The sequence below is a fragment of the Scyliorhinus torazame genome, unplaced genomic scaffold (genome assembly GCF_047496885.1).
Source record: "Scyliorhinus torazame isolate Kashiwa2021f unplaced genomic scaffold, sScyTor2.1 scaffold_340, whole genome shotgun sequence".
NCBI classification, from domain to species: domain Eukaryota; kingdom Metazoa; phylum Chordata; class Chondrichthyes; order Carcharhiniformes; family Scyliorhinidae; genus Scyliorhinus; species Scyliorhinus torazame.
The window spans coordinates 142,060-212,115 of record NW_027308067.1 but is presented as its reverse complement, the minus strand read 5'-3'; the positions used below and the strand labels follow the sequence as shown (position 1 = coordinate 212,115).

The 70,056-nt window shown below is 46.9% G+C and overlaps 1 protein-coding gene across 1 annotated transcript; it reads right to left on the bottom strand.

Moving 5' to 3' along the window:
• Positions 1–12,454: 12,454 nt before the first annotated feature.
• Positions 12,455–19,882, bottom strand: LOC140406184 (platelet endothelial cell adhesion molecule-like; the record flags this gene model as incomplete). The annotated part of the gene is made up of 5 exons (XM_072494324.1): positions 19,861–19,882; positions 18,556–18,849; positions 17,050–17,343; positions 14,753–15,046; positions 12,455–12,748 (listed from the first exon to the last, which is right to left on the bottom strand). Coding segments are annotated over exons 1-5 (1,198 nt in total), but the record flags the coding sequence as incomplete, so codon positions are not given.
• Between the last annotated feature and the right edge of the window lie 50,174 nt (positions 19,883–70,056).

The following is a 70,056-nucleotide window of genomic DNA, read 5'->3' as shown; positions in this document are numbered from 1 at the left end:
ATGTGCAAACTCCACTCGGACAGTGATCCAGGGCAGTGATCCAGGCGGCATCATTCTAAATTTCCTCTGCACCCTCGCCATTGCATTAGTGCCCTTCCAATCGTGTGGCAACCAGAACTGCACACGGTATTTCATCTGTGGCCAAAGCAATGTTATATACATTTGGACAATACAACTTGCTCCTTTACTCTATACGCCGCGTAATGAAGGAAGTCGTTCAGTGTGCATTCTGCACTGCCCTATCTAGCCACATTTCGGGATCCATCGACTTTTCAACCAAATTCCCCTTGCTCCTCCATACTCCCTAGGAAACTACCGGACATTCTGTCTATCCTATCATTATTAGACCTCGTAAAATGCATCCCCGCAGATTATCAGGAGTAAATTCCGTCTGCTGTTGTTGTGCCCAACTACGAGTTGATCCGTATCATTCCCAGTCCAATACTGCCCTCCTCACTGTCAGGGACATCCCCAGTGTTCCTGTACCCTGCAAAACTACCAATTGCGCCTGCGACATTAACATGCACGTCATTGATGTATGTAAAAAACATTCATCCCTGTGGGACGTTGCTGGCCAAAGGCTTCTTATCAGAAAAACAACAATCCCATCAATGTAGCCAATTGTGAGGTTATTTGGTCGAAGAAAGATGGCAAGACAATATAGGCTCAATGGTGCAACTTTTCGCAGATCCAGGAGCCGACGGACCTCGGGGCTCAAGTGCATAATTCTCTAAAGGTGGACTGGCATTGAACTGTGTAAAGAATACTGATAAAATCCTCGGGGGTCATAAAGACTCATAGAGTATAAAAGCAAGGAAGTGATGCTACACCTCTATATATCATTGGTCAGACTCCATTTGGTGTATTGTGTTCCGTTTTGGGCACCTTATTTTAGGATGTTGAAGGCATGGAGAGGGTGCGGAGAGCATTTACTAGAATTATACCAGCAATAAAGGATTTTAGATACAGTGAAAGATCGGAGAAACTGGGCTTGTTCTCCATAAGACTAAGAACAAGAACAGAAGTAGGCCACTCGGCCCATCGAGTCTGCTCCGCTATTCAATCATGGCTGATAGTTTTCTCATCCCCATTCTCCTGCCTTCTCCCCATAACCCCTGATCCAATTATTGATCAGGACCCTATCAATCTCTGTTTTAAAGACACTCAGTGACTTGGTCTCCGCAGCATCCCCACCATCGAGCTGAAGAAAATTCTCCTATCTCTTTTTTCATAATATTATTCTTTATTATCACAATTAGGCGTACATTAGCACTGCAATGAAATTACCGTGAAAATCCCATAGTTGCCACATTCCGTCGCCTGTTCGGGTACACAGAGGTTGAATTCATAATGGACAGTTTCCCTAACAGCACACCTTTCGGGACTTGTGGGAGCAAACCGGAGTACCCGGAGGAAACCAACGCAGACCCCACACGGACAGTGACCCAAGCCGAACCTGGGACCCTGGAGCTGTGAAGGAACACTGCTTTCCATTGTCCTATCGTGCTGCCTATGCCGTTAGTCTGAAATTGAGTCTTCTGGATCTTGTTTTTCCTACAAGTGGAAACATCCACTATATCCAGGCCTCGCAGTATCCTGTGTTTCAATAAGATCCCCCCTAATCCTTCTAAACTCCAACGACTTCATACCCAGAGTCCTAAACCGTTTCTCGTACGACAACTCCTCATTCCAGGGATCATTCTTGTGAACCTCCACTGGACCCTTTCCAAGGCCCATCACATCCTTCCTTAGATGCGGGGCCCACAGTTGCTCACAATCCTCCAATGGGGGTCTCATCAGAGCCTTTTACAGCCTCAGAAGTGCATTCCTGGGCTTGAATCCTAGCCCTCACCATATGAATGCCTACATTGCATTTGCGTTCCTAACTGCCGAATGACCCTGCACGTTAAACGTACGAACATCGTGAAAACGGACTCCCAAGTGGCTTGCTGCTTCTGATTTGCGATGCTTTTCCCATGTGGAAAGTAGTCGACCCTCCAGTCCTTCTTCCAAGTTGCATACCTTCACACCTTTCCACATTGTACTCCTTCTGCCACTTCATTGCCCACTCTCCTAGCCTGTCTACGTCTTTAAGCAGCCCCCTTCTTCCTCAATACTACCTGTCCCTTTGCAGATCTTTGCATATCTGCAAACTTAGCAACAGTTCATTCTTCCAGATTGTCAATGTATCGTGTGAAAAGCTGTGCTCCCAGCTCTGATCCCTGAGGCACACGAGTCACTGGAAGCCATCCCGAAAAATATCCCTTTTGCCTGACCCTCAGCCTTCTGCCAGTCTGCCAATCCCCTATCCATGCCGGGTTCGTATCCTTAACACCATGAGCTCTTAATTTTTTGAAGAGTCTGCTATGCGGCACCTTGTTAAAGGCGTTCTAGAAATCTAAATAAATCGCGACCACTGGTTCTCCTTTGCCTAACTTCCTTGTTACATCCTCAAAGAACAGTATTTTCAGCCATGACCTCCTTTTGACAAAGCCGTGCTGACTCAGTCCTATTTTATCATGCACTTCCAAGTACTCCGCTATCTCATCTTAAATAATGGACTATTAAATCATACCAATTACCGAAGTCAGGTTAACCGGCCTATAGTTTCCCGTCTTTGCCTCCATCCCTTCTTAAACAGTGGTATCACATTAGCCATTTTACAGTCCTCTGGGACCGTTCCTGACTCCAGTGATGCCTGAAAGATCACCAGCAATGCCTGCACAATATCCTCAGCTATCTCTTTTAGGACCCTAGGGAGTAATCTAACCGGTCCAGGGGACTTATCCACTTTCAGACCTTTCAGTTTCCCCAGAACATTATCTTTAGTAATGGCCACTGCACTCACCCCTTCACCCTGATTCCCCTGAAGCTCTGACATCCCACTGGCGCCTACCACCGTGATGACTGATGCAAAGTGTCAGGTGGATGTGCCTTTAAGAAATGGGTGTTTATCAAATAGCTGCAGCGATGTCAGTGTGTGGTGGAGCTGGGCTGTCTTTCTGTCTCTCACTTTTATTTTGAGCTATAAAGCTGCATTTTGGCTCTGTTTAGTTTGGCTTTGAGTTGTAGGGCTGTATTCAAAGCAAACAGATGTGTAATTATGTCTCTCTCAACAAGTTAAAACATGTCTTCAGCTCACTTGATGATTTGTAACTTTGTTCTCAGAATAAACATTGTTTTGTTTCAAAAAATACTTATGGTCTCTGTTGCATAGCACCTGGAAAGTGGATCCGTCGGCTCCCCATAACCAAAATCTATTAAAAATCGTGGCTCAGGTGAACTCCATGACATATTTTAAGTTTCTAAACCCTGGGCCATAATTAATTGTGGGCTCGTCCGGGATGAAGATCTATCTTTCGTGATTGGGTTGACTTAGTAAACTGAAAGACAGTGAGGGGTGACCATATTTGAGTTTGCTTTTCAGGTGTGGTATTCCAGTTTCAGAAGGCAGTGTGTGTTAGACAATGGCTCATTCAGAGGCTCGGGTGTATTGGGGGTTGGAGAAGGTCACACGCAGTACCTGACGAACAGAGACAAAAAAAAAGGCTTTTAGACTGGCAAAGACATTGCAGTTAATGTTGCCTGACAGCGTACGAAAAGGCGAGGTACATACGGCGGTAGCTGAACATTTAAACTAGCCTGAGATACAGTCGGACGTATTAGAACTGGCAACATTTCAGTTATAGTTTAAACAACTGGAACATGAGAAAGAATGAAAGCAGCTTGAAAACGCAATGATGGGAAAAGAAAAATAGAGAGAAAGAGATAGAGAGGAAAAATGAAATGACAGAGAAAGAGATAGAGAGGAAAAAGGAAATGTGAGAGAAAGAGAGAGAGAGGAAAGGGAAAAAGAGAGAGAGTTTGAACTTCGGAAAATGGCCATGAAACACCAGTCAGTGAAAATTGGCAGATGTAAAGGGACACGTACAGTTTCAGGATCGTACTGAGGATAATAAGCTTGAGCGTCATAGTCGAAGGCTCGGTGTGGATCTATTTAAATATGTCCACGCATTGCCAAGGTTTGATGAGAAGAAGATAAAAGCCTTTTTCATTTCATTTGAGAAGGCAGCTGAACAACTGAAATGGCCACAGGACATGTGGGTATTACTTATTCAAACGAAGTTGGTAGGTAGAGCTAGTGAAGTGTTTTCATCATACCGGAGGAGGTATCTGGAACGTATGAGGAGGTGACAAAACCCATCTTATGTGCATATGAACTCGTGCCTGAAGCCAGACAAAAGGTTTAGAAATTTAAGGAGGTGACCTGGTCAAACATATGTGCAGTTTGAAATGATCAAACAGAGTACTTTTGATAGGTGGATAGGGGCTTTGAAAACAGATCAAACGTATGACGCTCTCAGAGAAATAATACATTTAGAGAAGTTAAATCTTCAATTCCGGATGTAGTGCGAACTCACGTGGAAGAACAGAAGGTTAAAATTGTAATTTTATCAGCAGAAATGTAAGATGATTATGAATTAGTTCATCAATCAATGTTTGGTTTCCGACATCAGTTTCAGCCTGTGAGGGATAGAAACTGGGGAAAAGAGAAATACTCAAGCGGTAAAGGTAAAGGAATCTGACGGGAGATAATAAGGAGAGTGTACCTCAGATTAAGAAATAAATCCAGGAGGTTGGAAGAGTCAGGAAACGTTTCAAATGTTTTCACTGTAATAAGCTAGGCCATATAAAGTCACATTGTTGGTTGTTGAAGAAAAGCACTGGGGAGACTGGTGTGGTAAAACAGGATAAGAGAATGAGGTGTGTTAACGTGGGAAAGAACAGCCCCAGTGAAGCGAAGGATGTGCCTGATCAAGAGGTAGTTGATAAGAAGGTGCCAGATCTCTTTAAATAATTTACTTGTGTGATTAAAATTTACTCATGTGTATCAGTAGAAGCAGGTAAAGAAGCCACATTTTTAAGAGATACGGGAGCTAGTCAAACTTTGATGGTAAGAGATGTGGAATTATGTAGTTTGCGAGGAATATTGCAAGAAAAGGTGGTAATATGTGGAATTCAGGGTGAGAGAAGTAGTGTTCCATTATATAAGGTAAGGTTGGAAAGCGCAGCGATGAGTGGTGAAGTGGTAGTAGGAGTAATAGCCAAACTATCGTGTCCAGGAATAGAGTTAATCTTAGGTAATGATAAAGCTGGATCGCAGGTGGGAGTGGTGTCTACTGTGGTTGATAAACCAGTGGAAAATCAGACAACTGACGTGTTGAAGGACGAATACCCTGTGATGTTTCCGGATTGTGTAGTAACAAGGTCGCAAAGTCATAGGATAAGACAAGAGGAGAAATCAAAGAGTAAAGATGAAGTTGAAGTGCAATTATCAGAAACGAATTTTGATCAGATGGTTGGATAAGAACAGGTGGAGGATGAGGCGGATATTTTTAGTTCAGGAAAATTGGCGGAGTTACAACAGAAAGATAAAGAAATAAAACGGATGTATCAGAAAGCATACGCGGAAGAGGAATCTGAGTGTATATCAGAATGTTATTACCGTATAAATGATGTCTTGATGAGAAAATGGAGACTTTTGCATATGCAGGCGGATGAAAAGTGGAAAGGAGTTCAGCAAGTGGTATTGCCGGAAGTGTATAGAAAGAAGGTGTTGCGAGTTGCACATGAGGTCCTAGTGGGAGGGCATTTGGGAGTAAGGAAAACTCAAGCTAAAATTCAAAAATATTTTTATTGGCCTGGACTACATAAAAATGTAGCTACATTTTGACGGTCATGTCACACATGTCATGTGATAGGGAAACATCAAGCAGTGATAAAACCAGCGCCTTTAATACCCATTCCAGCATTTGAGGAACCTTTTACAAGGGTCTTAATTGATTGCGTAGGACGGCTTCCTAAAACGAAAAGTGGGAATCAATATATTTTGACTATAATGGATGTGCCTCCTAGGTTTCCATAGGCCATTGCAGTACGCAATATTACAGCTAGAATGAATGTGAAGGAGTTACTTACATTCTTTACCGTAGATGGACAACCCACAGAATTACAATCGGATCAAGGATCACGTTTTACCCAAAGGGTATTCAAAGAAGTTATGGATAGTTTATGAATAAAACAATTTAAGTCAACTGCGTACCATCCAGAATCGCCGGGAGCTTTAGGAAGGTGGCATCAGACATTAAAGACGGCTTATTGTCAAGATTATACAGAGGATTGGGATAAAGGAATTCCATTCATACTGTTCGCAATTAGGGATGCACCTAATGAGTCAACCAAATTCAGTCCTTTTGAACTAATGCTTGGTCATGAGGTAAGAAGACCACTTAAATTGATTAAGGAAAATTGGTGAGTAAGCAGTCGGAACTTATATTATTGGACTGCGTGTCAAATTGTCCTGAACGATTAAATAGAACAGGGGAATTGGCTCGACAATCTTTAAAGGTTGCACAACATGTGATGAAACGGGTAGCGGACAAGAAAGCAAAAGTTCGCAGTTTTCCCAGTGGAGACAACGATTTAGTATTATTGCCAGTGGTAGGTGAACCTTTAAAAGCTAGGTTTGTGGACCTTATCATATTGAAAGGAAATTAAGTGAGGTGAATTATGTGGGAGGAACGCCAGATAGAAGGAATACTCACCGAGTGTGTCATCTGAATATGCTTAAAAGGTACTTTGAAAGGGAAGGAGAGCAAAAGGAGGAGGTTTTAAAGTGAAGAACTGAATCCAGATACTTTGAATTTGACATTCCTCCAATTAAATTGGAAAACGAGGATGCTCTTAAAAATTCGGATAAATTGTTGAGTAAGTTCCAGAGGAAAAACTAACTGACCTGAAAGAGTTATTGATATCACATGGGCAGGTTTGTGGAGATAGGTTAGCAAGTACTAAAATGGCTATACATGATGTAGATGTGGGAAATGCTTTTCCAATTAAACAACATCCGTGTCCACTTAATCGTTTAAAATACGCACTGCATAACAGAGAGATTGAAAGTATGCTTTAAAATGGCACAACTGAAGTGGGCTGCAGCCAATGTACCTCACCCATAGTGATAGTACCGAAACCGGACGGTACCCAACGGTTGTGTGCGGACTATAGAAAGGTGAATGCAGTTGCAAGAACGGACTCTTATCCTATCCCACGCTCAGAGGAATGCGAAAGTGGGACAATCAGCTTTTATTTCCAAACACTTAAAGGTTACTGGCAGGTATCTTTGTCCGAAAGGGCGAAGGAGATTTCAGGTTTTGTGACTCCAGATGGTATATACCAATTCAAGGTTATGCCATTTGGCATGAAAAACGCCCCAGCCACATTTCAACGATTACCTCACAAAGTTGTTTCAGGATTACCCAATTGTGCGGTGTACATCGACGATCTGGTAATTTTCAGCCAGACATGCAGAGACCATTTTGAAGCGTCTGTTGGGGTTATTCGATCGAATTCAGGAGCCGTGTTTGGTTGTAAACATAGCTAAAAGTGAACTTGGAAAACCCAAGTCACTTTCCTTGGCCACACAATCGGAGAGGGTCGAATGGTGCCACGGGCTGTGAAAACAAACGTTATTGGGGAGTTCCCAGTATCCTCAGCACGAAGGGAAATGATGCGATTTCTTGGCATGAGTGGAATTTACCGGTAAATTATGCCGAATTTTAGCAGTGTGGTCGCTCCACTGACGGATTTGCCAAAGAAACGTAGGAAATTTCTTTTGTCAGTGGAGTGTGAACTGGCATTTGACGGCTTGAAGTCTGTGTTAGCCACTGCTCCTGTGTTAGCCATCTCAAATTATACCAAACCATTCAAAGTCGCTGTTGATGCGAGTGATGTGGAATAATATGTGTGGCAGGACGAGAACACGTGATAGCCGATGCTTTGTCACGAATGTGATGAAGAGAAGCAGATTCGGTGGATGAAGAAGAAGTAAAATGGACTATGTTGTTATACCTGTTTGTGTCTTTTGTTTTGTGAAACGTAAAGATATTTTACTGTCAGTATATCTTAAACGGAAAATAAAAAGGTGAAAAATGAAACCGTCCTAAAGTTGATGGTTTATTTTTTTATTCTTGGTGTGAGGTGTCAGGTGGATGTACCTTTAGGAAATGGGTGTTTAGCAAATAGCTCCAGTGATGTCAGTGTGTGGCTGTAGCTGTGCTGTCTTTCAGTCTTTTACTTCGTTTTGAGCTGAAAATATGCTTTGTGGCTCTGTTTTTGGTTTCGTTGTCAGACGTGTACATAAGAACATAAGAACTTGGAGCAGGAGTAGGCCATATAGCCCCTCGAGCCTGCTGCACCATTAAATGAGGTCATGGCTGATCTTTTGTGGACTCAGCTCCACTTTCTGCCCCGAACACCATAACCCTTAATCCCTTTATTCTTCAAAAAACTATCTATCTTTAACTTAAAAACATTTAATGAAGGAGCCTCTACTGATTCACTGGGCAAGGAATTCCATAGAGCTATCTTCAGAGCAAACAAATGTGTAATGACCTCTCTCGACCAGCTAAAGCGTCTTCAGCTCAGTTGATAATTTCAAAGTAATACCTGTTTATGGAGAGAATTCAAACCTGTTGTCGTTGTTAAAAGGGTTAACTTATGGATGTTGCTCGGAAAGGCATTAAGGGCTATCTATAGAGTATTGTATCTCTGGGGTTACGTATGTTTGTAGTTGATAAGATGTTTCCAGTGTATTTTTTAAAATGTTAACTGGGTTAATAGAATAAACATTGTTTTGTTTTTTAAAAAATACTTATGGTCTCTGTTGCATAATTCCTGGAGAGTGGATCCTTGTGCTCCCCATAAGCAAAACTATTAAACGTCGTGGATCAGCTGAACTCCATGATATACTTTGGAGTTGTCTAAACCCTGGCCCATAATAAATGTAAGCATTCAGTTCTTCTGTCATTTCTCTATTTCCTATTATTACTTCTCCAGCCACATTTTCCAATGGCCCAATATCTATTTTTGCCTCTCTTACCTTTTTTATGTATTTTATATTGCTAGTTAACTTGTCCTCATATTTCATGTTCTCCACCGTTTCTGTTTTTTTTAGTAGTCCTCTGCTTGCTTTTAAAGGCTTCCCATCCCCTGGGTTCCCACTAATCCTCGCCACTTTGCAACCTTTTTTCTTTTGTTTTTATCTGGTCCTTGACTTCCCTCGTCAGCCATGGATTCCTTGTCCTCCCCTGAGCATGTTTCCTCCTCAATGGGATGAATTTCTGTTGTGCCTCCCGAATAATCCCCCAAAGCTCCTGCCATTGCTGATCCATTGTCTTCCCTGCTAGGCTTCTTTTCTAATGAGCACTGGTCAGCCCCTTCCTCGTGTCCTTGTCGTCTCCCGTATTTAATATTAATACCGTTACATCTGATTCCAACTTCTTCCTATCAAACTGCAGGGTAAATTCTGACATATTGTGGTCACTGCTCCCTCAGGGTTCCTTCACCTTAAGTTCCTAATCAAGTTACCTCATTACACATCACCAAATCCAGAATTGCCTGTCTCCGAGCAGGCTCTGTCACAACCTGCTCTTAAAAAAAATCTGTTCGGCATTCCATAAATTCCTTTTCTTGGGATCCACAACGGAATTGATTTTCCCAGTGCATCAGCATATTGAAGTCGCCCATGATTATTGCAATTGTCATGCGAGAGTGCCTTTAAGAACTGGATGTTTAAGCAATGTGCCCTTAAGAAAACAGTGATGTCATAGAGTGGGTGGAGCTCAGTTCAGTTCAGCCATTTGGCAGTTTGGTTTTGCAGTTTGAAAAGTGACTGGCTGGTTTTGCTGTGAGCTGATTAAAAGGAGAAAGCCAGTGTGAGACTGGAGGTTGTGTGTGTCTGTGTGTTTCCAGAGAGTTTTCAGGAAGAAAGCAAGGTGCTGGAGCTGAAGTCAACCGAGCAACTATATCTCTGCCATTCTACAGAAATAATGTCTATCCTTTAACCTGATGTCATACTGTTTAAAGGTGTTAAGTCTCTTGAAAGTTGAAGGAACATTTTAAGGAGTTATTGACTGTTGCAATATTTTCTGAGTTATCTTTGAAGTAAGGGGTGTTAAGAGATCCAATGTTTATTTCAGATGTTAAGTTCAGTTCATGGAATAAACATTGTTTTGTGTTTAAAAACCCACGTGTCCATAATTGTAATCCCACACCAAAGAAAAAAGCCGTGTGCTAGGAAAAGCAACACATCCATTAAAGGAAGAGGTTGGTTGAACTCCATGATACATTTTGGGTTCTGAAAACGCCTCGCCCATAACACGATATTGCCTTTTTGACTTGCCTTTTCTGTCTCCTGATTTATTATCTGCCACACATCCTGGCCAGTGCCAGGGGGCATGTACATAACTCCCATCAGGTACTTTTACCTTTGCGATTCCTCAGCCTACCTGGAGATTCTATGCCTTCTGATCCCATACCGCTCCTTGCTATCGATTTATCTTCATTCTTACCAACAATGCAACCCCGCCCCATTGACCACCTGCCTGCCCTTTTCATAGGACACATCCTTGTATATGGAGATTCCTGTCCTGATTCCCCCTGCAGCCCCATCTCTGTGATGCCCACATCATCGTACCGGCCAATTTCAATGCGTACAACAAGCTCATTTACCTTGTTCCGTGCACTGTGTGCATTAACATACAACATCCTGAGTCCTGCATTGACTCCGCCCTTCCCAAACTTGTCACCTTCTTTGCTGTGCCTGCGGGTAATGTCGTTCTCTTATTTTGTTCTATGTTTCCCCTTCAGTTATTACACTTTCTACGCTAACGTTGAGTGGTTTCCAACCCCTGACATACTACGGTAAATCCTCCCTAGTGATTCTAGCAAACCTACCAGCCAAGATATTAGTGCCCCTGCAGGTGAGATGCGGCCCCTCCTCCTTGGACAGGTTTCCTTGGATCAGAGAACATTAAGCGGCGAATATTCTGAACAATTTTGACAGGGTCAAGAGGATATTCCTTTTCCACTAATTGGTATGTCAGTGACTAGCGGTCACAATTACAAGACGGCAATCAAGAGAGCTATGAGTGATATGTTTTTGGGGTTTGAATGCGCTGCCTACTGTTGGAGGTGGATTGCATAGGACTTTGCCGAAGAGAGCTGGATATATATTTGCAATTGATGAACATAAACATAGAGCATGCAGTGCAGAAGGAGGCCATTCGGCCCATCGGGTCTGCACAGCAGGATACTGATCGGTTGGAGACTTCGGCAGAGAGATGCCAGATGGAGTCTGATGTGGACAAATGTGAGGTAATGCATTTTGAAACATCTAATACGAGTGCGAAATAAGCAATAAATATCAGAACTTCCGAGGTAGTGAAAGGCACAGGGACCTGAGTGTACAGGTCGACAGGTAACTAAAAGTGAAAACGCAGGTCGAGAAACTCGGAAAGAAGGAATGTGTCAGGTTCTCCTTCATCCACGGCATTGAGCCTGAAGGATATGGAGGCTTTGGAGGGGGTACAGTGAGTTTACGATTATGTTGCTTGATATTGAGGATATTACAGGGGCAGCACGGTAGCATTGTGGATAGCAGAATTGCTTCACAGCTCCAGGGTCCCGGGTATGATTCCGGCTTGGGTCACTGTCTGTGCGGAGACTGCGCGTCCCCCCCGTGTCTGCGTGGGTTTCCTCTGGGTGCACCGGTTTCCTCCCACAGTCCAAAGATGTGCAGGTTCGGTGGATTGGCCATGATAAATTGCCCTTAGTGTCCAAAATTGCCCTTAGTGTTGGTGAGGTTACTGGGTTATGGGGATAGGGTGGAGGTGTTGACCTTTGGTAGGGTGCTCTTTCCAAGAGCCGGTGCAGACACGATGGGCCGAATGGCCTCCTTCTGCCCTGTAAATTCTATGATATGACAACATGCCGACCTCCGAGACAAAGCTACAATTATCGGTCCGGAGATCTCAACTGGAGATAACCGAAATGAAGTCGAACTGCTGGTCATACGAACAAGGAGAATGAATGACGCGGTGGGTGCAGGTTGTCGGGTGATATTTGACAGTATATGCAGTAGATACCACTCCAGGGGGAAGGGGGTACGGAATTGGGCATTCGTTGATAGAGGAAATCAATGGCACAGTCCGGTACTTTATGCCTGTAATAAACCCCATCCGCCACAGGACTATGGTTTCACCTTAGCATATCAATTTCGCCCCCGAATGGATGAATCTTTCCCTACTAACATACCCATCACACCTTACCACCAATATCACCACGACCCGCTCCCCCGACCGGCTCCGAGTCCCCACGACCACAGTTGATGCACCGTCGGTGAAATCATGTCACATTCGGTCATTTACAGAATCAATCGTTGAGGAATGATATGGACACTCATTTAGAAATACTGTTCGCTTCTACCGTGCCACCTCGGTGACAGGGAGCCGCCCCAAATGAAAGTTACATTGTTATTGCCGTGAACCGGAGCTGAAATAATCAATACGTAAAGCACATAGAATAAACATAGAAGTTTCATTTAAATGTTATTTACCTGATATGGTCACCTCCACAGTCTCGCTCATTCGGGATATTAGCTGCCTACCACTGACGGAAATTTCATATTGACAGGCATATCGCCCTTCACTTCTTCTACCAGTGGCCCGGAATGTTCCAAAATTGTCGTTTCTGACAATTTGACGGGAGGACAAACGTTGTTTATCTTTGTAAAAATTGAAGTATTTTTCTCGATTATCTCCAGTAACTGTGCAGGTAATAGTGAGAGTCTCTCCTCTTACATATACTCCGGTTGATTGATCAAGGACTGCCCTTGGCTTTTTTAGGGGATCTATGGTTCAGAGAAAGTGGATAGAATAGTTATAAATGTATCAGAAGAATACATATTAGGGCCATTGTTCGGACAAAAATCTCCATTCATCTGTCTGAAAGCACCCTGAGTCTCTGAGGATCACAGGCCACCATCTCCTTTTTTAGAGAGAGCTGATTGTTGGGATTTAACCTGCCGTTCGCCACACCGCAGGCAGGGGGGGACAGCTGACAGTGTGAGGTCACATGTATACTGAAGGTTGCCCGAGGGATACAACCCACTGTTGGCGTCTCTCCGGAAAACAAAACGGCCTCACAGTCCACTGAGCTGCTCCCTGACTAAATCCACAGGTTTGTTACAGGTGGTATTTTCAGCCTGAATTATGAAGCACAAGTCCCAGTGTGTATAAAGCCATCTCCAATAGTGAAATGCACCCTCAATACTGGCACCGGGGGATGTGTCAGTCTAGATTATAGAGATCTGGTACAAGACTATCTGTATCTAGCTCCAATAGTGTAGCAATCAATACTGGCAACGTCTGGAGTGTCAGTCTGGTTTAATCTAGATCATATATACATGCGCGTCTGTCTCGATTAACCGGGTGAATATACATATCGAGACAAGGCCAAAATTATATGCACGGTGAATTTGCATGGAGACAATCCAAAAGAAGTTGAACTATTGGTCATACCAAGAAAGAGAGTGAATGACCAGTTGGATGGCTGGAGGTTGGAGAGTGGTCTTCTGGGCCAGGGTTTAGAGAACCCCAAAGTGCATAATGGAGTTCACCAGACCAACAACTTTTTGATTTTCATTTAGTGTACCCAATTCATTTTTCCAATTAATGGGCAATTTAGCGTGACCAATTCACCGACCCTGCACATCTTTGAGTTGTGGGGGAGAAACCCACGCAAACACGGGGAGAATGTCCAAACTCCACACGGACAGTGACCCAGAGCTGGGATTGAACCTGGGACCTTGGGGCCATGAGGCAGCAATGCGCCACGGTGCTGCCCTACCAGACCCACAACTTTTAATAGATTGTGGTAAGGGGAGCACACGGCCCACTCTACAGGAGCGGTACAGCAGAAATGGAAAAGGAATTTGAAAGCAAAACAATATTTATTCCATGAACACAAGTTAACCTTTATAAAACATAGCGAACATCTTAGCAACCATTCATTCATATACAACCCCCAAATAATCCAACACTAAGTAATCCATGCTTTCCTTTTAACATCCATAAGACATTTTAAAAAACTTAACAGAAGCACATCAGGTTTAAATTCACTACTGAGAGCAGTTACCACTTTGAAAACCCCAAATGAACATTCATATGATTGCAGGGATTCATACACATCCTAGTGTCATTTTAGCTTCTCCAAAATTAAAATGAAACCAAACCCACCCTTCAGCAAAAGCCTGAAGCGAAAGAAAAAGCTGACAGACAGCCCAGCTCGACCCACTCTCTGACATAACTGCAGTAATCAACATCCATTTCAGAAAGGTACTCTCACATGACAGTGGCGTTTAACTAAGCAACATATAGCTCTCCATGGGGGCTGTAGGATCGGAATTGTTCATTCGTTGGTACAGAAAATCAATGGCAGAGTCCGCTCCTTTCAAGCAATATTATGTAATCAACTCCTAAATCACAGGACTGTGATTTCACCGGAGCTAGCTAAATATCTCCCAGTGAATGCACCTTTCCATACTAATATACCCCTCACACCCTGCATCAAATTTGACAACCACCCACTCCCCATACCGGCTCTCTGAGTCCCCAAATCCACAGCCGATGCACCATTGGTGAATTCATGCCACATTCTGTCATTTAGAGAATCAATCGTTGATGAATGAAATGGACACTCATTTAGAAATACTGTCGCTTCTACCGTGCCACCTCGGTGACACGGAGCCACCCCAAATGAAAGTTAAATTGTTATTGCCCGGAACAGGAGCTGAAATAATCAATACGTAAAGCCCACAGAATAAATATAGAATTTTCTATTCCATGTTATTTACCTGATATGGTCACATCCACAGTCTCGCTCATTGGGGATATTAACTGCCTCCCACCGGCGGAAATTCCATATTGACAGGCATATCGCCCTTCATTGCTTCTATCAGCGACACGGAATGGTCCAATTTTGTTCTTTCTGTCAATTTGACGGAAGGACAAACGTTGTTTATCTTTGTAAAAATTGAAGTATTTTTCTCGATGATCTCCAGTCACTGTGCAGGTAATAGTGAGCGTCTCTCCTCTTACATACACTCCGGTCCATTGATCAAGGACTGCCCTTGGCTTTGCCAGCGGATCTATGGTAAAGAGAAAGTGGACAGAATAGTAATAAATGTATCAGAAGAATACATATTAGGACCATTGTTAGGACAAAAATCTCCACTGATCTGTCTGAAAGCAACCTGAGTCTCTGAGGATCACAGGCCACCATCTCCTTTTTTAGAGGGAGCTGATTGTTGGGATTTAACCGCCGTTCACCACACCGCAGGCAGGGGGAACAGCTGACAGGGTGAGTTCACATGGATACCGTAGGTTGCCCGAGGGGTACAACCCACTGATGGCGTCTCTCCGGAAAACAAACCGGTCTCACAGTCCACTGAGCTGCTCCCTGACTAAAGCCACAGGGTTGTTACAGGTAGTATTTATGAAGCACAAGTCCCAGTGTGTTTCTAGCCACCTCCAATAGTGAAATGCACCCTCAGTACTGGCACAGGGGGATGTGTCAGACTAGGTTATCGAGCTCTGGTCGAAGACTATCTGTGTCTAGCTCCAATAGTGTCGCATTCAATACTGGCAACGTCTGGAGTGTCAGTCTGGATTAACTTGATAATATATATATGCGTTTCTGTCTGGATTAACCTGGTGAATATACATATATATATATATATATCCGAGACTACGCCAAAATTATATGTCCGGTGAATTTGCATGGAGACAATCCAAAAGAAGTTGAACTATTGGTCATACCAAGAAAGAGAGTGAATGACCAGTTGGAGAGCTGGAGGTTGAAGAGTGGTCTTCTGGGCATGGTTTAGAGAACCCCAAAGTGCATCATGGAGTTCACCTGACCAACAACTTTTTGTTTTTCATTTAGTGTACCCAATTCATTTTTCCAATTAAGGGGCAATTTAGCGTGACAAATTCACCGACACTGCACATCTTTGGGTTGTGGGGGCGAAACCCACGCAAACATGGGGAGAATGTGCAAACTCCACACGGACAGTGACCCAGAGCCGGTATTAAACCTGGGACCTCGGGGCCATGAGGCAGCAATGCGCCACGGTGCTGCCCTACCAGACCCACAACTTTTAATAGATTGTGGTAAGGGAAGCACACTGCCCACTCGACAGGAGCGGTACAGCAGAAATGGAAAAGGAATTTGAAAGCAAAACAATGTTTATTCTATGAACTCAAGTTAAGCTTTCTAAAACAAAGTGAACATCTTAGCAACCATTAATTCAAATACAACCCGCAAAGAATACAACACTAAGTAATCCATGCTTTCCTTTCAACACCCATACGACTTAAAACATTTTTTAACAGAAGCACATCAGGTTTAAATTCAGTACTGAGAGCAGTTACCACTTTGAAAACCCCAAATAAACATTCATAAGCTTGCAGGGATTCATACGCATCCTGGTGTGATTTCAGTGTCTCCAAAACTAAAATTAAACCAAATCCACCCTGCAGCAAAAGCCTCAAGCGAAAGTAAAAAGCTGACAGACAGGCCATCTCCACCAACTCTCTGACATCACTGCAGTAATAAACATCCATTTCATAAAGGTACTCTCACATGACAGTGGCGTTTAACTAAGCAACATATAGATTTCCATGGGGGCGGTAGGATCGGAATTGGTCATTCGTTGGTACAGAAAATCAATGGCAGCGTCCGCTCCTTTCAAGCAATATTATGTAATCAACTCCGAAATCACAGGACTGTGAATTCATCGGAGCTAGCAAAATATCTCCCAGTGAATGCACCTTTCCCTACTAATATACTCCTCACACCATGCATCAAATTTGACAACCACCCACTACCCATATCAGCTCTCTGAGTCCCCAAATCCACAGCCGATGCTCCATTGGTGAATTCATGCCACATTCTGTCATTTAGAGAATCAATCGTTGATGAATGAAATGGACACTCATTTAGAAATACTGTCGCTTCTACCGTGCCACCTCGGTGACACGGAGCCACCCCAAATGAAAGTTAAACTGTTATTGCCCTGAACCGGAGCTGAAATAATCAAACGTAAAGCCCACAGAATAAACATAGAATTTTCTATTCTATGTTATTTACCCGATATGGTCACATCCACAGCCTCGCTCATTGGGGATATTAACTGCCTACCACCTACGGAAATTTCATATTGACAGGCATATCGCCCTTCACTTCTTCTGTCAGTGGCCCCGAATCGTCCAGTTTTGACGTTTCTGTCAATTTGATAGGAGGACAAACGTTGTTTATCTTTGTAAAAATTGAAGTATTTTTCTCGATTATCTCCAGTCACTGTGCAGGTAATAGTGAGAGTCTCTCCTCTTACATATACTCCGGTCGATTGATCAAGTACTGCCCTTGGCGTTGCCAGCGGATCTATGGTGAAGAGAAAGTAGATATAATAGTTACAAATGTATCAGAAGAACATATTTTAGGGCCTTTGTGATAAAAACATCTCCATTGATCTGTCTGAAAGCTCCCTGAGTCTCTGAGGATCACAGGCCACCATCTCCTTTTTTAGAGAGAGCTGATTGATGGGATTTAACCTGCCGTTCACCACACCGCAGGCAGGGGGAATGGGTGACAGGGTGAGGTCACATGGATACCGTAGGCTGCCCGTGTGGTAACACCCACTGTTGGCGTCTCTCCGTACCATAAACTGGCCTCACATCCAACTGAGCTGCTCCCTCACTCAAGCCACAGGGCTGTTACAGGCGCTATTGTCAGCCTGAGTTATGAAGCACAAGTCCCAGTGTGTACACAGCCACCTCCAATAATGAAATGCACACTCAATACTGGCACTGGGAGATTTGTCAGACTAGATTATAGAGCTCTTGTCCCAGACTATATGTATCTAGCTCCAATAGTGCATCACTCAATACTGGAGTGTCAGTCTGGATTAACCTAGCTCATATATATATGTGTCAGTCTGGATTAACATGGTGAATATATAGATGTATATCTCTGAGACAAAGCCAGAATTCTATGGACTGAGGATTTGCATTGAGACAATCCAAAAGAAGTTGAACTTTTGGTCACACCAACAAAGAGAGTGAATGACGAGGTGGGTGGCTGGAAGGTGGAGACGGGTGTTTAACGAAGCAACATGGAGCTCTCAATGGGGGCTGTAGGATCGGAATTGGTCATTCGTTGGTGCAGAAAATCAATGGCAGAGTCCGCTCCTTTCAAGCAATATTATGTCATAAACTCCGAAATCACAGGACTGTAATTTCACCGTAGCTAGCTGAATATCTCCCCCAGGTGAATGAACCTTTCCCCACTCGCACACCTCTCACACTCCGCCCCTCATTTCACCACCACCTCCTCCCCATACCGGCGCCTGAGTCCCCAGAGCCACAGCCGATGCACCATCGGTGAATTCATGCCACATTCTGTCATTTAGAGAATCAATCGTTGAGGAATGAAATGGACACTCATTTAGAAATACTGTCGCTTCTACCGTGCCACCCCGGTGACGGGCAGCCACCCCAAATGAAAGTTACATTGTTATTGCCGTGAACCGGAGCGGAAATAATCAATAATCAAAGCCCACAGAATAAACAGAAGTTTCATTTCTATGTTATTTACCTGAAATGGTCACCTCCACAGTCTCGCTCATTGGGGATATTAGCTGCCTACCACCGACGGAAATTCCATATTGACAGGCATATCGCCCTTCACTTCTTCTATCAGTGACCCGGATTGATCCAATTTTGACGTTTCTGTCAATTCGACGGGTGGACAAACGTTGTTTATCTTTGTAAAATTTGAAGTATTTTTCTCGATTATCTCCAGTCACTGTGCAGGTAACAGTGAGAGTCTCTCCTCTTACATACACTCCGGTCCATTGATCAAGGACTGCCCTTGGCTTTGCCAGCCGATCTATAGTAAAGAGAAAGTGGATAGATTAGTTCTAAATGTATCAGAAGAATACATATTAGGGCCATTGTTAGGACAAAAATCTCCATTGATCTGTCTCAAAGCACCCTGAGTCTCTGAGGTTCACAGCCACAGATCAAAGAGAGAGCTGATTGTTGGGATTTAACCTGCCGATCACCACACCGCAGGCAGGGGGGAACAACTGACAGGGAGAGGTCACATGGATACCGTAGGTTGCCCGAGGAGTACAACCCACTGATGGCGTCTCTCCGGAAAACAAACCGGTCTCACAGTCCACTGAGCTGCTCCCTGACTAAATCAACAGTGCTATCAAGCGGAATTTACTAAGCCATAACTTGCTCACTGCCGCTTAGATCCGGTTTACCACGGTTACTCATCTGCTGGCATCATTACAGCCTAGGGTCAAACAAGGAAAGACGAGCTGGAACCCAAACGATAGCTAACACTTTCATTGATATCGAAGGTCGAATATGGCTTCAAGGAGCCTTAGCAAAACTGGAGTCAATGGGAATGAGTTCTGAAACTGTCCTCTGTTTCGAGTCATACAAAGCGCAGTGTATGATGGTTGTGGTTGTTGAAGGTCACTCACATAATTGTCTGGACATCACTGCAGCAGTTCCTCAGGGTAGCGTACTAAGTCCAGAAACGGAACTGGACGAGCCTTACAAACACTGTGGCGACTAGGAATCCTGTGGCAAATAACTCAGAGTTGGAAATATATCGCTGTTTCTTCACTGTCCCAGTGTGAAGACCGGGGTATTTCCTCTCTAACGGTGTGTGCAGCACAAGGGACTGCGCTTCAAGAAGGCAACTCACCAACACATTCTGCAGCGACATTAGGGATTTGGAATAGATTGTGGCCCAGCCAGCGAAACCAACATCTGGGAAATAAGAATTTAAAAAGGGGTTGCATGGAGTGGGAGTTAAATGTGCTTTCCTCTGCCTCATGAGAGTGCGATCAAATCTGCTTAAATCGGCTCATTCACGTATTACCTCCGGTGCAGCCCTCCCTCATTCTTTCCACGGGTTTGGGGTGGGGGCTAGTGTCGGCGTGGATTATGAAGCTCAAGCCTGAAAGCATATACATCTACCCCGCCCAGTGCAGCCTTCTTCAGTACAGGCATCGAGGTTCGTGTCAGCCTGTGTTATGGATCTCAGTTCCTGAATTATTTACATCTACCTCCAAGAGTGCAGCACCTCCGCAGTAGCGGAAACGGACGGGCTGTAGAAGGAGTTCTGCTCCGGATTATCGACCTCAAACCCTAAATTCTTTATATCTAGCCCCTGACAGTGCAGCACTCTCTAAATACTCACGCAGCGTGGGAGTGACTGCGCCATCATGTGGCAATGATCACAGTCTGCAGTTCAGTTCCAGACCACATCATCTGTGGACTGGATACTTCACACCTCCTCCTGATTGGCTCGTGTGGTCTTCTCTGGCTCATAGTTATAGATCAAGTATCCAGGCCCCAAACGTTCATAGATTCTGTCAGGATTTTATTCAATTAAAATGCTCCCTCTCAGTATCTGACCGAAAATGTTCTTACATTAGATGAAACAGGCTTTGTAAAATAACAATGAACTGAAGCAGTTATCTTAAAAAAAACACTGTTTTCAGTCCCTCACCTGCTATTGTCACAATCACAGATTCGCTCACTGCGGATGTTTCCTGATCATGCACACAATAAGAATAACACGCAAAATGTCCTCTATTGCCGATTGCAGCAAATGAGAAAGTTGCAGAGATGTCCTGTGTGGTAATTCCAGCACCGTTAAAATGTTGACCATCTTTGTAAACGGAGAAGGTTTTATCAGAATCACATGTCTGGCCGGTGCAGGTAATGGTGACATTCTCTGTTTCTAAATACACTCCAGTCGGTTGATCAAGTGATATATTTGCCTTTGTCCGGTGAACTGTGTTGACCGGAACAGAAATGACTGTTAAATAGATCATCAGGACTTCATGTACAGTGAGAATGTGATAACTCAGTAACTGCTGAACTGTGCTGGAGGGAAATGTTTGCTCCGGCATCTCATGTTGACCAATCTTACTTTAAGGAGTTTGGTTGCAAAGAAACAGTGAGATATTTGAAATTGCAGAATACATTTCAGTAGCTCAGCTCAGCACGTGATACAGATATTTAAATGTAACTAGATCTGAAAGTAGTAAATAAAATAACAATAAATATAATAAATCAGTGGAATACCCTTTACCAAAGTGAGATGTTTGATCAGAAATACTTCCCTGGAAGTGAAGATTTATTTTGACGTCAATATTTATGTTAAGTACAACTGATTTAAAAATGTAATTTAAAAGTGTGAAAATCTATTTTAATCTGTGCAATTTCAAACAATAGATTCTCTTCGCTGAAATAAGTACATACAATTATTACAGCGGCGCCTGACTCTGTCAAGACTGACAAACTCAAGCGGGGAATTAGGTGAGCTAAAAGTGGGCTTGAAATGTCATTGCCATTGGGTTTATTAATATCCCAATGCATTTTATACATATGCGAGGAGCAAGAGGGTTTCTACGGAAAGAGTAGTCCCACTCCAGGACAAAGGAGGGAGGGCATCCGTGGAGTCAGCCGAAGTGGTTGATATCCTCAAAGAGTACTTTGCATCGGTATTCACCAAGGACAGGAGCATGACGGATGTTGGGGTTGCGGATGGGTGGCACAGCAGTACAGTGTTTGGGTGGCAAGTTTGCACAGTGGCCGGCACTATTGCTTCACAGCTCCAGGGTCCCAGGTTAGATTCCCGCTTGGGTCACTGTTCGTGTGGAGTCTGCCCATTCTCCATGTGTCTGCATGGGTTTCCTCCGTGTGCTCTGCATTCTCCCCACAAGCAAATGATGTGCAGTTTAGAGGGATTAGTCATGATACATTGCCCCTTATTGCCTTAATAGTTAGGACGTGTTCCTGGGTTATCGGGATAAGATCGAGGTGTGGCCTTGAGTATGGTGCTCTTTCCAAAGGCCGGTGCCGACTCGATGGGCCGAATGGCCTCCTTGTGCACTGTAAATTATATGATTCTAAGGGTGTGTGAATAATAGAGGACGCGTCAGCATAACGAAGGAGCAAGTGCTGGATATCTATCAATGCACTGTTAGACATGTGCCCTCTGCCGGATGGGATATATTCCAGGGTCATGGGAGTCAAAAGAGGTAAAACCGGGGTATTCCACTGAAAGCTTTGCATTATTTTTGACCACAGGCGAGGTTCCAGAGGACTGGACAATAGCTAAATCCCTTTGTTTAAGACGGTAAGCAATAATAAACGAGGTAACTATCGCCGGTTGAGCCTGACGTCAATGGCGAGGAAGCTATTGGAGAACTCCCGAGGGACAGGATTTATTCGCATTTGGAACCGAATGGACTTGTTAGTGACAGGCAACATAGTTTTGTCCGGGAGCAGTATTGTCTTATCAACTTAATTTAGTTTTTTTGAGGAGGTGCCAAAATTAATTCATGAGGGACAGGGTGGAGATGTCGTCTACATGGACGTTAGTATGGCGATTCACAATGTCCCTCATGGCAGACTGCTAAAAAATATAAAGTTGCGTGGGAGTCGGGTGTGCTAGCTAGATTGTAAAAGAACTGGCTTGGCAACAGGAGAAAGAGAGTAGTAGTGCAAGGGAGTGTTTGAGAATAGAGTTATGTAACTCGTGGTGTTCCACGTGGATCAGTGCTTTGACTATATTTGTTTTTAATATATGCAAATGATGTGGAATAAAACTTCGGTGCTCTGTTTAGCAAGTTTTCAGGGACCACTACGATATACGGGGTTGCAGATAGTGACGGGGTCTGTCAGAGAATACAGAATAATGATAGATCGGAGAGTTTGGCAGAGAAATGACAGGTGCAGTTCAATCCGGACAAATGCGAGGCGATGCATTTTCGAAAATCAAATTCAGGTGTGAATTATTGAGTAAATGGCAGAGCCCTTCAGAGCATTGACATACACTGAGATCTGGGCGTTCAGGTCCATATTTCTATGAAAAATGCAATGCAGGTGGGCAATGCGGTCAAGAAGACAGACAGTCTGCTTGCCTTCATCCACCGGGGTATTGAGTACAATTGATGGCAGATCATGTTACAGTTATATAAAACCTTATTTAGGTCACATTTGGAATATTATGTGCAGTTCTGCTCGCGACTATACCAGATGGGCGTGGTTGGTTTGGAGAAAGTGCAAAGAAGGTGTCCTGGGGTATTGCCTGGTCTGGAGGGAGTTATCCCTGAGGAGAGGTTGCATCAACTCGGATTGTTTCCGTTTGAAAGACGGAGGCTGAAGGGTGACCTGATTGAAGTCTACGAATGTAAGAGAGGTATAGACATGGTGAATAGTCAGAATATTTTTCCCAGGGTGGAAGGCTCAATTACAAGGCCGAGAGGCTCAACGTGAGAGGGGGAACGTTCAGGGGAATTGTTTTTCACGGAGACGGGGTTGGGCGCCGGGAACACGGTGCCAGTGGAGGTAGTGGTGCCAGGCCGATAGCAACGTTCAAGACATATCTTGCTCGATACATGAACGGACTGAGAATGGAGGGACGCAGATCGCTTGGGCAATAAGTGCTAAGTGATAATCAGGAATCTGGATTGGCGCAGGTTTGGTGGGCCGAAGGAACTGTTCCTGTGTTGATATGTTATTTGTTTGTTCTAATTACTGCCCTCACGAATGGGCCGTTTAGAATCTGCTGGGGATACTCTGCGAAGCGATGCATTCCATGGTGTGATGTTAATCTAAAAACAAAAGGAAGGCAGCAGTTGGAGCCAGCTATTAGTTAAGGACCACTGACATATTCCGAGTTTGGATTTGTTGCGAAATGGAGGAAAACCGTACTTTGATGGCCTTCCTATGAATCTGCTTTCAGTGTCTATGTTAATAACGTCGTCCCAAACACCAGTCCGCCCTTGGCACCCTGTAAACTCGTTCCCCAGACACGAACTGGATCCTTCTCATTGATATCCGCCTGAGCTGACAGAGACTCTTCACCATCTTGATATCATATTTGACCCTACGTTGATTTCTGCCCCCATTAATGCATCATTGCTCAGACCAAAAACGTCAATCTCCATGACATCCGCTGACTCCGCCCCTGTCTCAGCCCACCTGTCTTTCCTGCCTCCGCACATGTGTATTTCAACTCTCACCCGGTGGAGAACACATCTGTCACACTGCATCAGAATGAATGTAACAGAATATCCGGTATCCTCAGCCCCAATGCAACCTAAGGCCCATTAATGTCGGAGCTCCATTCTCTAAGAACAAAATTGTGCTCCTCTAAACGAAAGCCAATGAATTGAAAACTGCCTGCATTAAAGAGGAAAATAATTATATTCCGGAACTCTCCATGTGTCATCCCTATCTGTGTTCTGTTCCCGAGCTCCTGAAACCCGCTGATCTCTCTACACCAATATAATTGTGTGCCTTAGAGCTCACTTAGACTTTCCATTACCCTGTAATGAGCTCCTGCAGCTGCTTTGGGACCCTGAGCTCTGGGGTTCGCCCCCTAAAACTCTCCGCTTGAGTCACTCCCCCTTGAAGACCTCCTTCTCGTCACAGTTTTTGCTAATCTCCAATGCCATCTCCATGCTCGGTGTTCAATTGATATTTGCTCCCTTGTGGCGTTTAGGACGAGTTACTGCAGTACTGCCACTGTATAAATAAAATCATGTTTGGTGAGGCCTTTGGATGGGAATGATATTGGTGGACAATTATCACCTTTGTCATGCACTTGACAGTGAGACTATTTCCCTTCATTTCTGCTCAGATGGCATGTGAGAAAATCTCAGGAGTAGAAGAAGCCCATTTCATGGGCGATTCTAACAAGCAATTACTCACTGGGTGAGTGTTTTAGATCTGCTAGAGCATCTGAGTTAGTTGTTAATTTCAGACATGAGGGTTATCGGTTTTGCAGTTTATTAGGTACTCCGAGGATAGGCCTCAATTGGACAGTGGAGCAGTTCGAAGACATGCAATGACACCTTTGAATATGCTGTACATATACTTGGAATTGTAACTGCAAACATAAAATGAATACTCATATTTTACAGAACTTCAGCTGTTGCCAACTTGAAAACGACATGCCTCCCTCGTCATCCTCCCCCGGTGTGTGTGAATGGGTGACGTGTCAACAGAAAATACGGAATTTCCGGTCGCATTGACAATCAGGTCCTGCATTATCATTGTCAGTGTTGTAGCACGATGGGTTACAATATTCAGATCAATTACCATGGAAAAAAAGGATTGATTAAACAGGACAAGAATTAGTTGTTCAAGGCAGTTTATGAAATTGGAGAGATATGTCGCCACTTACTTTGTGAAACGCTCATTTCAATCAGGAAAATCACTGAAATTGAGAAAATAAGAATGAATAAAAGGAGCATCAACACCATTCCTAGAATTCTCGAAACAATGCCTGTTCCAATGCAGCGCCAAAGTGCCCGTTTCAGAGGCTTTGTTACTAAACACACATCCCGAATTCCCTGATATCCAGGCATTCCTTTTTGACGGCAGGTAAGCATCTGATTTTATTTTCAGCTTTGCTGTTGACATGTCAGGACGTACATTTCAGTGAAACAGCTCGCTGTGGAGAAAAAAGTCCCTCTTATGCCCGTTTGTTTCTTGTGCCAATCAGGTTCTATTGAGTATCCTCTGGCTACCGACTATTCTGCACATAAAGATGATTTATCCTTATGCAATCAATAAATATCGATTATGATTTTGAAAACTTGAGTTAAAGCTCATCTGGATGTTCGCTGCTCGGGGGAAGACAAGCCCAGCGGCTCCAACACTGCAGTGCGGATATTGGGGAATAAAAGACACTCGAGTGCCAATGCCTTCAGTCGGAAAGATCGGGATAATTTTTCCCGGGGAAACGGTACCCAAAGATTGGAACTTTCCCCGACAAATTGCAATTGATCCACTGTCAAATACTAATTGTAAATCTCAGTTCAGGAGTTTTTTTTCTAAATTAAATGTATTACCATGTCTTTAGATATAAGAAGTCAAGTAGCTGAGGGAACAGAGTTGCCATAGAGTTTTACAGGATACAGAGAGACCATTCGGTCCAGAGGTTCTGTAGCAGCCGTCTGGCACATATCTATTCTAATTCCATTTTCAGCAATTGGTCCCGAGACTTGTATGTTATGAAGTCTCAAGTGCTCACCTAAATACTTCTTCAATGTTGTGAGGATTCCCACCTCTTCCATCCTTCCAGGCAGTCAGTTTCAGATTCCCACCTTCCTCTGTGTGAATGTGGTATTCCCTCAAATTGCCTCGAAATGACATATTCCTTACGTCATACCCCCTAGATATGTGCCCCTCTACTCGTGGGGAAAGTTCCTTCCTGTATACGCTCTCTATGTCGTCAATAATGTTGGGCTGGATCATTCTCTGTAATGTGTCTCTGTCTCTGCCTTTGTCGCAGTCTCTCTGTATGAGTCTGTCTTTGTGTGTTTGTGCCTGTACGTCTCCCAGTGTGAGATTTGGAATTAATAATTAATCGTGGAACAGTTCCAATTTTCAGCAACAGGTTCCAACCTTCGAGCACCATTTTCTCGGAGAAACGTTTCCCAGCTTCAGACCTGTCTGTGCGTTTTTGTGCGTGTATCTCTATCTGCGCATCTGTCTCTGCTAGCCTGTGTGATTGTAGTTGACTCGCTCTCGTTCTGTACATATAGCTCTATGAGTACATAAAAACCAAGAGGGTAGCCAGGGAAAGGGTTGGCCCATTGAAGTACAGGGGAGGGAAACGATATGTGGAGCCAGAGGAATTGGGTGAGGTATTAAATGAATACTTTGCATCGTAAGAGAAGCAATTTCATTTCATTTCAAGTGGCGGATGTTGAGTCTGGAGAAGGATAAGTAGATAGCCTGGGTCACATTGAGATCCAAAAAAGACGAGGTGTTGGGCGTCTTTAATAATACTAAGTGCCTGATGGGATCTACCCAAGAATTCTGAAGGAGGCAAGAGAGGAAATTGCTGAGCCCTGAACAGAAATCTTTAGATCCTCACTGTCTTCAGGTGATCTCCCGGAGGACTGAATAATAGCCAATGTTGTTCCTTTGTTTGAGAAGGGTAGCACTGAAAATCCAGGGAACTATTCCGTCAGTGATAGGGAAATTACTGGAGAGAATTCTTCGAGACAGGATCTACTCCCATTTGGAAGCAAGGGGTCGTAATAGCGAGAGGCAGCACGGTTTTGTGAAGGAGATGTCGTGTCTCATTAGTTAATAGAGTTTTTCGAGGCGATCACAAAGATAATAGATGCAGGTAGGGCAATGGATGTTGTCTATATGGACTTTAGTAAGGCAGTTGACAAGGTCGCTCATGGCAGGCTGTTACAAAAGGTGAGTCAATCGGGATCAGCTGGCAAGTTGGATACAGAACTGGCTAGGTCATAGAAGGCAGAGAGTAGCAATGGAAGGGTGCCTTTCTGATTGGAGGGATGTGACTAGTGGTGTTTCGCAGAGATCAGTGCTGGGACCTTTGCTGTTCACAGTAGAAATCAATAATTTGGAGGAAAATGTAACTGCTCTGATTAGTAAGTTTGCGGACGACACAAAGGTTTTGGAAATTGCGGATAGCGATGAGGACTGTCAGAGGATACAGCAGGATTTAGATCATTTGGATACTTGGGCGGAGAGAAAGCAGATGGAGTTTAGTCCGGACAGATATGAGGTAATGCATTTTGGAAGGTCTAATACGGGTAAGGAGTTTACAGTGAATGGTAGAACCCTCGAGAGTATTGGCAGTCAGAGAGATCTAGGTGTACAGGTCCACAGGTCACTGAAAGGGGAAACACCGGTGGAAAAGGCAGTCAAGAAGGCATACGGCACGCTTGCCTTCATTAGCTGGGGCATTGAGTATAAAGATTGGCAAGTCATGTTGCAGCTGCGTGGAACATTGGTTAGGCCACACTTGGAGTGTAGTGTTCAATTCTGGTGGCCACACTACCAGAAGGATGTGGAGGCTTTGGAGAGGATGCAAACGAGATTTACCAGGATTCTGCCTGGTATAGGGGACATTAGCTTTGAGGAGCGGTTGAATAAACTCTGTTTGTTCTCACTGGAACGAAGGAGGTTGAGCGGCGACCTGATAGAGGTCTCCAGGGGCATAGACAGAGTGGATGGTCAGAGACTTTTTCCCAGGATGGAGGGATCAATTACGAGGGGGCGTAGGTTTAAGGTGCGAGGGTCAAGGTTTAGAGGAGATGTACGAGGCAAGTCTTTTTACACAGAGGGTAGTGGGTGTCTGGAACTCGTGCCGAAGGAGGTGGTGGAAGCAGGGACGATAATGACATTTATGTGGCATCTTGCTAAATACATGAATAGGATGGGAATAGAGGGATACGGAGCCAGGAAGTGTAGAAGATTGTAGTTTAGTCGGCCAGCATGGTCGGCACGAGCTTGGAGGGCCGAATGCCTGTTCCTGTGCTGTACTTTTCTTTGTTCTTTATACTTTGTTATGAGTCTTCCTGTGTATCTGTCTCTGTTTGCGCTGATGTGCCTTTATATTTCAGTCTTTGTGACAGTCTATGTGCCTCTGTCTTTTTTGTGTGCTCATGGATGTGTCTGTGTGAGTCTGTGTGTTAGTTTCAGTCTTTATGTTTGCCCACCTCCATTTGTCCGTTTGTGTGTAACTTTGTTTCTTTGGCTATCTCGGTGAATGTTTCTATGTGTTACCCTTATCTTTCTCTGCGTCTGTCAGTCTCTGTGTATGGGACAGTCTCTTTCTATATGTCCGTCCCTGTGTGCTTACCTCTGTTAATCACTGCATTTCTGTGTATCTGTCACTTTCTGTGTGCCTGTCCCTGTGTGCTTACCTCTGTAAATCTCTGCCTTTCTGTGTGTCTGTCACTACCTGTGTGTCAGTCCCCGTGTGCTTCCTTCTATTAGTCTCTGCCTTTCTGTGTATCTGTCACTATCTGTGTCACTGTCCCTGTGTGCGTACCACTGTTTGTCTCTGCCTTTCTGTGTGTCTGTCACTTTCTGTGTGCCTGTCCCTGTGTGCTTCCCTCTGTTAATCTCTGCCTTTCTGTGTGTCTGTCACTTTCTGTGTGCCTGTCTCTGTGTACTTACCTCTGTTTGTCTCTGCCATTCTGTGTGCCTGTCACTGTCTGTGTGTCTGCCTCTGTGTGCTTCCCTCTGTTTGTCTCTGCCTTTCTGTGTGACTGTCACTATCTGTGTGCCTGCCCCTGTGTGCTTACCTCTGTTAATTTCTGCCTTTCTATGTGTCTGTCACTGTCTGTCCCTCTGTGCTTACCTCTGTTTGTCTCTGCCTTCCTGAGTGTCTGTCACTGTCTGTGTGTCTGTCTCTGTGTGCTTACCTCTGTTTGTCTCTGCCTTTCTGTGTGTCTGCCACTATCTGTGTGCCTGTCTCTGTGTGCTTCCCTCTGTTAATCTCTGCCTTTCTGTGTGTCTGTCACTTTCTGTGTGCCTGTCTCTGCGTGCTTACCTCTGTTAATCTCTGCCTTTCTGTGTGTCTGTCACTAAATGTGTGTCTGTCCCTGTGTGCTTCACTCCATTAATCTCTGCCTTTCTGTGTGTCTGTCACTAACTGTGTGTCTGCTCATGTGTGCTTACCTCTGTTAATCTCTGCCTTTCTGTGTGCCTGCCACTATCTGTGTGCCTGTCCCTGCGTGCTTACCTCTGTTAATCTCTGCCTTTCTGTGTGCCTGCCACTATCTGTGTGCCTGTCCCTGCGTGCTTACCTCTGTTAATCTCTGCCTTTCAGTGTGCCTGTCACTATCTGTGTGCCTGTCCCTGTGGGCTTACGACTGTTTGTCTCTACCTGTCTGTGTGCCTTTCACTTTCTGTGTGCCTGTCCCTGTGTGCTTACCACTGTTTGTCTCTGCCTTATTGTGTGTCTGTCTCTAACTGTGTGTCTGTCCCTGTGTGCTTACCTCTGCTAATCTCTGCCTTTTTGTGTGTCTGTCACTTTCTGTGTGCCTGTCACTGTGTGCTGGCCTCTGTTTGTCTCTTCCTTTAAGTATGTCTGTCACTATCTGTGTGTCTGTCCCTGTGTGCTTACCTCTCTTAATGTCTGCCTTTCTGTGTGTCTGTCACTTTCTGTGTGACTGTCCCTGTGTGCTTACCTCTGTTTGTCTCTGCCTTTCTGTCTGCCTGTCACTATCTATGTGCCTGTCCCTGTGTGCTTCCCTCTGTTAATCTCTGCCTTTCTGTGTGTCTGTCACTTTCTGTGTGCCTGTCTCTGTGTACTTACCTCTGTTTGTCTCTGCCATTCTGTGTGCCTGTCACTGTCTGTGTGTCTGCCTCTGTGTGCTTCCCTCTGTTTATCTCTGCCTTTCTGTGTGACTGTCACTATCTGTGTGCCTGCCCCTGTGTGCTTACCTCTGTTAATTTCTGCCTTTCTATGTGTCTGTCACTGTCTGTCCCTGTGTGCTTACCTCTGTTTGTCTCTGCCTTTCTGAGTGTCTGTCACTGTCTGTGTGTCTGTCTCTGTGTGCTTACCTCTGTTTGTCTCTGCCTTTCTGTGTGTCTGCCACTATCTGTGTGCCTGTCTCTGTGTGCTTCCCTCTGTTAATCTCTGCCTTTCTGTGTGTCTGTCACTTTCTGTGTGGCTGTCTCTGTGTGCTTACCTCTGTTTGTCGCTGCCTTTCTGTGTGTCTGTCACTTTCAGTATACCTGTCCCTGTGTGCTTACCTCTGTTAGTCTCTGCCATTCTGTGTGTCAGTCACTAACTGTGTGTCTGTCCCTGTGTGGTTCCCTCTGTTAATCTCTGCCTTTCTGTGTGTCTATCACTATCTGTGTGCCTGTCTCTATGTGCTTCCTCTGTTAATCTCTGCCTTTGTGTGTCTGTCACTTTCTGTGTGTCTGTCCCTGTGTGCTTACCTCTGTTAATCTCTGCATTTCTGTGTGTCTGTCACTTTCTGTGTGCCTGTCTCTGTGTGCTTACCTCTGTTAATCTCTGCCTTTCTGTGTGTCTGTCACTAAATGTGTGTCTGTCCCTGTGTGCTTCATTCCATTAATCTCTGCCTTTCTGTGTGTCTGTCACTAACTGTGTGTCTGCTCCTGTGTGCTTACCTCTGTTAATCTCTGCCTTTCTGTGTGCCTGCCACTATCTGTGTGCCTGTCCCTGCGTTCTTACCTCTGTTAATCTCTGCCTTTCTGTGTGCCTGCCACTATCTGTGTGCCTGTCCCTGCGTGCTCACCTCTGTTAATCTCTGCCTTTCTGTGTGCCTGCCACTATCTGTGTGCCTGTACCTGTGTGCTTACCTCTGTTAATCTCTGCCTTTCTGTGTGTCTGTCACTAAATGTGTGTCTGTCCCTGTGTGCTTCACTCCATTAATCTCTGCCTTTCTGTGTGTCTGTCACTAACTGTGTGTCTGCTCCTGTGTGCTTACCTCTGTTAATCTCTGCCTTTCTGTGTGCCTGCCACTATCTGTGTGCCTGTCCCTGCGTGCTTACCTCTGTTAATCTCTGCATTTCTGTGTGCCTGCCACTATCTTTGTGACTGTCCCTGTGTGGTTACTTCTGTTTGTCTCTCCCTTTCAGTGTCTGTCACTATCTGTGTGCCTGTACCTGTGTGCTTACCTCTGTTTGTCTCTGCATTTCTGAGTGTCAGCCACTGTCTGTGTGTCTGTCCCTTAGTGCTTCCCTCTGTTTGTCTCTGCCTTTCTGTGTGTCTGTCACTTTCTGTGTGCCAGTCCCTGTGTGCTTCCCTCTGTTTGTCTCTGCCTTTCTGTGTGTCTGTCACTATCTGTGTGCCAGTCCCTGCGTGCTTACCTCTGTTAATCTCTGCCTTTCTGTGTGCCTGCCACTATCTGTGTGCCTGTCCCTGCGTGCTTACCTCTGTTAATCTCTGCCTTTCTGTGTGCCTGCCACTATCTGTGTGCCTGTACCTGTGTGCTTCCCTCTGTTAAACTCTGCCTTTCAGTGTGCCTGTCACTATCTGTGTGCCTGTCCCTGTGGGCTTACGACTGTTTGTCTCTACCTGTCTGTGTGCCTTTCACTTTCAGTGTGCCTGTCCCTGTGTGCTTACCACTGTTTGTCTCTGCCTTATTGTGTGTCTGTCTCTAACTGTGTGTCTGTCCCTGTGTGCTTACCTCTGCTAATCTCTGCCTTTTTGTGTGTCTGTCACTTTCTGTGTGCCTGTCACTGTGTGCTGGCCTCTGTTTGTCTCTTCCTTTAAGTATGTCTGTCACTATCTGTGTGTCTGTCCCTGTGTGCTTACCTCTCTTAATGTCTGCCTTTCTGTGTGTCTGTCACTTTCTGTGTGACTGTCCCTGTGTGCTTACCTCTGTTTGTCTCTGCCTTTCTGGCTGCCTGTCACTATCTATGTGCCTGTCCCTGTGTGCTTCCCTCTGTTAATCTCTGCCTTTCTGTGTGTCTGTCACTTTCTGTGTGCCTGTCTCTGTGTACTTACCTCTGTTTGTCTCTGCCATTCTGTGTGCCTGTCACTGTCTGTGTGTCTGCCTCTGTGTGCTTCCCTCTGTTTGTCTCTGCCTTTCTGTGTGACTGTCACTATCTGTGTGCCTGCCCCTGTGTGCTTACCTCTGTTAATTTCTGCCTTTCTATGTGTCTGTCACTGTCTGTGTGTCTGTCCCTGTGTGCTTACCTCTGTTTGTCTCTGCCTTTCTGAGTGTCTGTCACTGTCTGTGTGTCTGTCTCTGTGTGCTTACCTCTGTTTGTCTCTGCCTTTCTGTGTGTCTGCCACTATCTGTGTGCCTGTCTCTGTGTGCTTCCCTCTGTTAATCTCTGCCTTTCTGTGTGTCTGTCACTTTCTGTGTGGCTGTCTCTGTGTGCTTACCTCTGTTTGTCGCTGCCTTTCTGTGTGTCTGTCACTTTCAGTATGCCTGTCCCTGTGTGCTTACCTCTGTTTGTCTCTGCCATTCTGTGTGTCAGTCACTAACTGTGTGTCTGTCCCTGTGTGGTTCCCTCTGTTAATCTCTTCCTTTCTGTGTGTCTATCACTATCTGTGTGCCTGTCTCTATGTGCTTCCTCTGTTAATCTCTGCCTTTGTGTGTCTGTCTCTTTCTGTGTGTCTGTCCCTGTGTGCTTACCTCTGTTAATCTCTGCATTTCTGTGTGTCTGTCACTTTCTGTGTGCCTGTCTCTGTGTGCTTACCTCTGTTAATCTCTGCCTTTCTGTGTGTCTGTCACTAAATGTGTGTCTGTCCCTGTGTGCTTCATTCCATTAATCTCTGCCTTTCTGTGTGTCTGTCACTAACTGTGTGTCTGCTCCTGTGTGCTTACCTCTGTTAATCTCTGCCTTTCTGTGTGCCTGCCACTATCTGTGTGCCTGTCCCTGCGTTCTTACCTCTGTTAATCTCTGCCTTTCTGTGTGCCTGCCACTATCTGTGTGCCTGTCCCTGCGTGCTCACCTCTGTTAATCTCTGCCTTTCTGTGTGCCTGCCACTATCTGTGTGCCTGTACCTGTGTGCTTACCTCTGTTAATCTCTGCCTTTCTGTGTGTCTGTCACTAAATGTGTGTCTGTCCCTGTGTGCTTCACTCCGTTAATCTCTGCCTTTCTGTGTGTCTGTCACTAACTGTGTGTCTGCTCCTGTGTGCTTACCTCTGTTAATCTCTGCCTTTCTGTGTGCCTGCCACTATCTGTGTGCCTGTCCCTGCGTGCTTACCTCTGTTAATCTCTGCATTTCTGTGTTCCTGCCACTATCTTTGTGACTGTCCCTGTGTGGTTACTTCTGTTTGTCTCTCCCTTTCAGTGTCTGTCACTATCTGTTTGCCTGTACCTGTGTGCTTACCTCTGTTTGTCTCTGCATTTCTGTGTGTCAGCCACTGTCTGTGTGTCTGTCCCTTAGTGCTTCCCTCTGTTTGTCTCTGCCTTTCTGTGTGTCTGTCACTTTCTGTGTGCCAGTCCCTGTGTGCTTCCCTCTGTTTGTCTCTGCCTTTCTGTGTGCCTGTCACTATCTGTGTCCCAGTCCCTGTGTGCTTCCCTCTGTTATTCTCTGCCTTTCTGTGTGTCTGTCACTATCTGTGTGCCTGTTCCTGTGTGCTTCCCTCTGTTAATCTCTGCCTTTCTGTGTGCCTGTCCCTGTGTGCTTACCTCTGTTTGCCTCTGTCTTTCTGTGTGTCTGTCACTATCTGTGTGCCTGTCCTATGTGCTTCCCTCTGTTTGTCTCTGCCTTTCTGTGTGTCTGTCACTATCTGTGTGCCTGTCCCTGTGTGCTTATCTCTGTTAATCTCTGCCTTTCGGTGTGTCTGTCACTTTCATTGTGCCAGTCACTGCGTGCTTACCTCTGTTAATCTCTGCATTTCTGTGTGTCTGTCACTTTCTGTGTGTCTGTCCCTGTGTGCTTACCTCTGTTAATCTCTGCCTTTCTGTGTGTCGATCACTATCTGTGTGCCTGTCTCTATGTGCTTCCTCTGTTAATCTCTGCCTTTGTGTGTCTGTCACTTTCTGTGTGTCTGTCCCTTTGTGCTTACCTCTGTTAATCTCTGCATTTCTGTGTGCCTGCCACTATCTGTGTACCTGTCCCTGTGTGCTTACTTCTGTTTGTCTCTCACTTTCAGTGTGTCTGTCACTATCTGTGTGCCTGTCCCTGTGTGCTTACCTCTGTTAATCTCTGCCTTTCTGTGTGCCTGCCACTTTCTGAGTGCCTGTCCCTGCGTGCTTACCTCTGTTAATCTCTGCCTTTCTGTGTGTCGATCACTATCTGTGTGCCTGTCTCTATGTGCTTCCTCTGTTAATCTCTGCCTTTGTGTGTCTGTCACTTTCTGTGTGTCTGTCCCTTTGTGCTTACCTCTGTTAATCTCTGCATTTCTGTGTGCCTGCCACTATCTGTGTACCTGTCCCTGTGTGCTTACTTCTGTTTGTCTCTCACTTTCAGTGTGTCTGTCACTATCTGTGTGCCTGTCCCTGTGTGCTTACCTCTGTTAATCTCTGCCTTTCTGTGTGCCTGCCACTTTCTGAGTGCCTGTCCCTGTGTGCTTACCTCTGTTTGTCTCTGCATTTCTGTGTGCCTGTCCCTGTGTGCTTACCACTGTTTGTCTCTGCCTTTTTGTGTGTCTGTCACTAACTGTGTGTCTGTCCCTGAGTGCTTACCTCTGCTAATCTCTGCCTTTTTGTGTGTCTGTCACTTTCTGTGTGCCTGTCACTGTGTGCTGGCCTCTGTTTGTCTCTTCCTTTCAGTATGTCTGTCACTATCTGTGTGTCTGTCCCTGTGTGCTTACCTCTCTTAATGTCTGCCTTTCTGTGTGTCTGTCACTTTCTGTGCGACTGTCCCTGTGTGCTTACCTCTGTTTTTCTCTGCCTTTCTGTCTGCCTGTCACTATCTATGTGCCTGTCTCTCAGTGCTTCCCTCTGTTTGTCTCTGCCTTTCTGTGTGTCTGTCACGATCTGGCTGCCTGTCCCTGTGTGCTTCCCTGTGTTTGTCTCGGCCCTTCTGTGTGCCTGTCTCTGTGTGCTTCCCTCTGTTAATCTCTGCCTTTCTATGTGTCTGTCGCTAACTGTGTGTCTTTCCCTGTGTGCTTCCCTCTGTTAATCTCTGCCTTTCTGTGTGCCTGTCACTTTCTGTGTGTCTGTCCCTGTGTGCTTACCTCTGTTATTCTCTGCATTTCTGTGTGCCTGCCACTATCTGTGTGCCTGTCCCTGTGTGCTTACTTCTGTTTGTCCCTCCCTTTCAGTGTCTGTCACTATCTGTGTGCCTGTACCTGTGTGCTTATCTATGTTAATGTCTGCCTTTCTGTGTGTCTGTCACTATATGTGTGCCTGTCCCTGTGTGCTTACCTCTGTTTGTCTCTGCATTTCTGTTTGTCTGCCACAGTCTGTGTGTCTGTCCCTTAGTGCTTCCCTCTGTTTGTCTCTGCCTTTCTGTGTGTCTGACACTTTCTGTGTGCCAGTCCCTGTGTGCTTCCCTCTGTTTGTCTCTGCCTTTCTGTGTGTCCGTCACTATCTGTGTCCCAGTCCCTGTGTGCTTCCCTCTGTTATTCTCTGCCTTTCTGTGTGCCTATCACTATCTGTGTGCCTGTTCATGTGTGCTTCCCTCTGTTAATATCTGCCTTTCTGTGTGACTGTCACTTTCTGTGTGCCTGTCCCTGTGTGCTTACCTCTGTTTGTCTCTGTCTTTCTGTGTGTCTGTCATTATCTGTGTGCCTGTCCTATGTGCTTCCCTCTGTTTGTCTCTGCCTTTCTGTGTGTCTGTCACTATCTGTGTGCCTGTCCCTGTGTGCTTACCTCTGTTAATCTCTGCCTTTCGGTGTGTCTGTCACTTTCATTGCGCCAGTCCCTGCGTGCTTACCTCTGTTTGTCTCTGCCTCTCAGTGTGTCTGTCACTATCTGTGTGCCTGTCCCTGTGTGCTTCCCTCTGTTTGTCTCTGCCTTTCTGTGTGTCTGTCACTATCAGTGTGTCTGTCCCTGTGTGCTTACCTCTGTTTGTCTCTGCCTTTGTGCGTCTGTCACTTTCTGTGTGTCTGTCCCTGTGTGCTTACCTCTGTTCATCTCTGCCTTTCTGTGTGTCTGTCACGAACTCTGTCCCTGTCCCTGTGAGCTTCCCTCTGTTAATCACTGCCTTTCTGTGTGTCTGTCACTATCTGTGTGCCTGTCCCTGTGTGCTGCCCTCTGTTTGTATCTGCCTTTCAGTATGTCTGTCACTAACTGTGTGTCTGTCCCTGTGTGCTTACCTCTGTTAATCTCTGCCTTTCTGTGTGTCTGTCACATTCTGTGTTACTGTCCCTGTGTGCTTACCTCTGTTTTTCTCCGCCTTTCTGTGTGTCTGTCACTATCTGTGTGCCTGTCTCTGAGTGCTTCCCTCTGTTTTTCTCTGCCTTTCTGTGTGTCTGTCACGATCTGGCTGCCTGTCCCTGTGTGCTTCCCTCTGTTTGTCTCGGCCCTTCTGTGTGCCTGTCTCTGTGTGCTTCCCTCTGTTAATATCTGCCTTTTTTTGTGTGTCTGTCACTAACTGTGTGTCTGTCCCTGTGTGCTTCCCTCTGTTAATGTCTGCCGTTCTGTGTGCCTGCCACTATCTGTGTGCCTGTCCCTGTGTGCTTACTTCTGTTTGTCTCTCCCTTTCAGTGTCTGTCACTATCTGTGTGCCTGTACCTGCGTGCTTACCTCTGTTATTCTCTGCCTTTCTGTGTGTCTGTCACTATCTGTGTGCCTGTCCCTGTGTGCTTACCTCTGTTTGTCTCTGCATTTCTGTTTGTCTGCCACTGTCTGTGTGTCTGTCCCTTAGTGCTTCCCTCTGTTTGTCTCTGCCTTTCGGTGTGTCTGCCACTTTCATTGTGCCTGTCCCTGCGTGCTTACCTCTGTTTGGCTCTGCCTCTCAGTGTGTCTGTCACTATCTGTGTGCCTGTCCCTGTGTGCTTCCCTCTGTTTGTCTCTGCCTTTCTGTGTGTCTGTCACTATCTGTGTTCCTGTCCCTGTGTGCTTCCCTCTGTTAATCTCTGCCTTTCTGTGTGCCTGTCGCTTTCTGTGTGTCTGTCCCTGCGTGCTTACCTCTGTTTGGCTCTGCCTCTCAGTGTGTCTGTCACTATATGTGTGCCTGTCCCTGTGTGCTTCCCTCTGTTTGTCTCTGCCTTTCTGTGTGTCTGTCACTATCTGTGCTCCTGTCCCTGTGTGCTTCCCTCTGTTAATCTCTGCCTTTCTGTGTGCCTGTCGCTTTCTGTGTGTCTGTCCCTGTGTGCTTCCCTCTGTTAATCTCTGCCTTTCTGTGTGCCTGTCGCTTTCTGTGTGTCTGTCCCTGTGTGCTTACCTCTGTTAATCTCTGCATTTCTGTGTGCCTGCCACTATCTGTGTGCCTGTCCCTGTGTGCTTACTTCTGTTTGTCCCTCCCTTTCAGTGTCTGTCACTATCTGTGTGCCTGTACCTGTGTGCTTTTCTCTGTTAATCTCTGCCTTTCTGTGTGTCTGTCACTATATGTGTGCCTGTCCCTGTGTGCTTACCTCTGTTTGTCTCTGCATTTCTGTTTGTCTGCCACAGTCTGTGTGTCTGTCCCTTAGTGCTTCCCTCTGTTTGTCTCTGCCTTTCTGTGTGTCTGTCACTTTCTGTGTGCCAGTCCCTGTGTGCTTCCCTCTGTTTGTCTCTGCCTTTCTGTGTGTCTGTCACTTTCTGTGTCCCAGTCCCTGTGTGCTTCCCTCTGTTATTCTCTGCCTTTCTGTGTGTCTGTCACTATCTGTGTGCCTGTTCATGTGTGCTTCCCTCTGTTAATATCTGCCTTTCTGTGTGACTGTCACTTTCTGTGTGCCTGTCCCTGTGTGCTTACCTCTGTTTGTCTCTGTCTTTCTGTGTGTCTGTCACTATCTGTGTGCCTGTCTTATGTGCTTCTCTCTGTTTGTCTCTGCCTTTCTGTGTGTCTGTCACTATCTGTGTGCCTGTCACTGTGTGCTTACCTCTGTTAATCTCTGCCTTTCGGTGTGTCTGTCACTTTCATTGTGCCAGTCCCTGCGTGCTTACCTCTGTTTGTCTCTGCCTCTCAGTGTGTCTGTCACTATCTGTGTGCCTGTCCCTGTGTGCTTCCCTCTGTTTGTCTCTGCCTTTCTGTGTGTCTGTTCTATCTGTGTCCCAGTCCCTGCGTGCTTACCTCTGTTTGTCTCTGCCTTTCTGTGTGTCTGTCACTATCTGTGTGTCTGTCCCTGTGTGCTTCCCTCTGTTAATCTCTGCCTTTCTGTGTGTCTGTCACTTTCTGTGTGCCTGTCCCTGTGTGCTTACCTCTGTTTGTCTCTGCCTTTCTGTGTGTCTGTCACTATCTGTGTGCCTGTCCTATGTGCTTCCCTCTGTTTGTCTCTGCCTTTCTGTGTGTCTGTCACTATCTGTGTGCCTGTCCCTGTGTGCTTATCTCTGTTAATCTCTGCCTTTCGGTGTGTCTGTCACTTTCATTGTGCCTGTCCCTACGTGCTTACCTCTGTTTGTCTCTGCCTCTCAGTGTGTCTGTCACTATCTGTGTGCCTGTCCCTGTGTGCTTCCCTCTGTTTGTCTCTGCCTTTCTGTGTGTCTGTCACTATCTGTGTTCCTGTCCCTGTGTGCTTACCTCTGTTAATCTCTGCATTTCTGTGTGCCTGCCACTATCTGTGTGCCTGTCCCTGTGTGCTTGCTTCTGTTTGTCCCTCCCTTTCAGTGTCTGTCACTATCTGTGTGCCTGTACCTGTGTGCTTATCTCTGTTAATCTCTGCCTTTCTGTGTGTCTGTGACTATATGTGTGCCTGTCCCTGTGTGCTTACCTCTGTTTGTCTCTGCATTTCTGTTTGTCTGCCACAGTCTGTGTGTCTGTCCCTGTGTGCTTCCCTCTGTTTGTCTCTGCCTTTCTGTGTGTCTGTCACTTTCTGTGTGCCAGTCCCTGTGTGCTTCGCTCTGTTTGTCTCTGCCTTTCTGTGTGTCTGTCACTATCTGTGTGCCTGTTCCTGTGTGCTTCCCTCTGTTAATCTCTGCCTTTCTGTGTGCCTGTCCCTGTGTGCTTACCTCTGTTTGTCTCTGTCTTTCTGTGTGTCTGTCACTATCTGTGTGCCTGTCCTATGTGCTTCCCTCTGTTTGTCTCTGACTTTCTGTGTGTCTGTCACTATCTGTGTGCCTGTCCCTGTGTGCTTATCTCTGTTAATCTCTGCCTTTCGGTGTGTCTGTCACTTTCATTGTGCCAGTCCCTGCGTGCTTACCTCTGTTAATCTCTGCATTTCTGTGTGTCTGTCACTTACTGTGTGTCTGTCCCTGTGTGCTTACCTCTGTTAATCTCTGCCTTTCTGTGTGTCTATCACTTACTGTGTGCCTGTCTCTATGTGCTTCCTCTGTTAATCTCTGCCGTTGTGTGTCTGTCACTTTCTGTGTGTCTGTCCCTGTGTGCTTACCTCTGTTAATCTCTACATTTCTGTGTGTCTGTCACTTTCTGTGTGCCTGCCTCTGTGTGCTTACCTCTGTTAATCTCTGCCTTTCTGTGTGTCTGTTACTAAATGTGTGTCTGTCCCTGTGTGCTTCACTCTATTAATCTCTGTCTTCCTGTGTGCCTGTCACTTTCTGTGTGTCTGTCCCTGTGTACTTACCTCTGTTAATCTCTGCATTTATGTGTGCCTGCCACTATCTGTGTACCTGTCCCTGTGTGCTTACTTCTGTTTGTCTCTCACTTTCAGTGTGTCTGTCACTATCTGTGTGCCTGTCCCTGTGTGCTTACCTCTGTTAATCTCTGCCTTTCTGTGTGCCTGACACTTTCTGTGTGCCTGTCCCTGCGTTCTTACCTCTGTTAATCTCTGCCTTTCTGTGTGCCTGCCACTATCTGTGTGCCTGTCCCTGTGTGCTTACTTCTGTTTGTCCCTCCCTTTCAGTGTCTGTCACTATATGTGTGCCTGTACCTGTGTGCTTATCTCTGTTAATCTCTGCCTTTCTGTGTGTCTGTCACTATATGTGTGCCTGTCCCTGTGTGCTTACCTCTGTTTGTCTCTGCATTTCTGTGTGTCTTTCACTTTCTGTGTGCCTGTCCCTGTGTGCTTACCTCTGTTAATCTCTGCCTTTCGGTGTGTCTGTCACTTTCATTGTGCCAGTCCCTGCGTGCTTCCCTCTGTTTGTCTCTGCCTTTCTGTGTGTCTGTCACTATCTGTGTGCCTGTCCCTGTGTGCTTCCCTCTGTTTGTCTCTGCCTTTCTGTGTGTCTGTCACTATCAGTGTGTCTGTCCCTGTGTGCTTCCCTCTGTTAATCTCTGCCTTTGTGCGTCTGTCACTTTCTGTGTGTCTGTCCCTGTGTGCTTACCTCTGTTCATCTCTGCCTTTCTGTGTGTCTGTCACGAACTCTGTGTCTGTCCCTGTGAGCTTCCCTCTGTTTGTCTCTGCCTTTCTGTGTGTCTGTCACTATCTGTGTGCCTGTCCCTGTGTGCTGCCCTCTGTTTGTATCTGCCTTTCAGTATGTCTGTCACTAACTGTGTGTCTGTCCCTGTGTGCTTACCTCTGTTAATCTCTGCCTTTCTGTGTGTCTGTCACATTTTGTGTTACTGTCCCTGTGTGCTTACCTCTGTTTGTCTCCGCCTTTCTGTGTGCCTGTCACTATCTGTGTGCCAGTCACTGATTGCTTCCCTCTGTTTTTCTCTGCCTTTCTGTGTGTCTGTCACGATCTGGCTGCCTGTCACTGTGTGCTTCCCTCTGTTTGTCTCGGCCCTTCTGTGTGCCTGTCTCTGTGTGCTTCCCTCTGTTAATATCTGCCTTTTTTTGTGTGTCTGTCACTAACTGTGTATCTGTCCCTGTGTGCTTCCCTCTGTTAATGTCTGCCGTTCTGTGTGCCTGTCACTTTCTGTGTGTCTGTCCCTGTATGCTTACCACTGTTAATCTCTGCATTTCTGTGTGCTTGCCACTATCTGTGTGCCTGTCCCTGTGTGCTTACTTCTGTTTGTCTCTCCCTTTCAGTGTCTGTCACTATCTGTGTGCCTGTACCTGCGTGCTTACCTCTGTTATTCTCTGCCTTTCTGTGTGTCTGTTACTATCTGTGTGCCTGTCCCTGTGTGCTTACCTCTGTTTGTCTCTGCATTTCTGTGTGTCTGCCACTGTCTGTGTGTCTGTTCCTTAGTGCTTCCCTCTGTTTGTCTCTGCCTTTCTGTGTGTCTGTTCTATCTGTGTCCCAGTCCCTGTGTGCTTCCCTCTGTTATTCTCTACCTTTCTGTGTGTCTGTCACTATCTGTGTGCATGTCCCTGTGTGCTTACCTCTGTTTGTCTCTGCCTTTCTGTGTGTCTGTCACTATCTGTGTGCCTGTCCTATGTGCTTCCCTCTGTTAATCTCTGCCTTTCTGTGTGTCTGTCACTTTCTGTGTGCCTGTCCCTGTGTGCTTACCTCTGTTTGTCTCTGCCTTTCTGTGTGTCTGTCACTATCTGTGTGCCTGTCCTATGTGCTTCCCTCTGTTTGTCTCTGCCTTTCTGTGTGTCTGTCACTATCTGTGTGCCTGTCCCTGTGTGCTTATCTCTGTTAATCTCTGCCTTTCGGTGTGTCTGTCACTTTCATTGTGCCTGTCCCTACGTGCTTACCTCTGTTTGTCTCTGCCTCTCAGTGTGTCTGTCACTATCTGTGTGCCTGTCCCTGTGTGCTTCCCTCTGTTTGTCTCTGCCTTTCTGTGTGTCTGTCACTATCTGTGTTCCTGTCCCTGTGTGCTTACCTCTGTTAATCTCTGCATTTCTGTGTGCCTGCCACTATCTGTGTGCCTGTCCCTGTGTGCTTGCTTCTGTTTGTCCCTCCCTTTCAGTGTCTGTCACTATCTGTGTGCCTGTACCTGTGTGCTTATCTCTGTTAATCTCTGCCTTTCTGTGTGTCTGTGACTATATGTGTGCCTGTCCCTGTGTGCTTACCTCTGTTTGTCTCTGCATTTCTGTTTGTCTGCCACAGTCTGTGTGTCTGTCCCTGTGTGCTTCCCTCTGTTTGTCTCTGCCTTTCTGTGTGTCTGTCACTTTCTGTGTGCCAGTCCCTGTGTGCTTCGCTCTGTTTGTCTCTGCCTTTCTGTGTGTCTGTCACTATCTGTGTGCCTGTTCCTGTGTGCTTCCCTCTGTTAATCTCTGCCTTTCTGTGTGCCTGTCCCTGTGTGCTTACCTCTGTTTGTCTCTGTCTTTCTGTGTGTCTGTCACTATCTGTGTGCCTGTCCTATGTGCTTCCCTCTGTTTGTCTCTGACTTTCTGTGTGTCTGTCACTATCTGTGTGCCTGTCCCTGTGTGCTTATCTCTGTTAATCTCTGCCTTTCGGTGTGTCTGTCACTTTCATTGTGCCAGTCCCTGCGTGCTTACCTCTGTTAATCTCTGCATTTCTGTGTGTCTGTCACTTACTGTGTGTCTGTCCCTGTGTGCTTACCTCTGTTAATCTCTGCCTTTCTGTGTGTCTATCACTTACTGTGTGCCTGTCTCTATGTGCTTCCTCTGTTAATCTCTGCCTTTGTGTGTCTGTCACTTTCTGTGTGTCTGTCCCTGTGTGCTTACCTCTGTTAATCTCTACATTTCTGTGTGTCTGTCACTTTCTGTGTGCCTGCCTCTGTGTGCTTACCTCTGTTAATCTCTGCCTTTCTGTGTGTCTGTTACTAAATGTGTGTCTGTCCCTGTGTGCTTCACTCTATTAATCTCTGTCTTCCTGTGTGCCTGTCACTTTCTGTGTGTCTGTCCCTGTGTACTTACCTCTGTTAATCTCTGCATTTATGTGTGCCTGCCACTATCTGTGTACCTGTCCCTGTGTGCTTACTTCTGTTTGTCTCTCACTTTCAGTGTGTCTGTCACTATCTGTGTGCCTGTCCCTGTGTGCTTACCTCTGTTAATCTCTGCCTTTCTGTGTGCCTGACACTTTCTGTGTGCCTGTCCCTGCGTGCTTACCTCTGTTAATCTCTGCCTTTCTGTGTGCCTGCCACTATCTGTGTGCCTGTCCCTGTGTGCTTACTTCTGTTTGTCCCTCCCTTTCAGTGTCTGTCACTATATGTGTGCCTGTACCTGTGTGCTTATCTCTGTTAATCTCTGCCTTTCTGTGTGTCTGTCACTATATGTGTGCCTGTCCCTGTGTGCTTACCTCTGTTTGTCTCTGCATTTCTGTGTGTCTTTCACTTTCTGTGTGCCTGTCCCTGTGTGCTTACCTCTGTTAATCTCTGCCTTTCGGTGTGTCTGTCACTATCAGTGTGTCTGTCCCTGTGTGCTTCCCTCTGTTAATCTCTGCCTTTGTGCGTCTGTCACTTTCTGTGTGTCTGTCCCTGTGTGCTTACCTCTGTTCATCTCTGCCTTTCTGTGTGTCTGTCACGAACTCTGTGTCTGTCCCTGTGAGCTTCCCTCTGTTAATCACTGCCTTTCTGTGTGTCTGTCACTAACTGTGTGTCTGTCACTAACTGTGTGTCTGTCCCTGTGTGCTTACCTCTGTTAATCTCTGCCTTTCTGTGTGTCTGTCACATTTTGTGTTACTGTCCCTGTGTGCTTACCTCTGTTTGTCTCCGCCTTTCTGTGTGCCTGTCACTATCTGTGTGCCTGTCACTGATTGCTTCCCTCTGTTTTTCTCTGCCTTTCTGTGTGTCTGTCACGATCTGGCTGCCTGTCACTGTGTGCTTCCCTCTGTTTGTCTCGGCCCTTCTGTGTGCCTGTCTCTGTGTGCTTCCCTCTGTTAATATCTGCCTTTTTTTGTGTGTCTGTCACTAACTGTGTATCTGTCCCTGTGTGCTTCCCTCTGTTAATGTCTGCCGTTCTGTGTGCCTGTCACTTTCTGTGTGTCTGTCCCTGTATGCTTACCACTGTTAATCTCTGCATTTCTGTTTGCTTGCCACTATCTGTGTGCCTGTCCATGTGTGCTTACTTCTGTTTGTCTCTCCCTTTCAGTGTCTGTCACTATCTGTGTGCCTGTACCTGCGTGCTTACCTCTGTTATTCTCTGCCTTTCTGTGTGTCTGTTACTATCTGTGTGCCTGTCCCTGTGTGCTTACCTCTGTTTGTCTCTGCATTTCTGTGTGTCTGCCACTGTCTGTGTGTCTGTTCCTTAGTGCTTCCCTCTGTTTGTCTCTGCATTTCTGTGTGTCTGCCACTGTCTGTGTGTCTGTTCCTTAGTGCTTCCCTCTGTTTGTCTCTGCCTTTCAGTGTGTCTGTCACTTTCTATGCGCCCGTCCCTGTGTGCTTCCCTCTGTTTGTCTCTGCCTTTCTGTGTGTCTGTTCTATCTGTGTCCCAGTCCCTGTGTGCTTCCCTCTGTTATTCTCTACCTTTCTGTGTGTCTGTCACTATCTGTGTGCATGTCCCTGTGTGGTTCCCTCTGTTAATCTCTGCCTTTCTGTGTGACTGTCACTTTCTGTGTGCCTGTCCCTGTGTGCTTACCTCTGTTTGTCTCTGTCTTTCTGTGTGTCTGTCACTATCTGTGTGCCTGTCCTATGTGCTTCCCTCTGTTATTCTCTACCTTTCTGTGTGTCTGTCACTATCTGTGTGCATGTCCCTGTGTGCTTACCTCTGTTAATCTCTGCCTTTCTGTGTGTCTGTCACTTTCTGTGTGCCTGTTCATGTGTGCTTCCCTCTGTTAATATCTGCCTTTCTGTGTGACTGTCACTTTCTGTGTGCCTGTCCCTGTGTGCTTACCTCTGTTTGTCTCTGTCTTTCTGTGTGTCTGTCACTATCTGTGTGCCTGTCCTATGTGCTTCTCTCTGTTTGTCTCTGCCTTTCTGTGTGTCTGTCACTATCAGTGTGCCTGTCCCTGTGTGCTTACCTCTGTTAATCTCTGCCTTCTGGTGTGTCTGTCACTTTCATTGTGCCAGTCCCTGCGTGCTTACCTCTGTTTGTCTCTGCCTCTCAGTGTGTCTGTCACTATCTGTGTGCCTGTCCCTGTGTGCTTCCCTCTGTTTGTCTCTGCCTTTCTGATTGTCTGTTCTATCTGTGTCCCAGTCCCTGTGTGCTTCCCTCTGTTATTCTCTACCTTTCTGTGTGTCTGTCACTATGTGTGTCCCAGTCCCTGTGTGCTTCCCTCTGTTAATCTCTGCCTTTCTGTGTATATGTCACTTTCTGTGTGCCTGTCCCTGTGTGCTTACCTCTGTTTGTCTCTGCCTTTCTGTGTGTCTGTCACTATCTGTGTGCCTGTCCTATGTGCTTCCCTCTGTTTGTCTCTGCCTTTCTGTGTGTCTGTCACTATGTGTGTGCCTGTCCCTGTGTGCTTACCTCTGTTAATCTCTGCCTTTCGGTGTGTCTGTCACTTTCATTGTGCCAGTCCCTGCGTGCTTACTTCTGTTTGTCCCTCCCTTTCAGTGTCTGTCACTATATGTGTGCCTGTACCTGTGTGCTTATCTCTGTTAATCTCTGCCTTTCTGTGTGTCTGTCACTATATGTGTGCCTGTCCCTGTGTGCTTACCTCTGTTTGTCTCTGCATTTCTGTGTGTCTTTCACTTTCTGTGTGCCTGTCCCTGTGTGCTTACCTCTGTTAATCTCTGCCTTTCGGTGTGTCTGTCACTTTCATTGTGCCAGTCCCTGCGTGCTTCCCTCTGTTTGTCTCTGCCTTTCTGTGTGTCTGTCACTATCTGTGTGCCTGTCCCTGTGTGCTTCCCTCTGTTTGTCTCTGCCTTTCTGTGTGTCTGTCACTATCAGTGTGTCTGTCCCTGTGTGCTTCCCCCTGTTAATCTCTGCCTTTGTGCGTCTGTCACTTTCTGTGTGTCTGTCCCTGTGTGCTTACCTCTGTTCATCTCTGCCTTTCTGTGTGTCTGTCACGAACTCTGTGTCTGTCCCTGTGAGCTTCCCTCTGTTTGTCTCTGCCTTTCTGTGTGTCTGTCACTATCTGTGTGCCTGTCCCTGTGTGCTGCCCTCTGTTTGTATCTGCCTTTCAGTATGTCTGTCACTAACTGTGTGTCTGTCCCTGTGTGCTTACCTCTGTTAATCTCTGCCTTTCTGTGTGTCTGTCACATTTTGTGTTACTGTCCCTGTGTGCTTACCTCTGTTTGTCTCCGCCTTTCTGTGTGCCTGTCACTATCTGTGTGCCAGTCACTGATTGCTTCCCTCTGTTTTTCTCTGCCTTTCTGTGTGTCTGTCACGATCTGGCTGCCTGTCACTGTGTGCTTCCCTCTGTTTGTCTCGGCCCTTCTGTGTGCCTGTCTCTGTGTGCTTCCCTCTGTTAATATCTGCCTTTTTTTGTGTGTCTGTCACTAACTGTGTATCTGTCCCTGTGTGCTTCCCTCTGTTAATGTCTGCCGTTCTGTGTGCCTGTCACTTTCTGTGTGTCTGTCCCTGTATGCTTACCACTGTTAATCTCTGCATTTCTGTGTGCTTGCCACTATCTGTGTGCCTGTCCCTGTGTGCTTACTTCTGTTTGTCTCTCCCTTTCAGTGTCTGTCACTATCTGTGTGCCTGTACCTGCGTGCTTACCTCTGTTATTCTCTGCCTTTCTGTGTGTCTGTTACTATCTGTGTGCCTGTCCGTGTGTGCTTACCTCTGTTTGTCTCTGCATTTCTGTGTGTCTGCCACTGTCTGTGTGTCTGTTCCTTAGTGCTTCCCTCTGTTTGTCTCTGCCTTTCTGTGTGTCTGTTCTATCTGTGTCCCAGTCCCTGTGTGCTTCCCTCTGTTATTCTCTACCTTTCTGTGTGTCTGTCACTATCTGTGTGCATGTCCCTGTGTGCTTACCTCTGTTTGTCTCTGCCTTTCTGTGTGTCTGTCACTATCTGTGTGCCTGTCCTATGTGCTTCCCTCTGTTAATCTCTGCCTTTCTGTGTGTCTGTCACTTTCTGTGTGCCTGTCCCTGTGTGCTTACCTCTGTTTGTCTCTGCCTTTCTGTGTGTCTGTCACTATCTGTGTGCCTGTCCTATGTGCTTCCCTCTGTTTGTCTCTGCCTTTCTGTGTGTCTGTCACTATCTGTGTGCCTGTCCCTGTGTGCTTATCTCTGTTAATCTCTGCCTTTCGGTGTGTCTGTCACTTTCATTGTGCCTGTCCCTACGTGCTTACCTCTGTTTGTCTCTGCCTCTCAGTGTGTCTGTCACTATCTGTGTGCCTGTCCCTGTGTGCTTCCCTCTGTTTGTCTCTGCCTTTCTGTGTGTCTGTCACTATCTGTGTTCCTGTCCCTGTGTGCTTACCTCTGTTAATCTCTGCATTTCTGTGTGCCTGCCACTATCTGTGTGCCTGTCCCTGTGTGCTTGCTTCTGTTTGTCCCTCCCTTTCAGTGTCTGTCACTATCTGTGTGCCTGTACCTGTGTGCTTATCTCTGTTAATCTCTGCCTTTCTGTGTGTCTGTGACTATATGTGTGCCTGTCCCTGTGTGCTTACCTCTGTTTGTCTCTGCATTTCTGTTTGTCTGCCACAGTCTGTGTGTCTGTCCCTGTGTGCTTCCCTCTGTTTGTCTCTGCCTTTCTGTGTGTCTGTCACTTTCTGTGTGCCAGTCCCTGTGTGCTTCGCTCTGTTTGTCTCTGCCTTTCTGTGTGTCTGTCACTATCTGTGTGCCTGTTCCTGTGTGCTTCCCTCTGTTAATCTCTGCCTTTCTGTGTGCCTGTCCCTGTGTGCTTACCTCTGTTTGTCTCTGTCTTTCTGTGTGTCTGTCACTATCTGTGTGCCTGTCCTATGTGCTTCCCTCTGTTTGTCTCTGACTTTCTGTGTGTCTGTCACTATCTGTGTGCCTGTCCCTGTGTGCTTATCTCTGTTAATCTCTGCCTTTCGGTGTGTCTGTCACTTTCATTGTGCCAGTCCCTGCGTGCTTACCTCTGTTAATCTCTGCATTTCTGTGTGTCTGTCACTTACTGTGTGTCTGTCCCTGTGTGCTTACCTCTGTTAATCTCTGCCTTTCTGTGTGTCTATCACTTACTGTGTGCCTGTCTCTATGTGCTTCCTCTGTTAATCTCTGCCTTTGTGTGTCTGTCACTTTCTGTGTGTCTGTCCCTGTGTGCTTACCTCTGTTAATCTCTACATTTCTGTGTGTCTGTCACTTTCTGTGTGCCTGCCTCTGTGTGCTTACCTCTGTTAATCTCTGCCTTTCTGTGTGTCTGTTACTAAATGTGTGTCTGTCCCTGTGTGCTTCACTCTATTAATCTCTGTCTTCCTGTGTGCCTGTCACTTTCTGTGTGTCTGTCCCTGTGTACTTACCTCTGTTAATCTCTGCATTTATGTGTGCCTGCCACTATCTGTGTACCTGTCCCTGTGTGCTTACTTCTGTTTGTCTCTCACTTTCAGTGTGTCTGTCACTATCTGTGTGCCTGTCCCTGTGTGCTTACCTCTGTTAATCTCTGCCTTTCTGTGTGCCTGACACTTTCTGTGTGCCTGTCCCTGCGTTCTTACCTCTGTTAATCTCTGCCTTTCTGTGTGCCTGCCACTATCTGTGTGCCTGTCCCTGTGTGCTTACTTCTGTTTGTCCCTCCCTTTCAGTGTCTGTCACTATATGTGTGCCTGTACCTGTGTGCTTATCTCTGTTAATCTCTGCCTTTCTGTGTGTCTGTCACTATATGTGTGCCTGTCCCTGTGTGCTTACCTCTGTTTGTCTCTGCATTTCTGTGTGTCTTTCACTTTCTGTGTGCCTGTCCCTGTGTGCTTACCTCTGTTAATCTCTGCCTTTCGGTGTGTCTGTCACTTTCATTGTGCCAGTCCCTGCGTGCTTCCCTCTGTTTGTCTCTGCCTTTCTGTGTGTCTGTCACTATCTGTGTGCCTGTCCCTGTGTGCTTCCCTCTGTTTGTCTCTGCCTTTCTGTGTGTCTGTCACTATCAGTGTGTCTGTCCCTGTGTGCTTCCCTCTGTTAATCTCTGCCTTTGTGCGTCTGTCACTTTCTGTGTGTCTGTCCCTGTGTGCTTACCTCTGTTCATCTCTGCCTTTCTGTGTGTCTGTCACGAACTCTGTGTCTGTCCCTGTGAGCTTCCCTCTGTTTGTCTCTGCCTTTCTGTGTGTCTGTCACTATCTGTGTGCCTGTCCCTGTGTGCTGCCCTCTGTTTGTATCTGCCTTTCAGTATGTCTGTCACTAACTGTGTGTCTGTCCCTGTGTGCTTACCTCTGTTAATCTCTGCCTTTCTGTGTGTCTGTCACATTTTGTGTTACTGTCCCTGTGTGCTTACCTCTGTTTGTCTCCGCCTTTCTGTGTGCCTGTCACTATCTGTGTGCCAGTCACTGATTGCTTCCCTCTGTTTTTCTCTGCCTTTCTGTGTGTCTGTCACGATCTGGCTGCCTGTCACTGTGTGCTTCCCTCTGTTTGTCTCGGCCCTTCTGTGTGCCTGTCTCTGTGTGCTTCCCTCTGTTAATATCTGCCTTTTTTTGTGTGTCTGTCACTAACTGTGTATCTGTCCCTGTGTGCTTCCCTCTGTTAATGTCTGCCGTTCTGTGTGCCTGTCACTTTCTGTGTGTCTGTCCCTGTATGCTTACCACTGTTAATCTCTGCATTTCTGTGTGCTTGCCACTATCTGTGTGCCTGTCCCTGTGTGCTTACTTCTGTTTGTCTCTCCCTTTCAGTGTCTGTCACTATCTGTGTGCCTGTACCTGCGTGCTTACCTCTGTTATTCTCTGCCTTTCTGTGTGTCTGTTACTATCTGTGTGCCTGTCCCTGTGTGCTTACCTCTGTTTGTCTCTGCATTTCTGTGTGTCTGCCACTGTCTGTGTGTCTGTTCCTTAGTGCTTCCCTCTGTTTGTCTCTGCCTTTCTGTGTGTCTGTTCTATCTGTGTCCCAGTCCCTGTGTGCTTCCCTCTGTTATTCTCTACCTTTCTGTGTGTCTGTCACTATCTGTGTGCATGTCCCTGTGTGCTTACCTCTGTTTGTCTCTGCCTTTCTGTGTGTCTGTCACTATCTGTGTGCCTGTCCTATGTGCTTCCCTCTGTTAATCTCTGCCTTTCTGTGTGTCTGTCACTTTCTGTGTGCCTGTCCCTGTGTGCTTACCTCTGTTTGTCTCTGCCTTTCTGTGTGTCTGTCACTATCTGTGTGCCTGTCCTATGTGCTTCCCTCTGTTTGTCTCTGCCTTTCTGTGTGTCTGTCACTATCTGTGTGCCTGTCCCTGTGTGCTTATCTCTGTTAATCTCTGCCTTTCGGTGTGTCTGTCACTTTCATTGTGCCTGTCCCTACGTGCTTACCTCTGTTTGTCTCTGCCTCTCAGTGTGTCTGTCACTATCTGTGTGCCTGTCCCTGTGTGCTTCCCTCTGTTTGTCTCTGCCTTTCTGTGTGTCTGTCACTATCTGTGTTCCTGTCCCTGTGTGCTTACCTCTGTTAATCTCTGCATTTCTGTGTGCCTGCCACTATCTGTGTGCCTGTCCCTGTGTGCTTGCTTCTGTTTGTCCCTCCCTTTCAGTGTCTGTCACTATCTGTGTGCCTGTACCTGTGTGCTTATCTCTGTTAATCTCTGCCTTTCTGTGTGTCTGTGACTATATGTGTGCCTGTCCCTGTGTGCTTACCTCTGTTTGTCTCTGCATTTCTGTTTGTCTGCCACAGTCTGTGTGTCTGTCCCTGTGTGCTTCCCTCTGTTTGTCTCTGCCTTTCTGTGTGTCTGTCACTTTCTGTGTGCCAGTCCCTGTGTGCTTCGCTCTGTTTGTCTCTGCCTTTCTGTGTGTCTGTCACTATCTGTGTGCCTGTTCCTGTGTGCTTCCCTCTGTTAATCTCTGCCTTTCTGTGTGCCTGTCCCTGTGTGCTTACCTCTGTTTGTCTCTGTCTTTCTGTGTGTCTGTCACTATCTGTGTGCCTGTCCTATGTGCTTCCCTCTGTTTGTCTCTGACTTTCTGTGTGTCTGTCACTATCTGTGTGCCTGTCCCTGTGTGCTTATCTCTGTTAATCTCTGCCTTTCGGTGTGTCTGTCACTTTCATTGTGCCAGTCCCTGCGTGCTTACCTCTGTTAATCTCTGCATTTCTGTGTGTCTGTCACTTACTGTGTGTCTGTCCCTGTGTGCTTACCTCTGTTAATCTCTGCCTTTCTGTGTGTCTATCACTTACTGTGTGCCTGTCTCTATGTGCTTCCTCTGTTAATCTCTGCCTTTGTGTGTCTGTCACTTTCTGTGTGTCTGTCCCTGTGTGCTTACCTCTGTTAATCTCTACATTTCTGTGTGTCTGTCACTTTCTGTGTGCCTGCCTCTGTGTGCTTACCTCTGTTAATCTCTGCCTTTCTGTGTGTCTGTTACTAAATGTGTGTCTGTCCCTGTGTGCTTCACTCTATTAATCTCTGTCTTCCTGTGTGCCTGTCACTTTCTGTGTGTCTGTCCCTGTGTACTTACCTCTGTTAATCTCTGCATTTATGTGTGCCTGCCACTATCTGTGTACCTGTCCCTGTGTGCTTACTTCTGTTTGTCTCTCACTTTCAGTGTGTCTGTCACTATCTGTGTGCCTGTCCCTGTGTGCTTACCTCTGTTAATCTCTGCCTTTCTGTGTGCCTGACACTTTCTGTGTGCCTGTCCCTGCGTGCTTACCTCTGTTAATCTCTGCCTTTCTGTGTGCCTGCCACTATCTGTGTGCCTGTCCCTGTGTGCTTACTTCTGTTTGTCCCTCCCTTTCAGTGTCTGTCACTATATGTGTGCCTGTACCTGTGTGCTTATCTCTGTTAATCTCTGCCTTTCTGTGTGTCTGTCACTATATGTGTGCCTGTCCCTGTGTGCTTACCTCTGTTTGTCTCTGCATTTCTGTGTGTCTTTCACTTTCTGTGTGCCTGTCCCTGTGTGCTTACCTCTGTTAATCTCTGCCTTTCGGTGTGTCTGTCACTATCAGTGTGTCTGTCCCTGTGTGCTTCCCTCTGTTAATCTCTGCCTTTGTGCGTCTGTCACTTTCTGTGTGTCTGTCCCTGTGTGCTTACCTCTGTTCATCTCTGCCTTTCTGTGTGTCTGTCACGAACTCTGTGTCTGTCCCTGTGAGCTTCCCTCTGTTAATCACTGCCTTTCTGTGTGTCTGTCACTAACTGTGTGTCTGTCACTAACTGTGTGTCTGTCCCTGTGTGCTTACCTCTGTTAATCTCTGCCTTTCTGTGTGTCTGTCACATTTTGTGTTACTGTCCCTGTGTGCTTACCTCTGTTTGTCTCCGCCTTTCTGTGTGCCTGTCACTATCTGTGTGCCTGTCACTGATTGCTTCCCTCTGTTTTTCTCTGCCTTTCTGTGTGTCTGTCACGATCTGGCTGCCTGTCACTGTGTGCTTCCCTCTGTTTGTCTCGGCCCTTCTGTGTGCCTGTCTCTGTGTGCTTCCCTCTGTTAATATCTGCCTTTTTTTGTGTGTCTGTCACTAACTGTGTATCTGTCCCTGTGTGCTTCCCTCTGTTAATGTCTGCCGTTCTGTGTGCCTGTCACTTTCTGTGTGTCTGTCCCTGTATGCTTACCACTGTTAATCTCTGCATTTCTGTGTGCTTGCCACTATCTGTGTGCCTGTCCATGTGTGCTTACTTCTGTTTGTCTCTCCCTTTCAGTGTCTGTCACTATCTGTGTGCCTGTACCTGCGTGCTTACCTCTGTTATTCTCTGCCTTTCTGTGTGTCTGTTACTATCTGTGTGCCAGTCCCTGTGTGCTTACCTCTGTTTGTCTCTGCATTTCTGTGTGTCTGCCACTGTCTGTGTGTCTGTTCCTTAGTGCTTCCCTCTGTTTGTCTCTGCATTTCTGTGTGTCTGCCACTGTCTGTGTGTCTGTTCCTTAGTGCTTCCCTCTGTTTGTCTCTGCCTTTCAGTGTGTCTGTCACTTTCTATGCGCCCGTCCCTGTGTGCTTCCCTCTGTTTGTCTCTGCCTTTCTGTGTGTCTGTTCTATCTGTGTCCCAGTCCCTGTGTGCTTCCCTCTGTTATTCTCTACCTTTCTGTGTGTCTGTCACTATCTGTGTGCATGTCCCTGTGTGGTTCCCTCTGTTAATCTCTGCCTTTCTGTGTGACTGTCACTTTCTGTGTGCCTGTCCCTGTGTGCTTACCTCTGTTTGTCTCTGTCTTTCTGTGTGTCTGTCACTATCTGTGTGCCTGTCCTATGTGCTTCCCTCTGTTATTCTCTACCTTTCTGTGTGTCTGTCACTATCTGTGTGCATGTCCCTGTGTGCTTACCTCTGTTAATCTCTGCCTTTCTGTGTGTCTGTCACTTTCTGTGTGCCTGTTCATGTGTGCTTCCCTCTGTTAATATCTGCCTTTCTGTGTGACTGTCACTTTCTGTGTGCCTGTCCCTGTGTGCTTACCTCTGTTTGTCTCTGTCTTTCTGTGTGTCTGTCACTATCTGTGTGCCTGTCCTATGTGCTTCTCTCTGTTTGTCTCTGCCTTTCTGTGTGTCTGTCACTATCAGTGTGCCTGTCCCTGTGTGCTTACCTCTGTTAATCTCTGCCTTCTGGTGTGTCTGTCACTTTCATTGTGCCAGTCCCTGCGTGCTTACCTCTGTTTGTCTCTGCCTCTCAGTGTGTCTGTCACTATCTGTGTGCCTGTCCCTGTGTGCTTCCCTCTGTTTGTCTCTGCCTTTCTGATTGTCTGTTCTATCTGTGTCCCAGTCCCTGTGTGCTTCCCTCTGTTATTCTCTACCTTTCTGTGTGTCTGTCACTATGTGTGTCCCAGTCCCTGTGTGCTTCCCTCTGTTAATCTCTGCCTTTCTGTGTATATGTCACTTTCTGTGTGCCTGTCCCTGTGTGCTTACCTCTGTTTGTCTCTGCCTTTCTGTGTGTCTGTCACTATCTGTGTGCCTGTCCTATGTGCTTCCCTCTGTTTGTCTCTGCCTTTCTGTGTGTCTGTCACTATGTGTGTGCCTGTCCCTGTGTGCTTACCTCTGTTAATCTCTGCCTTTCGGTGTGTCTGTCACTTTCATTGTGCCAGTCCCTGCGTGCTTACTTCTGTTTGTCCCTCCCTTTCAGTGTCTGTCACTATATGTGTGCCTGTACCTGTGTGCTTATCTCTGTTAATCTCTGCCTTTCTGTGTGTCTGTCACTATATGTGTGCCTGTCCCTGTGTGCTTACCTCTGTTTGTCTCTGCATTTCTGTGTGTCTTTCACTTTCTGTGTGCCTGTCCCTGTGTGCTTACCTCTGTTAATCTCTGCCTTTCGGTGTGTCTGTCACTTTCATTGTGCCAGTCCCTGCGTGCTTCCCTCTGTTTGTCTCTGCCTTTCTGTGTGTCTGTCACTATCTGTGTGCCTGTCCCTGTGTGCTTCCCTCTGTTTGTCTCTGCCTTTCTGTGTGTCTGTCACTATCAGTGTGTCTGTCCCTGTGTGCTTCCCCCTGTTAATCTCTGCCTTTGTGCGTCTGTCACTTTCTGTGTGTCTGTCCCTGTGTGCTTACCTCTGTTCATCTCTGCCTTTCTGTGTGTCTGTCACGAACTCTGTGTCTGTCCCTGTGAGCTTCCCTCTGTTTGTCTCTGCCTTTCTGTGTGTCTGTCACTATCTGTGTGCCTGTCCATGTGTGCTGCCCTCTGTTTGTATCTGCCTTTCAGTATGTCTGTCACTAACTGTGTGTCTGTCCCTGTGTGCTTACCTCTGTTAATCTCTGCCTTTCTGTGTGTCTGTCACATTTTGTGTTACTGTCCCTGTGTGCTTACCTCTGTTTGTCTCCGCCTTTCTGTGTGCCTGTCACTATCTGTGTGCCAGTCACTGATTGCTTCCCTCTGTTTTTCTCTGCCTTTCTGTGTGTCTGTCACGATCTGGCTGCCTGTCACTGTGTGCTTCCCTCTGTTTGTCTCGGCCCTTCTGTGTGCCTGTCTCTGTGTGCTTCCCTCTGTTAATATCTGCCTTTTTTTGTGTGTCTGTCACTAACTGTGTATCTGTCCCTGTGTGCTTCCCTCTGTTAATGTCTGCCGTTCTGTGTGCCTGTCACTTTCTGTGTGTCTGTCCCTGTATGCTTACCACTGTTAATCTCTGCATTTCTGTGTGCTTGCCACTATCTGTGTGCCTGTCCCTGTGTGCTTACTTCTGTTTGTCTCTCCCTTTCAGTGTCTGTCACTATCTGTGTGCCTGTACCTGCGTGCTTACCTCTGTTATTCTCTGCCTTTCTGTGTGTCTGTTACTATCTGTGTGCCTGTCCCTGTGTGCTTACCTCTGTTTGTCTCTGCATTTCTGTGTGTCTGCCACTGTCTGTGTGTCTGTTCCTTAGTGCTTCCCTCTGTTTGTCTCTGCCTTTCTGTGTGTCTGTTCTATCTGTGTCCCAGTCCCTGTGTGCTTCCCTCTGTTATTCTCTACCTTTCTGTGTGTCTGTCACTATCTGTGTGCATGTCCCTGTGTGCTTACCTCTGTTTGTCTCTGCCTTTCTGTGTGTCTGTCACTATCTGTGTGCCTGTCCTATGTGCTTCCCTCTGTTAATCTCTGCCTTTCTGTGTGTCTGTCACTTTCTGTGTGCCTGTCCCTGTGTGCTTACCTCTGTTTGTCTCTGCCTTTCTGTGTGTCTGTCACTATCTGTGTGCCTGTCCTATGTGCTTCCCTCTGTTTGTCTCTGCCTTTCTGTGTGTCTGTCACTATCTGTGTGCCTGTCCCTGTGTGCTTATCTCTGTTAATCTCTGCCTTTCGGTGTGTCTGTCACTTTCATTGTGCCTGTCCCTACGTGCTTACCTCTGTTTGTCTCTGCCTCTCAGTGTGTCTGTCACTATCTGTGTGCCTGTCCCTGTGTGCTTCCCTCTGTTTGTCTCTGCCTTTCTGTGTGTCTGTCACTATCTGTGTTCCTGTCCCTGTGTGCTTACCTCTGTTAATCTCTGCATTTCTGTGTGCCTGCCACTATCTGTGTGCCTGTCCCTGTGTGCTTGCTTCTGTTTGTCCCTCCCTTTCAGTGTCTGTCACTATCTGTGTGCCTGTACCTGTGTGCTTATCTCTGTTAATCTCTGCCTTTCTGTGTGTCTGTGACTATATGTGTGCCTGTCCCTGTGTGCTTACCTCTGTTTGTCTCTGCATTTCTGTTTGTCTGCCACAGTCTGTGTGTCTGTCCCTGTGTGCTTCCCTCTGTTTGTCTCTGCCTTTCTGTGTGTCTGTCACTTTCTGTGTGCCAGTCCCTGTGTGCTTCGCTCTGTTTGTCTCTGCCTTTCTGTGTGTCTGTCACTATCTGTGTGCCTGTTCCTGTGTGCTTCCCTCTGTTAATCTCTGCCTTTCTGTGTGCCTGTCCCTGTGTGCTTACCTCTGTTTGTCTCTGTCTTTCTGTGTGTCTGTCACTATCTGTGTGCCTGTCCTATGTGCTTCCCTCTGTTTGTCTCTGACTTTCTGTGTGTCTGTCACTATCTGTGTGCCTGTCCCTGTGTGCTTATCTCTGTTAATCTCTGCCTTTCGGTGTGTCTGTCACTTTCATTGTGCCAGTCCCTGCGTGCTTACCTCTGTTAATCTCTGCATTTCTGTGTGTCTGTCACTTACTGTGTGTCTGTCCCTGTGTGCTTACCTCTGTTAATCTCTGCCTTTCTGTGTGTCTATCACTTACTGTGTGCCTGTCTCTATGTGCTTCCTCTGTTAATCTCTGCCTTTGTGTGTCTGTCACTTTCTGTGTGTCTGTCCCTGTGTGCTTACCTCTGTTAATCTCTACATTTCTGTGTGTCTGTCACTTTCTGTGTGCCTGCCTCTGTGTGCTTACCTCTGTTAATCTCTGCCTTTCTGTGTGTCTGTTACTAAATGTGTGTCTGTCCCTGTGTGCTTCACTCTATTAATCTCTGTCTTCCTGTGTGCCTGTCACTTTCTGTGTGTCTGTCCCTGTGTACTTACCTCTGTTAATCTCTGCATTTATGTGTGCCTGCCACTATCTGTGTACCTGTCCCTGTGTGCTTACTTCTGTTTGTCTCTCACTTTCAGTGTGTCTGTCACTATCTGTGTGCCTGTCCCTGTGTGCTTACCTCTGTTAATCTCTGCCTTTCTGTGTGCCTGACACTTTCTGTGTGCCTGTCCCTGCGTGCTTACCTCTGTTAATCTCTGCCTTTCTGTGTGCCTGCCACTATCTGTGTGCCTGTCCCTGTGTGCTTACTTCTGTTTGTCCCTCCCTTTCAGTGTCTGTCACTATATGTGTGCCTGTACCTGTGTGCTTATCTCTGTTAATCTCTGCCTTTCTGTGTGTCTGTCACTATATGTGTGCCTGTCCCTGTGTGCTTACCTCTGTTTGTCTCTGCATTTCTGTGTGTCTTTCACTTTCTGTGTGCCTGTCCCTGTGTGCTTACCTCTGTTAATCTCTGCCTTTCGGTGTGTCTGTCACTATCAGTGTGTCTGTCCCTGTGTGCTTCCCTCTGTTAATCTCTGCCTTTGTGCGTCTGTCACTTTCTGTGTGTCTGTCCCTGTGTGCTTACCTCTGTTCATCTCTGCCTTTCTGTGTGTCTGTCACGAACTCTGTGTCTGTCCCTGTGAGCTTCCCTCTGTTAATCACTGCCTTTCTGTGTGTCTGTCACTAACTGTGTGTCTGTCACTAACTGTGTGTCTGTCCCTGTGTGCTTACCTCTGTTAATCTCTGCCTTTCTGTGTGTCTGTCACATTTTGTGTTACTGTCCCTGTGTGCTTACCTCTGTTTGTCTCCGCCTTTCTGTGTGCCTGTCACTATCTGTGTGCCTGTCACTGATTGCTTCCCTCTGTTTTTCTCTGCCTTTCTGTGTGTCTGTCACGATCTGGCTGCCTGTCACTGTGTGCTTCCCTCTGTTTGTCTCGGCCCTTCTGTGTGCCTGTCTCTGTGTGCTTCCCTCTGTTAATATCTGCCTTTTTTTGTGTGTCTGTCACTAACTGTGTATCTGTCCCTGTGTGCTTCCCTCTGTTAATGTCTGCCGTTCTGTGTGCCTGTCACTTTCTGTGTGTCTGTCCCTGTATGCTTACCACTGTTAATCTCTGCATTTCTGTGTGCTTGCCACTATCTGTGTGCCTGTCCCTGTGTGCTTACTTCTGTTTGTCTCTCCCTTTCAGTGTCTGTCACTATCTGTGTGCCTGTACCTGCGTGCTTACCTCTGTTATTCTCTGCCTTTCTGTGTGTCTGTTACTATCTGTGTGCCTGTCCCTGTGTGCTTACCTCTGTTTGTCTCTGCATTTCTGTGTGTCTGCCACTGTCTGTGTGTCTGTTCCTTAGTGCTTCCCTCTGTTTGTCTCTGCATTTCTGTGTGTCTGCCACTGTCTGTGTGTCTGTTCCTTAGTGCTTCCCTCTGTTTGTCTCTGCCTTTCAGTGTGTCTGTCACTTTCTATGCGCCCGTCCCTGTGTGCTTCCCTCTGTTTGTCTCTGCCTTTCTGTGTGTCTGTTCTATCTGTGTCCCAGTCCCTGTGTGCTTCCCTCTGTTATTCTCTACCTTTCTGTGTGTCTGTCACTATCTGTGTTCATGTCCCTGTGTGGTTCCCTCTGTTAATCTCTGCCTTTCTGTGTGACTGTCACTTTCTGTGTGCCTGTCCCTGTGTGCTTACCTCTGTTTGTCTCTGTCTTTCTGTGTGTCTGTCACTATCTGTGTGCCTGTCCTATGTGCTTCCCTCTGTTATTCTCTACCTTTCTGTGTGTCTGTCACTATCTGTGTGCATGTCCCTGTGTGCTTACCTCTGTTAATCTCTGCCTTTCTGTGTGTCTGTCACTTTCTGTGTGCCTGTTCATGTGTGCTTCCCTCTGTTAATATCTGCCTTTCTGTGTGACTGTCACTTTCTGTGTGCCTGTCCCTGTGTGCTTACCTCTGTTTGTCTCTGTCTTTCTGTGTGTCTGTCACTATCTGTGTGCCTGTCCTATGTGCTTCTCTCTGTTTGTCTCTGCCTTTCTGTGTGTCTGTCACTATCAGTGTGCCTGTCCCTGTGTGCTTACCTCTGTTAATCTCTGCCTTCTGGTGTGTCTGTCACTTTCATTGTGCCAGTCCCTGCGTGCTTACCTCTGTTTGTCTCTGCCTCTCAGTGTGTCTGTCACTATCTGTGTGCCTGTCCCTGTGTGCTTCCCTCTGTTTGTCTCTGCCTTTCTGATTGTCTGTTCTATCTGTGTCCCAGTCCCTGTGTGCTTCCCTCTGTTATTCTCTACCTTTCTGTGTGTCTGTCACTATGTGTGTCCCAGTCCCTGTGTGCTTCCCTCTGTTAATCTCTGCCTTTCTGTGTATATGTCACTTTCTGTGTGCCTGTCCCTGTGTGCTTACCTCTGTTTGTCTCTGCCTTTCTGTGTGTCTGTCACTATCTGTGTGCCTGTCCTATGTGCTTCCCTCTGTTTGTCTCTGCCTTTCTGTGTGTCTGTCACTATGTGTGTGCCTGTCCCTGTGTGCTTACCTCTGTTAATCTCTGCCTTTCGGTGTGTCTGTCACTTTCATTGTGCCAGTCCCTGCGTGCTTACCTCTGTTTGTCTCTGCCTCTCAGTGTGTCTGTCACTATCTGTGTGCCTGTCCCTGTGTGCTTCCCTCTGTTTGTCTCTGCCTTTCTGTGTGGCTGCTCTATCTGTGTCCCAGTCCCTGTGTGCTTCCCTCTGTTATTCTCTACCTTTCTGTGTGCCTGTCACTATCTGTGTGCCTGTCTCTGTGTGCTTCCCTCTGTTAATCTCTGCCTTTCTGTGTGTCTGTCACTTTCTGTGTGCCTGTCCCTGTGTGCTTACCTCTGTTTGTCCCTGCCTTTCTGTGTGTCTGTCACTATCTGTGTGCCTGTCCTATGTGCTTCCCTCTGTTTGTCTCTGCCTTTCTGTGTGTCTGTCACTATCTGTGTGCCTGTCCCTGTGTGCTTACCTCTGTTAATCTCTGCCTTTCGGTGTGTCTGTCACTTTCATTGTGCCTGTCCCTGCGTGCCTACCGCTGTTTGTCTCTGCCTCTCAGTGTGTCTGTCACTATCTGTGTGCCTGTCCCTGTGTGCTTCCCTCTGTTTGTCTCTGCCTTTCTGTGTGTCTGTCACTATCTGTGTTCCTGTCCCTGTGTGCTTCCCTCTGTTAATCTCTGCCTTTCTGTGTGCCTGTCGCTTTCTGTGTGACTGTCCCTGTGTGCTTACCTCTGTTAATCTCTGCATTTCTGTGTGCCTGCCACTATCTGTGTGCCTGTCCCTGTGTGCTTACTTCTGTTTGTCCCTCCCTTTCAGTGTCTGTCACTATCTGTGTGCCTGTACCTGTGTGCTTACCTCTGTTTGTCTGTGCATTTCTGTTTGTCTGCCACAGTCTGTGTGTCTGTCCCTTAGTGCTTCCCTCTGTTTGTCTCTGCCTTTCTGTGTGTCTGTCACTTTCTGTGTGCCAGTCCCTGTGTGCTTCCCTCTGTTTGTCTCTGCCTTTCTGTGTGTCTGTCACTATCTGTGTCCCAGTCCCTGTGTGCTTCCCTCTGTTATTCTTTGCCTTTCTGTGTGTCTGTCACTATATGTGTGCCTGTCCCTGTGTGCTTACCTCTGTTTGTCTGTGCATTTCTGTTTGTCGGCCACAGTCTGTGTGTCTGTCCCTTAGTGCTTCCCTCTGTTTGTCTCTGCCTTTCTGTGTGTCTGTCACTTTCTGTGTGCCAGTCCCTGTGTGCTTCCCTCTGTTTGTCTCTGCCTTTCTGTGTGTCTGTCACTATCTGTGTCCCAGTCCCTGTGTGCTTCCCTCTGTTATTCTCTGCCTTTCTGTGTGTCTGTCACTATCTGTGTGCCTGTTCATGTGTGCTTCCCTCTGTTAATATCTGCCTTTCTGTGTGACTGTCACTTTCTGTGTGCCTGTCCCTGTGTGCTTACCTCTGTTTGTCTCTGTCTTTCTGTGTGTCTGTCACTATCTGTGTGCCTGTCCTATGTGCTTCTCTCTGTTTGTCTCTGCCTTTCTGTGTGTCTGTCACTATCTGTGTGCCTGTCCCTGTGTGCTTACCTCTGTTAATCTCTGCCTTCTGGTGTGTCTGTCACTTTCATTGTGCCAGTCCCTGCGTGCTTACCTCTGTTTGTCTCTTCCTCTCAGTGTGTCTGTCACTATCTGTGTGCCTGTCCCTGTGTGCTTCCCTCTGTTTGTCTCTGCCTTTCTGTGTGTCTGTTCTATCTGTGTCCCAGTCCCTGTGTGCTTCCCTCTGTTATTCTCTAGCTTTCTGTGTGTCTGTCACTATCTGTGTGCATGTCCCTGTGTGCTTCCCTCTGTTTGTCTCTTCCTCTCAGTGTGTCTGTCACTATCTGTGTGCCTGTCCCTGTGTGCTTCCCTCTGTTTGTCTCTGCCTTTCTGTGTGTCTGTTCTATCTGTGTCCCAGTCCCTGTGTGCTTCCCTCTGTTTGTCTCTGCCTTTCTGTGTGTCTGTCACTATCTGTGTGCCTGTCCCTGTGTGCTTACCTCTGTTAATCTCTGCCTTTCGGTGTGTCTGTCACTTTCATTGTGCCAGTCCCTGCGTGCTTACCTCTGTTTGTCTCTGCCTCTCAGTGTGTCTGTCACTATCTGTGTGCCTGTCCCTGTGTGCTTCCCTCTGTTTGTCTCTGCCTTTCTGTGTGTCTGTTCTATCTGTGTCCCAGTCCCTGTGTGCTTCCCTCTGTTTGTCTCTGCCTTTCTGTGTGTCTGCTCTATCTGTGTCCCAGTCCCTGTGTGCTTCCCTCTGTTAATCTCTGCCTTTCTGTGTGTCTGTTCTATCTGTGTCCCAGTCCCTGTGTGCTTCCCTCTGTTTGTCTCTGCCTTTCTGTGTGTCTGCTCTATCTGTGTCCCAGTCCCTGTGTGCTTCCCTCTGTTAATCTCTGCCTTTCTGTGTGCCTGTCGCTTTCTGTGTGTCTGTCCCTGTGTGCTTCCCTCTGTTTGTCTCTGCCTTTCTGTGTGTCTGCTCTATCTGTGTCCCAGTCCCTGTGTGCTTCCCTCTGTTATTCTCTACCTTTCTGTGTGCCTGTCACTATCTGTGTGCCTGTCCCTGTGTGCTTCCCTCTGTTAATCTCTGCATTTCTGTGTGCCTGCCACTATCTGTGTGCCTGTCCCTTAGTGCTTACCTCTGTTTGTCTGTGCTTTTCTGTTTGTTTGCCACAGTCTGTGTGTCTGTCCCTTAGTGCTTCCCTCTGTTTGTCTCTGCCTTTCTGTGTGTCTGTCACTATCTGTGTGCCTGTCCCTGTGTGCTTCCCTCTGTTTGCCTCTGCCTTTCTGTGTGTCTGTCACTATCTGTGTCCCAGTCCCTGTGTGCTTCCCTCTGTTATTCTCTGCCTTTCTGTGTGTCTGTCACTATATGTGTGCCTGTCCCTGTGTGCTTACCTCTGTTTGTCTGTGCATTTCTGTTTGTCTGCCACAGTCTGTGGGTCTGTCTCTTAGTGCTTCCCTCTGTTTGTCTCTGCCTTTCTGTGTGTCTGTCACTTTCTGTGTGCCTGTCCCTGTGTGCTTCCCTCTGTTTGTCTCTGCCTTTCTGTGTATCTGTCACTTTCTGTGTGTCTGTCCCTGTGTGCTTCCCTCTGTTAATCTCTGCCTTTCTGTGTGTCTGTCACTTTCTGTGTGCCAGTCCCTGTGTGCTTCCCTCTGTTAATCACTGCATTTCTGTGTGTCTGTCACTATCTGTGTGCCTGTCCCTGTGTGCTCACCTCTGTTTGTCTCTGTCTTTCTGTGTGTCTGTCACTATCTGTGTGCCTGTCCCTGTGTGCTTACCTCTGTTTGTCTCTGCCTTTCTGTGTGTCTGTCACTATCTGCGTGCCTGTCCCTGTGTGCTTACCTCTGTTAATCTCTGCCTTTCGGTGTGTCTGTCACTTTCATTGTGCCAGTCCCTGCGTGCTTACCTCTGTTTGTCTCTGCCTCTCAGTGTGTCTGTCACTATCTGTGTGCCTGTCCCTGTGTGCTTCCCTCTGTTTGTCTCTGCCTTTCTGTGTGTCTGTTCTATCTGTGTCCCAGTCCCTGTGTGCTTCTCTCTGTTATTCTCTATCTTTCTGTGTGTCTGTCACTTTCTGTGTGCCTGTCCCTGTGTGCTTACCTCTGTTTGTCTCTGTCTTTCTGTGTGTCTGTCACTATCTGTGTGCCTGTCCTATGTGCTTCTCTCTGTTTGTCTCTGCCTTTCTGTGTGTCTGTCACTATCTGCGTGCCTGTCCCTGTGTGCTTACCTCTGTTAATCTCTGCCTTTCGGTGTGTCTGTCACTTTCATTGTGCCAGTCCCTGCGTGCTTACCTCTGTTTGTCTCTGCCTCTCAGTGTGTCTGTCACTATCTGTGTGCCTGTCCCTGTGTGCTTCCCTCTGTTTGTCTCTGCCTTTCTGTGTGTCTGTTCTATCTGTGTCCCAGTCCCTGTGTGCTTCTCTCTGTTATTCTCTACCTTTCTGTGTGTCTGTCACTATCTGTGTGCATGTCCCTGTGTGCTTCCCTCTGTTAATCTCTGCCTTTCTGTGTGTCTGTCACTTTCTGTGTGCCTGTCCCTGTGTGCTTACCTCTGTTTGTCTCTGCCTTTCTGTGTGTCTGTCACTCTCTGTGTGCCTGTCCTATGTGCTTCCCTCTGTTTGTCTCTGCCTTTCTGTGTGTCTGTCACTATCTGTGTGCCTGTCCCTGTGTGCTTACCTCTGTTAATCTCTGCCTTTCGGTGTGTCTGTCACTTTCATTGTGCCAGTCCCTGCGTGCTTACCTCTGTTTGTCTCTGCCTCTCAGTGTGTCTGTCACTATCTGTGTGCCTGTCCCTGTGTGCTTCCCTCTGTTTGTCTCTGCCTTTCTGTGTGTCTGTCACTATCTGTGTTCCTGTCCCTGTGTGCTTCCCTCTGTTAATCTCTGCCTTTCTGTGTGCCTGTCGCTTTCTGTGTGTCTGTCCCTGTGTGCTTACCTCTGTTAACCTCTGCATTTCTGTGTGCCTGCCACTATCTGTGTGCCTGTCCCTGTGTGCATACTTCTGTTTGTCCCTCCCTTTCAGTGTCTGTCACTATCTGTGTGCCTGTACCTGTGTGCTTATCTCTGTTAATCTCTGCCTTTCTGTGTGTCTGTCACTATATGTGTGCCTGTCCCTGTGTGCTTACCTCTGTTTGTCTCTGCATTTCTGTTTGTCTGCCACAGTCTGTGTGTCTGTCCCTTAGTGCTTCCCTCTGTTTGTCTCTGCCTTTCTGTGTGTCTGTCACTTTCTGTGTGCCAGTCCCTGTGTGCTTCGCTCTGTTTGTCTCTGCCTTTCTGTGTGTCTGTCACTATCTGTGTGCCTGTTCCTGTGTGCTTCCCTCTGTTAATCTCTGCCTTTCTGTGTGCCTGTCCCTGTGTGCTTACCACTGTTTGCCTCTGTCTTTCTGTGTGTCTGTCACTATCTGTGTGCCTGTCCTATGTGCTTCCCTCTGTTTGTCTCTGCCTTTCTGTGTGTCTGTCACTATCTGTGTGCCTGTCCCTGTGTGCTTATCTCTGTTAATCTCTGCCTTTCGGTGTGTCTGTCACTTTCATTGTGCCAGTCCCTGCGTGCTTACCTCTGTTAATCTCTGCATTTCTGTGTGTCTGTCACTTACTGTGTGTCTGTCCCTGTGTGCTTACCTCTGTTAATCTCTGCCTTTCTGTGTGTCTATCACTTACTGTGTGCCTGTCTCTATGTGCTTCCTCTGTTAATCTCTGCCTTTGTGTGTCTGTCACTTTCTGTGTGTCTGTCCCTGTGTGCTTACCTCTGTTAATCTCTGCATTTCTGTGTGTCTGTCACTTTCTGTGTGCCTGCCTCTGTGTGCTTACCTCTGTTAATCTCGGCCTTTCTGTGTGTCTGTCACTTTCTGTGTGTCTGTCCCTGTGTGCTTCACTCTATTAATCTCTGCCTTTCTGTGTGCCTGTCACTTTCTGTGTGTCTGTCCCTGTGTACTTACCTCTGTATATCTCTGCATTTATGTATGCCTGCCACCATCTGTGTACCTGTCCCTTTGTGCTTACTTCTGTTTGTCTCTCACTTTCAGTGTGTCTGTCACTAACTGTGTGCCTGTCCCTGTGTGCTTACCTCTGTTAATCTCTGCCTTTCTGTGTGCCTGTCACTTTCTGTGTGCCTGTCCCTGCGTACTTAACTCTGTTAATCTCTGCCTTTCTGTGTGCCTGCCACTATCTGTGTGCCTGTCCCTGTGTGCTTACTTCTGTTTGTCCCTCCCTTTCAGTGTCTGTCACTATCTGTGTGCCTGTACCTGTGTGCTTATCTCTGTTAATCTCTGCCTTTCAGTGTGTCTGTCACTATATGTGTGCCTGTCCCTGTGTGCTTACCTCTGTTTGTCTCTGCATTTCTGTGTGTCTTTCACTTTCTGTGTGCCTGTCCCTGTGTGCTTACCACTGTTTGTCTCTGCCTTTTTGTGTGTCTGTCACTAACTGTGTGTCTGTCCCTGTGTGCTTACCTCTGCTAATCTCTGCCTTTTTGTGTGTCTGTCACTTTCTGTGTGCCTGTCACTGTGTGCTGGGCTCTGTTTGTCTCTTCCTTTCAGTATGTCTGTCACTATCTGTGTGTCTGTCCCTGTGTGCTTACCTCTCTTAATGTCTGCCTTTCTGTGTGCCTGTCACTTTCTGTGCGACTGTCCCTGTGTGCTTACCTCTGTTTTTCTCTGCCTTTCTGTCTGCCTGTCACTATCTATGTGCCTGTCTCTCAGTGCTTCCCTCTGTTTGTCTCTGCCTTTCTGTGTGTCTGTCACGATCTGGCTGCCTGTCCCTGTGTGCTTCCCTGTGTTTGTCTCGGCCCTTCTGTGTGCCTGTCTCTGTGTGCTTCCCTCTGTTAATCTCTGCCTTTCTGTGTGTCTGTCGCTAACTGTGTGTCTGTCCCTGTGTGCTTCCCTCTGTTAATCTCTGCCTTTCTGTGTGCCTGTCACTTTCTGTGTGTCTGTCCCTGTGTGCATCCCTCTGTTAATCTCTGCATTTCTGTGTGCCTGCCACTATCTGTGTGCCTGTCCCTGTGTGCTTACTTCTGTTTGTCCCTCCCTTTCAGTGTCTGTCACTATCTGTGTGCCTGTACCTGTGTGCTTATCTCTGTTAATCTCTGCCTTTCTGTGTGTCTGTCACTATATGTGTGCCTGTCCCTGTGTGCTTACCTCTGTTTGTCTCTGCATTTCTGTTTGTCTGCCACAGTCTGTGTGTCTGTCCCTTAGTGCTTTCCTCTGGTTGTCTCTGCCTTTCTGTGTGTCTGTCACTTTCTGTGTGCCAGTCCCTGTGTGCTTCCCTCTGTTTGTCTCTGCCTTTCTGTGTGTCCGTCACTATCTGTGTCCCAGTCCCTGTGTGCTTCCCTCTGTTATTCTCTGCCTTTCTGTGTGTCTGTCACTATCTGTGTGCCTGTTCATGTGTGCTTCCCTCTGTTAATATCTGCCTTTCTGTGTGACTGTCACTTTCTGTGTGCCTGTCCCTGTGTGCTTACCTCTGTTTGTCTCGGTCTTTCTGTGTGTCAGTCATTATCTGTGTGCCAGTCCCTGCGTGCTTACCTCTGTTTGTCTCTGCCTCTCAGTGTGTCTGTCACTATCTGTGTGCCTGTCCCTGTGTGCTTCCCTCTGTTTGTCTCTGTCTTTCAGTGTGTCTGTCACTATCAGTGTGTCTGTCCCTGTGTGCTTCTCTCTGTTAATCTCTGCCTTTGTGCGTCTGTCACTTTCTGTGTGTCTGTCCCTGTGTGCTTACCTCTGTTCATCTCTGCCTTTCTGTGTGTCTGTCACGAACTCTGTGTCTGTCCCTGTGAGCTTCCCTCTGTTAATCACTGCCTTTCTGTGTGTCTGTCACTATCTGTGTGCCTGTCCCTGTGTGCTGCCCTCTGTTTGTATCTGCCTTTCAGTATGTCTGTCACTAACTGTGTGTCTGTCCCTGTGTGCTTCCCTCTGTTAATGTCTGCCGTTCTGTGTGCCTGTCACTTTCTGTGTGTCTGTCCCTGTGTGCTTACCTCTGTTTGTCTCTGCCTTTCTGTGTGTCTGTCACTTTCTGTGTGTCTGTCCCTGTGTGCTTACCACTGTTAATCTCTGCATTTCTGTGTGCCTTCCACTATCTGTGTGCCTGTCCCTGTGTGCTTACTTCTGTTTGTCTCTCCCTTTCAGTGTCTGTCACTATCTGTGTGCCTCTACCTGCGTGCTTACCTCTGTTAATCTCTGCCTTTCTGTGTGTCTGTCACTATCTGTGTGCCTGTCCCTGTGTGCTTACCTCTGTTTGTCTCTGCCTTTCTGTGTGTCTGTCACTATCTGTGTGCCTGTCCCTTAGTGCTTCCCTCAGTTTGTCTCTGCCTTTCTGTGTGTCTGTCACTTTCTATGCGCCCGTCCCTGTGTGCTTCCCTCTGTTTGTCTCTGCCTTTCTGTGTGTCTGTCACTTTCTGTGTGCCAGTCCCTGTGTGCTTACCTCTGTTTGTCTCTGCCTTTCTGTGTGTCTGTCACTTTCTGTGTGCCAGTCCCTGTGTGCTTACCTCTGTTTGTCTCTGCCTTTCTGTGTGTCTGTCACTACCTGTGTGCCTGTCCTATGTGCTTCCCTCTGTTATTCTCTACCTTTCTGTGTGTCTGTCACTATCTGTGTGCCTGTCCCTGTGTGCTTCCCTCTGTTTGTCTCTGCCTCTCAGTGTGTCTGTCACTATGTGTGTGCATGTCCCTGTGTGCTTCCCTCTGTTATTCTCTACCTTTCTGTGTGGCTGTCACTATCTGTGTTCCTGTCCCTGTGTGCTTCCCTCTGTTAATCTCTGCCTTTCTGTTTGTCTGCCACAGTCTGTGTGCCTGTCCCTTAGTGCTTCCCTCAGTTTGTCTCTGCCTTTCTGTGTGTCTGTCACTTTCTGTGTGCCTGTCCCTGTGTGCTTACCTCTGTTTGTCTCTCCCTTTCTGTGTGTCTGTCACTATCTGTGTGCCTGTCCTATGTGCTTCCCTCTGTTTGTCTCTGCCTTTCTGTGTGTCTGTCACTATCTGTGTGCCTGTCCATGTGTGCTTACCTCTGTTAATGTCTGCCTTTCGGTGTGTCTGCCACTTTCATTGTGCCTGTCCCTGCGTGCTTACCTCTGTTTGTCTCTGCCTCTCAGTGTGTCTGTCACTATCTGTGTGCCTGTCCCTGTGTGCTTCCCTCTGTTTGCCTCTGCCTTTCTGCGTGTCTGTCACTATCTGTGTTCCTGTCCCTGTGTGCTTCCCTCTGTTAATCTCTGCCTTTCTGTGTGCCTGTCGCTTTCTGTGTGTCTGTCCCTGTGTGCTTACCTCTGTTAATCACTGCATTTCTGTGTGCCTGCCACTATCTGTGTGCCTGTCCATGTGTGCTTACTTCTGTTTGTCCCTCCCTTTCAGTGCCTGTCACTATCTGTGTGCCTGTACCTGTGTGCTTATCTCTTTTAATCTCTGCCTTTCTGTGTGTCTGTCACTATATGTGTGCCTGTCCCTGTGTGCTTACCTCTGTTTGTCTCTGCATTTCTGTTTGTCTGCCACAGTCTGTGTGTCTGTCCCTTAGTGCTTCCCTCTGTTTGTCTCTGCCTTTCTGTGTGTCTGTCACTTTCTGTGTGCCAGTCACTGTGTGCTTCCCTCTGTTTGTCTCTGCCTTTCTGTGTGTCTGTCACTATCTGTGTCCCAGTCCCTGTGTGCTTCCCTCTGTTATTCTCTGCCTTTCTGTGTGTCTGTCACTATCTGTGTGCCTGTTCATGTGTGCTTCCCTCTGTTAATATATGCCTTTCTGTGTGACTGTCACTTTCTGTGTGCCTGTCCCTGTGTGCTTACCTCTGTTTGTCTCTGTCTTTCTGTGTGTCTGTCACTATCTGTGTGCCATTCCTATGTGCTTCTCTCTGTTTGTCTCTGCCTTTCTGTGTGTCTGTCACTATCTGTGTGCCTGTCCCTGTGTGCTTACCTCTGTTAATCTCTGCCTTTCGGTGTGTCTGTCACTTTCATTGTGCCAGTCCCTGCGTGCTTACCTCTGTTTGTCTCTGCCTCTCAGTGTGTCTGTCACTATCTGTGTGCCTGTCCCTGTGTGCTTCCCTCTGTTTGTCTCTGCCTTTCTGTGTGTCTGTTCTATCTGTGTCCCAGTCCCTGTGTGCTTCCCTCTGTTATTCTCTACCTTTCTGTGTGTCTGTCACTATCTGTGTGCATGTCCCTGTGTGCTTCCCTCTGTTAATCTCTGCCTTTCTGTGTGTCTGTCACTTTCTGTGTGCCTGTCCCTGTGTGCTTACCTCTGTTTGTCTCTGCCTTTCTGTGTGTCTGTCACTATCTGTGTGCCTGTCCCTGTGTGCTTACCTCTGTTAATCTCTGCCTTTCGGTGTGTCTGTCACTTTCATTGTGCCTGTCCCTGCGTGCTTACCTCTGTTTGTCTCTGCCTCTCAGTGTGTCTGTCACTATCTGTGTGCCTGTCCCTGTGTGCTTCCCTCTGTTTGTCTCTGCCTCTCAGTGTGTCTGTCACTATCTGTGTGCCTGTCCCTGTGTGCTTCCCTCTGTTTGTCTCTGCCTTTCTGTGTGTCTGTCACTATCTGTGTTCCTGTCCCTGTGTGCTTCCCTCTGGTAATCTCTGCCTTTCTGTGTGCCTGGCGCTTTCTGTGTGTCTGTCCCTGTGTGCTTACCTCTGTTAATCTCTGCATTTCTGTGTGCCTGCCACTATCTGTGTGCCTGTCCCTGTGTGCTTACTTCTGTTTGTCCCTCCCTTTCAGTGTCTGTCACTATCTGTGTGCCTGTACCTGTGTGCTTATCTCTGTTAATCTCTGCCTTTCTGTGTGTCTGTCACTATATGTGTGCCTGTCCCTGTGTGCTTACCTCTGTTTGTCTCTGCATTTCTGTTTGTCTGCCACAGTCTGTGTGTCTGTCCCTTAGTGCTTCCCTCTGTTTGTCTCTGCCTTTCTGTGTGTCTGTCACTTTCTGTGTGCCAGTCCCTGTGTGCTTCGCTCTGTTTGTCTCTGCCTTTCTGTGTGTCTGTCACTATCTGTGTGCCTGTTCCTGTGTGCTTCCCTCTGTTAATCTCTGCCTTTCTGTGTGCCTGTCCCTGTGTGCTTACCTCTGTTTGCCTCTGTCTTTCTAAGAGTCTGTCACTATCTGTGTGCCTGTCCTATGTGCTTCCCTCTGTTTGTCTCTGCCTTTCTGTGTGTCTGTCACTATCTGTGTGCCTGTCCCTGTGTGCTTATCTCTGTTAATCTCTGCCTTTCGGTGTGTCTGTCACTTTCATTGTGCCAGTCCCTGCGTGCTTACCTCTGTTAATCTCTGCCTTTCTGTGTGTCTATCACTTACGGTGTGCCTGTCTCTATGTGCTTCCTCTGTTAATCTCTGCCTTTGTGTGTCTGTCACTTTCTGTGTGTCTGTCCCTGTGTGCTTACCTCTGTTAATCTCTGCATTTCTG